Source organism: Pristiophorus japonicus, unplaced genomic scaffold, assembly GCF_044704955.1.
Source record: "Pristiophorus japonicus isolate sPriJap1 unplaced genomic scaffold, sPriJap1.hap1 HAP1_SCAFFOLD_163, whole genome shotgun sequence".
In the NCBI taxonomy this organism is placed as follows: domain Eukaryota; kingdom Metazoa; phylum Chordata; class Chondrichthyes; family Pristiophoridae; genus Pristiophorus; species Pristiophorus japonicus.
Window position 1 is genome coordinate 606,824 of NW_027251310.1, and position 72,089 is coordinate 678,912.

The following is a 72,089-nucleotide window of genomic DNA, read 5'->3' on the forward strand; positions in this document are numbered from 1 at the left end:
AAACCTCACTTGGGGGACTGTGTTCAGTTCTGCTGCCGCACAGGCAGCATCTGCTTTTTTGCCAGGAGACGAAACTCACCTCCGATTGTTCATCCACAGCAAGTTTAAACATAATGTTCCCGCCCGGGATAGAACCAGGAACTTTTCACATGTAAAGCAAACGTGATAACCACTACACTACAGAAACCTCTGTCGCAAGAAGCACAACAGAGGGGAGCTGAACAGTGAGCTCCCTCGGTGTTGATCGGGGCCAATGCTGATGTGGAAGCAAGTCATCCTCGACTCCGGGGGACTGCCTCAGAAGAAGAGAGGAGGATCAGGAATGTGTTGGCTCACCTTAAACAACTTCTGTCCCACACTGAAAGCTCTCAATCCTTCTCCTCCACTGTCCTTTACAGAAATGTCACGTAATTACCACCCACCATGTTCACTTCCACATTCTCACAGTGGGCCACAGAGACTCCTGCCGTCTCCCCGCGATCAGCGAACTCACCCAGTTTGTAAAATTACAACCGGAACAAGTGTCCCGCAAAGGGCAGGAGAAGCCAGAGAGTCTGTAAACTCAGTGTGTCACAGAAAGTAACGGGGTTATTAACGGTGATTACAGCAATTCATCATCATCATAGGCAGTCCCTCGAAATCGAGGAAGACTTGCTTCCACTCTAAAAGTGAGTTCTCAGGTGACTGAACCGTCCAATACAAAAATTACAGTCTCTGTAACAGGTGGGACAGACCGTGGTTGAAGGAAAGGTTGGGTGGGACTGGTTTGCCACACGCTCCTTCCGCTGCCTGTGCATGTGTTCTGCATGCTCGCGACGATGAGACTCGAGGTACTCAGCACCCTCCAGATGCTCTTCCTCCACTTTGGGTGGTCTTTATCCAGGGACTCCCAGCTGTTGTTGGGGATGTTGCATTTTATGAAGTGGCTTTGAGGGTCCTTGAAACGTTTCCTCTGCTCACCTGGGGCTCGCTTGCCGTGCAGGAGTTCCGAGTAGAGGGCTTGCTTTTGGAGCCTTGTGTCAGGCATGCGAACAATGAGGCCCGTCCAACGGAGCTGGTCAAGTGTGGTCAGTGCTTCAATGCTGGGGATGTTGTCCTGATTGAGGACGCTAACGTTGGTGCATCTTTCCTCTGAGGGGATTTGCTGGATTTTGCAGAAACATCATTGGTCGTGTTTCTCCAGTGACTTGAGGTGCCCACTGTATAAGGTCCACGTCTCTGAGCCATACAGGAGGATGGGTATCACTACAGCCCTGTAGACCATGAGCGTAGTGGTAGATTTGAGGGCCTGATCTTCGAACACTCTCTTCCTCAGGCGGCCGAAGGCTGCACTGGCGCACTGGAGGCAGTGTTGAACCTCGTCGTCGATGCCTGCCCTCGCTGATAATAGGCTCCCGAGGTATGCAATTATTCATCCTCTCACAGACCTCAATTATTTTCATGTGATAAACTGATTGAGAATAGAAAGAGGGTTAGTGCTCGGGATCTTAACCACTCGACCACCATGGAAAAATTATGGTAATGGTATATATTATAAATATATATCTATATTAATAGAATCACAGAATCAGAAAGTTTCAGCACAGAGTGAGGCCATTTCGGCCCATCGTGTCCCCGCCGGCTGACCAAGATCTATCCAGCCTAATCCCACTTTCCAGCTCTCGGTCCAGAGCTCTGTAGGTTGTAGCACTTTAAGTGCACATCCACGTATCTTTTAAATGTGGTGAGGGTCCCTCCCTCTACCACCCTTTCAGGCATTGAGTTCCAGACCCCCACCACCCTCTGGGTGATGAAATGTCCCCTCATATCTCCTCTAACCCTCCCCCAATTATTTTAAATCTATGCCCCCTGGTTGTTGACCCCTCTGCCAAGTGAAACAGGACCTTCCTATCCATTCTATCCAGGCCCCTCAATTTTATACACCTCAATCAGGTCTCCGCTCAGACTCCTCTGTTCCAAAGAAAACAGATTCAGCATCTCCAAACTATCCTCATAGCCAAAATTCTCCAGTCCAGGCAACATTCTAGTAAATCTCCTCTGCACCCTTTCCAGTGAAATCACATCTTTCCTGTAATGTGGTGACCAGAACTGCACGCAATACTCCAGCTGTGGTGTAGCCAGTGTTTTGTACAGTTCAAGCATAACCTCCTTGCTCTTGTATTCCATGCCTTGACTAATATAGGCAAGTATTCCATATAACTTCTGAACCACATTAACTACCTGTCCTGCTACCTTCAGGGATCTGCGGACCTGCACTCCAAGGTCCCTTTATTCCTCTACACTTTTCAGTGTCGTACCATTTAATGTGTATTCCCTTGCCTTGTTAAACCTCCCCAAATGTATTACCACACACTTATCCGGATTGAATTCCATTTGCCACAGTTCTGCCCACCTGACCAGTACATTGATCATCATCATCATAGGCGGTCCCTCGATCGAGGACAATTTGCTTCCATGAGTTCACAGATGTTTCGATGAAGGACCCGATGTTCCAGTCCTGAACTCCAATTGACGGGGTGGAAGATCCCTTTGTGTGGATTTTTTTAACGTGGGGTGACTGTTGCACATCAGCCACCACACGGGCTTGACAGAGCTGGGTCTTGGTCCAGTGGAAAGGGTTAACCAAGACGACAGGAGACCAGCTCTGCTGCACGGACCCAGTGCCCACACATATCGCAGTGTGGGCTGGCCCGTGCTGCCCCTGGGCACTCGGCTCTTCTGGGCCCCGTTCCCTCATCTGTCGCACCTCCTCCACGATCTGTCGCCGCTCCTCCATCATAAACATTCACCACATCTCTCCACAAATCGCTCATCCGCCCCGACCTTCCCAATCCTCTGTCCCTGGGCCGTGCCGATGTTCCTGCTCACGCTCCAAAATGACGACCAGGGTTTTGATGACGTCACCCAGACGCCCATTTCAAAAACGTCGGCATTTGTTTAAATACCTTAAAAATGTGAACATATATGGAATAAAGCTTGAAGCACCTCCCGGAATTCCTTCTAAGATGGGATTATGGTTTGTTGATCCAGATTCCAGAATCCATGGAGACATGTTACCCGTGGTATAAGGTGGTGTGGCTGGATTCCGATGGACTGCATGGATAGCTTACCAACTTCGCTTGTTGTTTTAGTATCATCGCGCTGGTCCCTCGGAGAACAGTGTGAAGTGGTGGGAGGATCAATGTGGCCAAGATTCGAGTCCTGGTCAATATTTATCCCTCAATCAACATCACAGAGACAGATGATCTGGTCATCATCACACTGCTGCCTATAGGAGCCTGCCGTGTGCAAATTGGCGGCTGTGTCTCCCACTCTACAAGAGTGACCGCACTTCAAAAAGTAGTTCATTGGCTGCAAAGCGCCTTGAGACATCCATTGATATCTTCCTGTAGTCCGCCACTTTCTTCTTCATTATCAACCACTCAGCCTATTTTAGTGTCATCTTAAAACTTCTTACTCATACCCTCAACATTTCAGTCCAAGTCATTGATGTATACCACAAAAAGCAAGGGACCCAGCACCGAGCCCTGCGGAACCCCACTGGATCACAAAATCAACCATTACACTTTCATTCCTACCTCTGAACAAATTTTGGACCCAACTTGCACTTTGCTCTTGAATCCCATGGGCTTTTACATTCGTAAGCAGTCTGCCAAGTGCGACCTTATCAAAAGCTTTGCTAAAGTGCATATACATTACATCATACCACTACCCTCATCAACCCTCCTGGTTACCTCCTAAGACACGACCTTCCCTTGACAAATTCATGTTGACTATCCTTGATTTATCCATTTCTTTCCAAATGAAGATTTATCCTGTCCCTCAGGATTTTTACAAATAATTGTAAAAGGTTCGGCTGGCCAGCCTGTATTTACTCAATCCCTTTCTCCCTTTTTAAACAAAGGTACAACGTTAGCAGTGATCCAATCCTCTGGCACCGCACCTGTAGCCAGTGAGGATTGGACAATGGTGGTCAGAGCCACTGCTATTTCCTCTTTTGCTGCTCTTATCAGCCTGGGATACATTTCATCCGGGCCTGGGGATGTATCCACTTTCAAAGCTGCTAAGCCACCAATACTTCCTCTCTCACTATGTTTCTTTCATCTAATATTTCACACTTCTCCACCCTCATTGCAAAGTCCACATCGGCCCTCTCTTTTGTGAAATCAGATGCAAAGTATTCATAAAGAATCCTAACCATGTCTTCCGCCTCCGCGTACAGATTCCCTTTATGGACTCTAATCGGCCCCACTCTTTCTCCAGTTATCATCGTGCTCTTAATGTATTTATAAAACATCTTTGGGTTTTCCCAGATGTAATTGCCAACATTCTCTCATGCTCTCTCTTTGCTTTCCTGATATATTTTTTTATTGCACCTCTGCACCTCTAGAGTTTCTTCAGTATTGAGTTATCTGTATCTGTCATAAGCTTTCCTTTTTTTCGTTAACTTTCCCTCTATGGCCCCTGACATCCCGGGAGCTCTAGATTTGTGAGTCCCACCTTTGTTTTAAGGGAACATACTTGCTCTGTACCCTCAGGATCTCCTCCTTGAATGCCTCCCACTGCTCTGACACTGATTTACCAGCAAGTAGCCGTTCTCAGTCCACTTTGGCCAAATTCCATCTCAGCCCAGCAAAATTGGCTTTACCCCAATTGATAACTTTTATTCCTGGTCCCCTTTGTCCTTTTCCATAACTACCCTGAACCTTACTGAGTATGATCACTCGCACCAAAATGCTCTCCCACTGATACCCCTTCCACCTGCCCCTCTTCGATCACAAGACCCAGTCCAGAACCGCTCTTCCCTTGATGGGCTTGTTACATACTGGATAAAGAAGTTCTCCTGAATGCATTTTAGGAATTCTCCACCATCTGTACCATTCACACTATCATTTTCCCAGTTAATATTTGGGTAGTTAAAATCCTCCACTATTACAGCTCTATAGGTTTTGCACTTCTCAACATTCTGCCCATATATTTGTTCTTCTATCTCCCTCTAACTGCCCGGGGGTCTATAGTGCACTCCCAGTAGTGTGATCGCCCCTTATTTGTTCTTTAATTCAACCCACATGGCCTCGTTTGATGACCCCTCTCACACATCATTCCTTTTCACAGCTGCAGGATCCATCAATAATCTCTCACAACTCAACTGAAAGCAGCCGGAATGTGCAGCTTTGAGAGGGGCTTTCTGCAACGTCAGGGCTGGAAACTGTAGAGTTTGAATGTGTACCGAACTGTACAGAGTATTCAGCAAATATAGCAGGACTGGGAGTCATTGTGCTTTGTTAATACTGAACCAGAAATGCACATTATTCAATGCTTCTCATATTTAATTGAGCACGTTTTCAGCTGGTTTTAAACGGGAACCTTTTGCGTGTAAATGAATGTGATGACCACTACACTACGGAACCCACGCTTTCAAAGCAGACTGCAACCTGAATTCAGCAACTTAGACCGCTCGGCCATCCTGACTGCTCAATATTACGTGTGGGCACCTGCAGTTTGATTTTGAACTTTTGTGTCCTGTCACATGAAGTAAATGAGGACAGCAGGCGTATCTCTGCCTGACACCGGGGAAACAGTGAGACAGACCTTGGAGCAAGGGTCTGGTTATTGCCAAACAGCAAAGAAAATATTAATTCTGGAATTACCCAAAAGGACAGGTACCTCAACATGATTTAAACACGCAACTTTCTGATCAAGAGGCAGACACACCACCGCTGCACCACGAGGCCGAAACACTGAGTCTGAGATGTTCGTCTACATGAAGGTTCTGCAATAAAAGGGGCTTTAAAATCCCCGCCCGTTCCCACCAGGTGTCAGAAGCAGCGCTCACCTGCCAGTCACCATATTTTTATTTGTTAAACTTTTGTGTTGCTTTCACGGGATTGCATCATTAATTAACCCATCACCTTCTTTTGCACAATGAAAGAAATGCAAACTGAGGGAGAGTCGATACTTTAATCAATAAATACAGCAAATGCTGGAAATCTCAGCAGCTCAGGCAGCATTTGCCAGGAAATCGAACTCGGCTCTGATTGTTCATCCACAGCAAGTTTAAACATAATGCTCTCACTTGGGATCGAACCTGGGACTTTACACGAATAAAGCAAACGTGACAACCACTACACTACGGTAACCTCTGGCAAAGCATTCCCAACAGATGGGAGCTGACAAGTGAGCTCCCTCTGTGCTGATCGGGAATGTGCTGGCTCACCTTAAACAACTTCTGTCCCACACTGAAAGTTCTCAATCCTTCTCCTCCGCTGCCCTTTACAGAAATGTCACGGATCACCCAGCCACCGTGTTCACTTCCACATCCTCACAGTGGGATCACAGAGGCTCCTACTGTCTCCCTGCCATCAGCGAACTCACCCAGTTAGTAAAATTAAACCCCGAACACCTGTCCGGCAAAGGGCAGGAGAAGCGGGAGAGTGTGTAAGCTCGTTCTTTAACAGATAGTAGTGGGGTTATTAACGGCGATTACAGCAATCATTAATCCTCTCACACACCTCAATTATTTTTCTGCGATGAACTGATTGAGAATGGAAAGAAGATTAATGCTCGAGATCTTAACCACGCGACCAGAGAACAGCTTTGATAATTTGTATAAATATAGAAATATAGATTTATTTATGGACCTGAATATCAACGGCTAGCTGCCGAGACCTCATGGCACGACGGTCGTGCATCTAACTTTGAGCGAGAGAAATTGTTCCACAGTGACACCCATTTCATCTTTTGTTCCCTTTTAAACACTAGAAACTGAGACAGGGGAATAAATAGAGAAATAAAAGCACAGGGATACAGACAAGAGGAAGTGAGAAGGGGAAATACTGTCCCCACCCAGAACTAATGCAGAAACCCCTCTGCTGCGCTCGGGGTGGCCACCCACAGCCTGGATACACAAACGTCCCAACAGCTCATTGACTATCGGAGTGGGACCGTGCGGCGCGTCAGAAGACAGGTCAAAAAAGCAAAGTCACTGAATCGATCTCATGTGCTCCTTCTGCCAAGAATAGCTACACACAGAAAATGCTTTTATAAAAGTTACACCTTATCTCCAGGTTTGTCAAAAAGTTAGATTGTTGGTCAAGGGGTATGATTCTCGTTTCTGGCTTGTTAATTGAAATTTGCGAGAGATCCCGGCCGAGCACACTATTCTGCCGCTAATTTTGAAATTACATCGAACTTTTGCAAAGAAGGACTTGCATTTCTGCAACACCTTTCAGGAACTCATGATGCCTTGAAGCGCTTTACAGTCGTTCAGTTATGTTTGAAGTGTTGTAGTGTGGGGAAAGATGTGCCCAAATCACCCCACACGAACCTCAACTCTTTGCGAAGGAGTTCGGTGCAAATAATCAGGTGCCTCAGGGACTTGGACTTTCTTTGAATGAGTTCTGCTTGTACCTGTATTCAAGCTTGAAACAGCAACTGGGCTTCCATCTCACGGGAGCAGCGTGTAGCGGTTAGCGAGTAGGTGACGAGGTTTGGGGTTGATGCACGTCACTTTCAATCTTTGAAATTTCACCAAGCAAAGAAATGATGAATCCAACTGTCCCTGTAATCCTTTTGTTCAGGTTTAATCACAGGAATATCTGCAGTCAGGAGCTGAAAAGTAATTAAAACCTACGACTGACTTCGGGACAATCAGAATACTTTGTCACAGACAAGGCACCGGAAGGCTGGAAGGTAGATCACACCGGTTGTGGGAGAGCTGGTTGGTGGTGACATGGAAGTGTCTGCAGTGTGCGGGACCAGACTGCTTCCACGCATCCACAATGAATGTCCCTCCCTTTATTTGGGAAAAGTACAACTGAGAGTGGACAAGTTCCATCCCGGTCGGAGCAATCTGAAGCTTTAACTGACTGACACCCTGGTTTGGGATGTCTTGCAGTTTACATTCAAGTTAATCTCTGTGGCGCAATGGGTTAGCGCATTCGGCTGTTAACCGAAATGTTGTTGCTTTGAGCCCACCCAGGGACGAAGCCTTCAACTGTTTTTTCCCCGAGGATTTGGTGCCGCACAGTTCCGGGTTGTCATTGTATGTTTTGGCTGCACGAATATATTCCGCAAACATTGCCAGCTGTGCTGTTATCCAGTGAGTTCCCACTCCTATACTTTTATGAACATTTAGTTCATGGAAAATGATAACAATTTTTTACATGGACCATGGTCCTCCATCCAGTCCACGAGAAATAAATTACGTTATTGTGTTTAAAGGAACTGGTGGAAATTGTCTGACCGATCGTTGTGGCTTTGCTCAGATTCTGAGAGTCAACAGTTTGCGAAGAATTATCTCATGGCCAATGCCAAGCACGAAAATGTCTCTCAGCATTTGTTCTAGGAATCCCTCAAATTCGCAATGTCCTGCGAGGCGCCTTAATTCGGCGACATAGCTCGCCACTTCCTGGCCCTCCGACCGTTGGCACGTGTAGAACCGATACCTCGCCATCAGATCGCTTTCTTTAGGATTTAGATGCTCGCAGACCAGTGTACACAATTCTTCATAGGATTTAGTTGTTGGTGTCACCAGAGCTGGAAGATTCTTCATGGGGCCATAGGTTGCTGCCCCACAGACGGTAAGGAGGATCGCCCTTCATTTGGCAGCGTTCTCGTCCCCTTCCAGCTCGTTGGCCACGAAGTATTGGTCGAGTATCTCCACAAAGGCTTCGCAATCGTCCACTTCTGAGAACTTCTCCAGGATACCAACTGTTCCTTGCATTTTTGCGTGGTTGTTCATTTTCTCGTCGCCAATTGATACGCTCATAATAAAGGATGAAACTTAGTATTGTGAACAATGAGTAAGTGTGACCTTAGCTACTTTAATAAGACTCCAGAGTACAGGTACCTCATGGGTGGCCTGCTTACACACCGTGCTCCCAAGGGATACTGGGATCCATTGGGACTCCGACAGGTAGGCCCTCTGATGATGGTGTGTACAGGTTGTCAAGGGTTAAATACATAAAACAAGATGTGTACAGAAATCAACCATCAAAAGCCCTGTCATTAACCGCAAAGGGTTTCCTGCAATTTTCTGATCGCAAAGCGCTTTCAGTCCTTGTCCTTAAAATTGCAGACGCGGAAATTGGGGAGTTTAATGACTTTGAAAGGAGGACATTGTTGTTTGGTGCCGTTCTGGTCAGAGAAATGTTTGTGAAAGGAACTTTTTGCAGAGAGAGGGATTGAGCATTTCAACTTGTTCCTGAACACTTCTCTCTGGGCACTGAGCTAAGCAGCAATTTCTGTCGTGTGGAGGTTATCACATTTCCTTCACACGTGAAAAGTTCCCGGTTCAAGCCTGCGCAGAAACATTATTTCTCAAACAAAAACTTGTCTGCAATAAAAGTTGTTTTGGATACATTGTTGAATGAGTAATGCACATTTAAAACCAATCTCCTCCAATACAGAGTGTGTAAAATCAGATCGGGGATAAAACTTCATCAAGGATTAAAGTTTCATGAATTATTAAAGTTCACTTTTTGAAGTTTTGACTGTCTCTGTCAGCATTTCATTCATTCTGTGAAACAATGCTGTCGGTTTATACCAGCAGATCTAAGCTGCATTTGAAACCCGCAAACAACTCATTAATTATTCGCTCTTCCCCAGTTCCAGAGCTCAGATAGTTATTGTCCATCCCTGGGATGCAAGCTATCTCAGAGCCGGGCCAAAGTTCCCCATACACCGAGCACAGGCTCAGGAAAACCCCGGGGGAGAGGTTATCCCGGTCACTGGGCCTTCCAGCAGCCCTGAACATGCGCCCGGTCTGAAACTTTCCAGAGTAATAACTTGTATCTGGAACATCTAACAGTAAGGACGGCCAAGTGGTCTGAGGCACTGCTTTCATTATTTGATTAAATTATCAATTCTCCCTCAGTTCGCATTTTTATCATTGTGCAAAAGAAGATCATGGGTTCATTAATGATACTGACCCGCGAAAGCAACACAAAAGTTTAATGAAAAGTAAACGCCCAACGTGCGGCTCGAACCCATGACCCTGAGAGTAAGAGTCTCATGCTCTACCGACTGAGCTAGCCGGGCTTCTCAACATTTACTCTGTCAATCCCCTTCAGAATATTGTCCGTTTCAATGAGATCACCTCTCATTCTTCTCAACTCCAGAGAGTATCGGCATATTCTACACAATCTCTCACCACAGGACAGTCCTCTCATCCCAGGAATCGATCTGGTAAACCTCCGTTGTAGCACCTCCAAGGCAAGTGTATCCTTCCTCAGAAAAGGAGACCAAAACTGTGCGCAGTACTCCAGGTGTGGTCTCACCAGGGCCCTGTACAATTGGAGCAAGATTTCCTTACTCTTGCACTATGGGCGGAATATTAGGTGCTATGGTCCGAATATCCTGTTTTTCTGCTGATTCTACGGTTGTATAAAAAGTTATTAAAATTCGACAGTCACTCGGCAAACATATTTGTATTTCCTTCAGTGTGCTACACATGTGGATGGATTAATGATGATTGAAACAATTATTCAGTATCTTACAGACTTGAATTATATTTGTCAGCTTGCTCTGTAAAAATGCTTTCCCTGACCGGGAATCAAACCCAGACCACGGCAGTGAGAGCACCGAATCCTAACCAGTAGACTACCAGGGAACACTGCTTGCAGCCTTTGCGATAGCTTTAAATATAGTCAGCTTACAATGACAGCTGAGAATTGTGCGGTGACACGGCGTGTAACTGGATTTGCAGGGAGCAGCGTGGAGGCCCCGACCTGCGTGAGAACACCAGCGGCAGGTCGGGGCCATAAAAGGAGCGGTGAGCGGTGGCCTGGGAGCAGCGTGGTGGTGTACCACGGCAAGGTTCAGCGCGAGCTGGTGCAGGAGGGCGACGGCAGCGAAGAGTGACGTCATCAAAGTCCAGGTCGGTGATTGGAGCGTGGGCAGGTACAGCAGGAGCAGCGAGAGACTGCGGAGGGATGTGATCGGGGCCCAGGGGCGGCGTGAGTTCAGGGCAAGGGGCCCAGGGGCAGCACGGGCCAGCCCACACTGCGATATGTGTGCACACTGGGTCCATGCAGCAGAGCTGGTCTCCAGTCGTCTTGGATAACCCTTGCCACTGGACCAAGACCTTGCTCTGTCAAGCCCGTGTGATGGCTGGGGAGCAACGGTCACCACATGTTAAAAAAATCCACGCACAGGCATCTTCCACCCTTCAACATGCAGTTCGGGACCTGGAATATTAGGACCATCATTGAAACACCTGTGAACCCATCCTTTTTTGGCGTGGAAACAAGTCATCCTCGCTTCGAGGGACTGCCTATGATGATGATGAACTGGATTTGCTGCAGTCCGCGGGCAGCAGTTGATGAAAGCAGGCGTGAGAGGGTGAGTGACAGGTGGGCACTGCTTCTGATGCTGAATGACCCACGGTGGGAGTGGCCGGGGATTTTAAAGCCCTTTCATTGCACCAATGCAGGGTAAATGAAACTGTGTTTCAGGAACCTTCATGTATACAAACATGGGCACTCTGTACTGGAGACCTCGTGGTGCAACGGTGGTGTGTCTGACTCCAGATCAGAAGGCTGCGTGTTTATATCACGTCGGGGTCACTGTACTTTTCCATATTGTTCTTCCGGAATTGAGATTTTCTTCGCTGCATCACAATTTACTTTCCCACCCATCTTTGTACCATCAGCAAACTTGGCTACATTATACTCGGTCCCGATATCCCTGGGATAGGAGAGGGAAGACACACCGGAGAAGTGTGAGCTTGTAGACCGGAGAAGTTGCAGCTGCTGGAGCTGTGCGTTTTATCGGGGAGGGACGGGGGGAGAGCCCGCCGAGCGACCGGAGAAGCTGAGAAGCTGCTGTGCTTTTCATCGGGTTTAACACTGTTTAAAAATGGCAGAGTGCCAAGTTTTCTCTCCCTACTGCCCATGCGCGAAGGTGCCGGCAGTGTTTTCGGCGCAGGCATTTGGCTCCGCCCCCCACTTCACCATCGACACCACGCCAGGACTCCGGGGACTGTACACAGCGGCCAGGATGGGGCGAGTTTTTCCCCGAGCCATTTCCAGCGCGCAAAGTCGGTGCGCTTGAGGTCAGTGCGCCGACAAAACTGCTTGGAGAAAATCTAGCCCTTGAAGAGTAAGGAGTACACTGAAGGAAATACAAATATGTTTGCCGAGCAACTGTCAAATTTAATAACTTTTTATACAACCATCGAATCAGCAAAAAAACCGGGCATTCGGCCCATAGTACTTAATATATAGCCCACAGTACAAGAGTAAGGAAGTCGTGCTACAATTGTACAGGGCCCTGGTGAGATGAGGAGAAACTTCTTCGCTCAGAGAGTTGTTAACCTGTGGAATTCTCTGCCGCAGAGTTGTTGATGCCAGTTCGTTAGATATATTCAAGAGGGAGTTAGATGTGGCCCTTATAGCTAAAGGGATCAAGGGGTATGGAGAGAAAGCAGGAAAGGGGTACTGAGATGAATGATCATCCATGATCTTATTGAATGGTGGTGCAGGCTCGAAGGGCCGAATGGCCTGCTCCTGCATCTATTTTCTATGTTTTGATGTTTCTCTGTCCTGCTACTGCTTCTTTAATAATGGATTCCAACATTTGCCCAACCACAGATGTTCGGCTAACTGCTTTTTGTCTGCCTCCTTTTTTAAATAGTGGCATTACATTTACAGTTTTCCAATCTGCTGGGTCCTCCCCAGAATCCAGCGAGTGCATGTCCACAGATCACTGAAAGTAGCAGGCCAGGTAGCTAAGGTGGTTGAGAAGAAATATGGAATGCTTGCCTTTTTAACCGAGACATCGAATACAAGAGATGGGGTCGGTGGGGCAGGTTAGGTCACAGCTGGAGTACTGCGTGCAGTTCTGGTCGCCATATTACAGGAAGGACATGATTGCACTAAAGATGGTGCAGAGGAGATTTACGAGGATGTTGCCGGGAGTGGAGAATCTTAGCCATGAGGACAGATTAGAAAGGCTGGATTTGTTTTCCATTGAACAGAGACTGAGGGGAGACCTCACTGAGGTGTATAAAATGATATTCAGGTTCATATATAAATATATATAAATATATCTATATGTCTCATAGCCGTTCCCTGATGGTCGAGCGGTTAAGATCCGGCGCGGTAAACTGGTTTCAATTCTCGATCAATTCATCGCATAAAAATAATTGAGGTCTGTGAGACGATTAATATTTGCTGTAATCACCATGAATACCAATACTTTCTGCGATAGACCGAGCTTACAGACTATCTTGCTTCTCCTGCCCTTTACCGGGCACGTGTTTGGGGTTTAATTTAGTAAACTGGGCGAGTTCGCTGATTGCAGGGAGAGGTAGGAGCCTCTGTGGCCCCACTGTGAGGATGTGCAAGAGAACACGGTGGCTGGGTGATCCGTGACATTTCTGTAAAGGGCAGTGGAGGAGAAGGATTGAGAACTTTCAGTGTGGGACAGAAGTTGTTTAAGGTGAGCCAACACATTCCCGATCAGCACAGAGGGAGCTCACTGGTCAGCTCCCCTCTGTTGGGGCTGTTGTGCCAGAGGTTTCTACAGTGCAGTGGTTATCACATTTGCTTTATACGTGAAAAGTACCCGGTTTGATTCTGGGTAGAAACATTATGTTTAAACTTGTTATAAGGGAACAATCGGAGGAGAGTTTAGTCTCCTGGAAAATGCTGCTTGACCTGCTGAGATTTCCAGCATTTGCTGTTTTTATTTGCTATTTATTCTCCTGGTAAAAAGGCTCCTTTATTCCTGATTTGCTCTTTATTTCACTTCAATAAATAGATAACTTTCAGTGAGAGAAAACGGATCCACCGGGGACCTTTCGTGTGTGAGGCCAACGTGATATCCGCGACACCCGCAGCCCATCAAAGGGCGAGAAACCATTGAATATAAAGGATGAGCTCACAAATATCAGGGGCAGTGCAGTCTGGTCAACGTCAAACCCTCCTTTCTTATTCAGCAGAGGCATGAACGGGAGTCAGACGCCACAAAGTTTAATGAAAGACACAAATACAAGTAAAACTACCAAATCTTTTCACTGTAAAATTCTTTCACTTTATTTGAAATCCTACTGCGTTGAATCTGAAAATGATCACCATGGGATTTTATCTTCACTGCTGATTCTAATTTCTCAACATGGAAGGAATAACCGGTGCTGTTAAATTTGACAAAAGTTGCCCCAGATTCCTGGTGACATCGGTAATACAGTGTGTAAAATGGGTTGACATGCTGAAGAACATAAGAACAAAAGAAATAGGAGCAGGAGTCGGTCATACGCCCCTCGAGCCTGCTCCGCCATTTAATACGATCATGGCCGATGCGATCATGGACTCAGGTCCACTTCCCTGCCCGTTCCGCAAAGCACAGGTCAAATGATTGAAGAATCGAATGTCCCTCAGTTAGCATTTCTTTCATTGTGCAAAAGAAGGTGACGGGTTAATTAATTATGCTTTTCCATGAACGCAACACAAAAGTTTCAGAAAAAAACATACGGTGACTGGCAGGTGAGCTTTGCTTCTGACACCTGGTGGGAATGTGCGGGCAATTTCAAGCCCCTTGTATTGTGAAAGCTTCATATAGAGGAACATCTCAAACACATTGTGTAGGCCTCGTGGCGCAATTGTAGCGCGTCTGACTGCAAATCAGAAGGTTGTGTGTTCAAATCACGTCGGGGTAACTGTTCTTTCAGAATTAATATTTTCTTTGCTGTTTGGCAATAACCAGACCCTTGTTCCAAGGTCTGTCTCATTGTTTCCCTGGTGTCAGGCAGAGATACGCCTGCTGCCCTCATTTAATTCATGTGCCAGGACACACAGGTTCCAAATCAACTTGCAGGTGGCCACACACACCACCGAGCGGTCTGAGGTGCTGTGATTCGATCGCAGTTTTCTCTGGAGGTGTCGGTTTGAATCCAACTTCTGACATTTCTTGTTTTAAATCATAAAGCGAAACACATTGTTTGTCACCACGACCAACTCGTTAAAACTGGGATTCAGCAGTTCACCTGCTCGCTTAACATTTCCGTCTGACCTGGTGCTGAAAGTGGAGATGTTTCTGCAGTGTCGCGGTTAACACGTTCGCCTCACACGCGAAAGCTCACCGGGCGGGAATATTTTCTGTAGCTTTCTCCTCATGCATGCTCAGGGGCGAGTTTGTTCTCCTGTGAAAAGTTCATAAGATGATAAGCATGTAAGAATTAGGGGCCGTAGTATGCCATTCGGCCCCTCGAGCCTGGTCCACCATTCAAGAAGATCCTGGCAGTTCCTCGACAGCAAGTTTAAACATCTGGGGCAGAGCCAACAGGTGACTGTCTGCAATCAGTGAGAGAACGGTATGTTTGGCAGAAGCCTGGCGAGGTCAGTCAGTGAAATATAAGACTTTTAATCTCAGGGTCGTGGTTTCGACACCCACATTGGACATTTAGAATTTTTCATAGAATTATAGAATGATAGAAGTTTGCAGCACATAAGGAGGCCATTTTGGCCCATCACTTCCACCCCGGCCAACAAGAGGCAATCCAGCTTCATCCCACTTTCCAGCTCTGGGTCCATAACCCTGCAGGTTACGGCACTTCAGGTGCACATCCAAATACTTTTACATGTGGTATCTGCCTCCGCCATTCTTTCAGGCAGCGAGTTCCTGACCGTCACAAACCTCTGCATGAAGAATTTTACCTTCAAATCCTCTTTAAACCTTCTACCAATTACTTTCAATATATGCCCCCTGGTTGTTGACCCCTCTGCTATCCACTATATCTAGGACCCTCATAATTTTATACATCTCAATGTTGTCTCCCCTCAGCCTCCTCTGTTCCAATGAAAACAAACCCAGCCGATCCAATCTGTCCTCATAGCTAAGATTCTCCACGCCTGGCAACATCCTCGTAAATCTCCTCTGTACCCTCTCGTACAATCACATAATTCCTGTAATACGGTGACCAGAACTACATGCAATACTCCAGCTGTACCCTAACCAGTGTTTTATACATTTCAAGCATAACCAACCTGCTCTTCTATCCCATGCCTCAGCCAATAAAGGTAAGCATTCCGTGCGTCTTCTTACCCACCTTATCCAACTGGCCTGCTACCTTCAGGGATCTGTGGACATGCACTCCAAGGTCCCTTTGTTCTTCCACACTTCTCAATGTCGGACCATTTATTGTGTGTTTCTTTCCTTGTTTGCCCTCCCCAAATGCACAGCCTCACACTTCTCTGGATTAAATTAGTATCACTTGAAAACGTTTTAATCATACCTCCTATATTTAAGTTTCGATCATTGATGTTGCCACTAAAAGCCAAGGAACTAGCACTGAGCCCTGTGGAACCCCACTGGAACCATCCTTCCAGTCCCAAACACTCCCATCAAACATTACCCTTTGCTTCCTGCCTCTGAGCCAATTTTGGATTCAACTTGCCACTTTGCCCTGGTCCCATGGGCTTTTACTTTCGTGACCAGTCTTCCAGGTGGGTACTTGGCGAAAGCTTTGCTAAAATTCTGATACACTGCATCATACGCACTGCCCTCATCGATCCACTTGGTTACCTCCTCAAAAAATTCAATCAAGTGAGTCAGACAAGACCTTCCCTGAACAAATCCATGCTGACTATCCATGATTAACCCATGTCTTTCCAAATGCAGAAATTAAATCATTGATAAATTTTATCCTGCTTTCACGGGAAAACACCATTAATTAACTGCTGATCTTTGTTGTGTATGTATAAAATAAGTATACACCCTGTACACTCAATGTACAGTTACATAAGACCACTGGATGTATCTTCACACTGTACACACTGTGCTTGTACCACCAGAGGGTGCAACTGGTGGAGAGTTCGGGGTCACCTGTACACAACATGTAACCAGGTATAAAAGGGAGCTCACAGTACTGTACCCTCACTCAGGAGCTGTAATAAGTGGACTAAAGTCACCACAGTTCAAGTACAATACCTTACCTCGTGGAGTCATTACGAGAGTGCTTACAAACACAATAACTGGTGACGAGGGGGACTGGGAGAAATTTAGAACTCAGCAGAGGAGGACAAAGGGTTTGATTAGGGCAGGGAAAATGGAGTATGAGAAGAAGCTTGCAGGGAACATTAAGACGGATTGCAAAAGTTTCTATAGATATGTAAAGAGAAAAAGGTTAGTAAAGACAAATGTAGGTCCCCTGCAGTCAGAATCAGGGGAAGTCATAACGGGGAACAAAGAAATGGCGGACCAATTGAACAAGTACTTTGGTTCGGTATTCACGAAGGAGGACACGAACAACCTTCCGGTTATAAAAGGGGTCGGGGGGTCTAGTAAGGAGGAGGAACTGAGGGAAATCCTTATTAGCCGGGAAATTGTGTTGGGGAAATTGATGGGATTGAAGGCCGATAAATCCCCAGGGCCTGATGGACTGCATCCCAGAGTACTTAAGGAGGTGGCCTTGGAAATAGTGGATGCGTTGACAGTCATTTTCCAACATTCCATTGACTCTGGATCAGTTCCGATGGAGTGGAGGGTAGCCAATGTAACCCCACTTTTTTAAAAAGGAGGGAGAGAGAAAACAGGGAATTATAGACCGGTCAGCCTGACATCGGTAGTGGGTAAAATGATGGAATCAATTATTAAGGATGTCATAGCAGTGCATTTGGAAAGAGGTGACATGATAGGTCCAAGTCAGCATGGATTTGTGAAAGGGAAATCATGCTTGACAAATCTTCTGGAATTTTTTGAGGATGTTTCCAGTAGAGTGGATAAGGGAGAACCAGTTGATGTGGTATATTTAGACTTTCAGAAGGCGTTCGACAAGGTCCCACACAAGAGATTGATGTGCAAAGTTAGAGCACATGGGATTGGGGGTAGTGTACTGACATGGATTGAGAACTGGTTGTCAGACAGGAAGCAAAGAGTAGGAGTAAATGGGTACTTTTCAGAATGGCAGGCAGTGACTAGTGGGGTACCGCAAGGTTCTGTGCTGGGGCCCCAGCTGTTTACACTGTACATTAATGATTTAGATGAGGGGATTAAATGTAGTATCTCCAAATTTGCGGATGACACTAAGTTGGGTGGCAGTGTGAGCTGCGAGGAGGATGCTGTGAGGCTGCAGAGCGACTTGGATAGGTTAGGTGAGTGGGCAAATGCATGGCAGATGAAGTATAATGTGGATAAATGTGAGGTTATCCACTTTGGTGGTAAAACAGAGAGACAGACTATTATCTGAATGGTGACAGATTAGGAAAAGGGGAGGTGCAAATAGACCTGGGTGTCATGGTACATCAGTCATTGAAGGTTGGCATGCAGGTGCAGCAGGCGGTTAAGAAAGCAAATGGCATGTTGGCCTTCATAGCAAGGGGATTTGAGTACAGGGGCAGGGAGGTGTTGCTACAGTTGTACAGGGCATTGGTGAGGCCACACCTGGAGTATTGTGTACAGTTTTGGTCTCCTAACCTGAGGAAGGACATTCTTGCTATTGAGGGAGTGCAGCGAAGGTTCACCAGACTGATTCCCGGGATGGCGGGACTGACCTATCAAGAAAGACTGGATCAACTGGGCTTGTATTCACTGGAGTTCAGAAGAATGAGAGGGGACCTCATAGAAACATATAAAATTCTGACAGGGTTAGACTGGTTAGATGCAGGAAGAATGTTCCCAAAGTTGGGGAAGTCCAGAACCAGGGGTCACAGTCTAAGGATAAGGGGTAAGCCATTTAGGACCGAGATGCGGAGGAACTTCTTCACCCAGAGAGTGGTGAACCTGTGGAATTCTCTACCACAGAAAGTTGTTGAGGCCAATTCACTAAATATATTCAAAAAGGAGTTAGAGGAGGTCCTTACTGCTAGGGGAATCAAGGGGTATGGCGAGAAAGCAGGAATGGGGTACTGAAGTTGAATGTTCAGCCATGAACTCATTGAATGGCGGTGCAGGCTAGAAGGGCCGAATGGCCTACTCCTGCACCTATTTTCTATGTTTCTATGTTTCTATGAGAATACGAATTTCCATGTGACAATGGCTAACCTTGGCACGTTTGAACAATTCGCCGATGGGGAAGATTGGGAGGCCTTTGTGGAAAGGCTCGAACACTTCTTTGTTGCGAATGACGTGGGGGGAGACGACCCGACCTCGCTGGCTGATAAGTGCAGAGCTATCCTGCTCAGCAGTTGTGGGCCCACCGTCTATGGCCTTGTCAGGGACCTGCTTGTCCCAGAGAAGACAATAACATATGTGGAGCTCGTAACGCTGATACAGGAAAAGCTCAAACCTATAGAGAGCATCCTCACAGCTGGACACAGGTTCTCTCCCCACCGGTGGATCCGAAGGCCAAGAAATCGCAAAATATGCTGCAGACCTGAGACGATTGGCTGCACCATGTGATTTTAGCGATCACCTCACCGAAGTACTAAGGGACATCTTTGTTATTGGAATCGGTCACGAGGGCCTTCTCCACAGGCTGCGCTCTGCGGGCACCACGGTCACCCTGCAGAAGGCAATTAACGTGAGCCAGGCGTTCATGATCTCGGCCTGCGATTCCAAGTGGATGTCTCACCCCCAGGACTCTAACCCAGCAAGTACTGTGAACTGAAAGTTGCCTTTTAGAGGCAGGGCTGCTGCTAGCAGTTTCTCTCAGGGAAGAGAGAACAGAACCCCGAGTCCCACAATCCTGAGTCCGCCACATGGGGCCAACTGGCCAACCCCATGCTGGCGCTGTGGAGGAAATCACAGGGCCCACCAGTGCCGCTATAAAGACTATACTTGCAAAGGCTGTAACATGAAGGGCCACCTCCAGCGAATATGCAAGAGAAATCATACTCACCGAGTCGATGAAGAGTTGGCTGATCATCCGGAGTCCAGCGACGATGAGGTGTAAGGAGTGTTTACCTGCACCACCGGGAGTTCCCCGGTGAAAATGGAAGTTGAAGTCAACGATGTTCCAGTCACGATGGAGGTGGACACAGGGGCGAGCCAGTCACTGATGAATCAGGCGGCCTTTGAGAAACTCTGGGACAATCCAATCGAACGACCTAAAATGATCCCGATCGAAGTGAAACTGCTCACCTACACAAACGATACATCTCAGTCGTTGGCAGCGTGGATGTCCAGGTGTCCCATGGCGGCGAGATGCACAGGTTACCTTTGTGGATCATTGCTGGTGATGATCCAAAGCTATTAGGAAGAAGGTGGATGAAAAAGGTCACTTGGAGCTGGGAAAAGCTCCAACATCCAGCGATCGACGTCCTCCATGGCCCCGAAGTTGGATCCAGAACAACACCTGAAAAACCAACCGCCCAACTCGACTGTGAGGCGACGACACAGACCGCTCAACCCAACGGCGAGATGATCCAGCCCAAATGACTCGACCTCACCTTCCAGGCTCCAGTGGCAGGACTCCAGAGGAAGAAAATTCACGCAGAAGATAACTTCCTGGCTTCCGTGGCAGAACCTGGGGAGAAAAGGATCACCGCAGCCTACCTCATGGAGAGAAAGAAGATTGCGTCCGAACCACGAGGTGAAGGGCCTGAAGTCAAGATGGCGGCAGCCAGACCACAAGGGAGCAACACGTGATGCCTAGCGGCGAACAGGATTGGAGTAAAGATTGCAAGACCCTCTTAAAGGAGACCGGCAACCCATCACAATTAAAGGGACAGTTCCATTCTTTATACAGCGATGATGGTGATACATATGTAAAAGATGTAACTGACAATTTCAAATTTGTAAATGTAACTAATCATGATAAGTCAGGCGATTGCGGTCAGAACCAATGTATTGTGAGAGTAAACGAAGTGATGACGTGCGATGCTAGGATTTACAAGCATGCCGACAAAACCAAGGGCAACCTCCCGTCAGCACCCAGGTCCAGCGATCATGTAGCCTGCCCCTCCGGGACCAATGTGATACCCCAGGGAGTGTGGCCACACACAGAGGGAGCATACCAGCTGCAGTGCCAGTGATCAGCGGACGGCAAAGGCACCACGACCGGTACCCTGCCCCCGATCGGCTCTACCTCTCTGGCCACCAGGACCAGTACTGGGAGCGAGCGGATAGCACCCTCCTGCCCTCCCAACAGGACCTGGGATGACCAGGCTCCCAATATCGCTGAAGAGCAGCAGGGAGACACTGCAGCCTTCAAAGGAGGACAGGGAGGCCACACAATCCTGTGGCTCTGCCCATCACGAGGCAACGGCAAAGGTTCTGAGACTCAGCCAGGTGAGCGATCTGAGCCCACCCAGCTGGCAGGGGACACAGCTCCGTAATCAGACAACCTGGGCACAGTCTGGTTACTCTGGAACTAGTGTTCTCACCCACCTGCACCTACACAACCCAGGGGCAAGGCTGTGATACCACGTATGTACCTTACCTGTAAAATGTACTTGTTCCACTACTGTAGAACCCAAACAGTGATGTAACTAATTCGATGTTTTTTTGTTCTTTTTGTCTGTACAGGTCTGCACTTGCAGGTGTTGAGCCACACACATGGTCTATGTATGGGGGGGCTGAATGGATGTATGTAGCCATGGACACACATGGATCACACCCAGAACCCACTCAACCCCCACTGCAACCTCCAACCATCCACTGCTGACCATTTCCCAATGTCGTGGCAATAAGGACTTGGGGGTCCACAGGGAGAGAACCAAGCCAAAGCATCGACAAGGTGCAAGGGCTTTGGGCCATCAAGTCTCGGGCCAGAGCACACAATGCAAAGGCCAGTGGCACAAGACTAATGGGAGAGTGATGTTGTGTATATATAATATAAGTATACTCCCTGTACACTCAATGTTCAGTTACATAAGACTACTGGATGTACCTTCACACTGTAAACACTATGCCTGTACCACCAGAGAGTGCAACTGGTGGAGACCTAGGGGTCACCTGTACACGACAGGTAACCAGTTATAAAACGGAGCTCACCATAATGTACCCTCACTCAGGAACTACAATAAATGGACTAAGGTCACCACAGTTCAAGTACAATACCTTGCCTCATGGAGTCATTACTTGAGTGCTCACAGACACAATAGAAAGAGATTGAACATTAAATGGTAGGACATTGAGAATTGTAGACAAACAAAGCGACCTGGGAGTGCATGTCCACAGATCCCTTAAGGTAGCAGGCAAGATGGATTAGCTGGTTAAGAAGACATACAGAATGCTGGCCTTTATTAGCTGAGGCATAGAATAAGAGAGCAAGTGGATTATGCTTGAATATAAAACACTGGTTAGGCCACAGCTGGAGTACTGCGTGCAGTTCTTGTCACCGCTTTACAGGAAGAAGACTGTGATTGCACTGGAGACTTACAGAGGAGATTTCGAGGATGTTATCGGGAGTGGAGAATCTTAGCTATGAGGACAGATTGGATAGGCTGGAGTTGTTTTTCTTGGAACAAAGTGGGCTGAGGGGAGGCATCATTGAAGTGTATACAATTATGAGGGGCCTTGATATAGTGGATAGAATGGGCCCATTTCCCTTAGCAGAGGGGTCAACAATCATGGGGCAAAAATGTTAAGTCATTGGTAGAAGGTGTAGGGGGGATTTGAGGGAAAATGTCTTCACGCAGAGGGTTGTGTGGGTCTGGAACTCACTGCCTGAAAGGGTGGGAGAGGCAGAAACTCTCACCACATTTAAAAAGTGCTTGGATGTGCACCTGAAGTGCCGTAACCTGCAGGGATATGGACCAAGAGCTGGAAAGTGGGATTAGGCTGGAGAGCCTGTTATTGGCCGGCACGGTCACGATGGGCCGAAATGGTCTCCTTCCATGCTGTAAACTTCTGATTATATAATTCTATGAAAAATAATCACCAAACATGGGGTTCGCACCTCTGACCCTGAGATTTAGTATCTCATGATCTACTGACTGAGTTAGCTGGGCTTCTGCAAAATGCACCTTTTTGTCGTTGATTACAGCCAGGCGCCTGTTGGCTCCGCCCCAGATGTTTAAACTTGCTGTCAAGGAACTGCCAGGATCTTCTTGAATGGTGGACCAGGCTCGAGGGGCCGAATGGCCTACTCCGGCCCCTAATCCTTACATGTTTATGATCTTACGACATTTCACAGGAGAACAAACTCGCCCCTGAGCATGTATGAGGAGAAAGCTCCAGAAAATAATCCCGCCTGGTGAGCTTTCGCGTGTGAGGCGAACGTGTTCACCGCTACACTGCGGAAACATCTCCACTTTCAGCACCAGGTCAGACGGAAGTGTTAAGCGAGCAGGTGGACTGCAAAATCCCACTTTTAAGGCATTGGTTGTGGTGTCAAACAATGAGTTTCACTTCATGATTAAAAACAGGAAGTGTCAGAAGTGTGATGTGAACCCACACCTCCAGAGGAGACTGCGACCTAAACACAGAACCTCGGCCATCCTGACTATTTAGGGCTCTTTGTGGCCAACTGCAGGTTTATTTTGAACTTTTGTGTCCTGTCACATGAAATAAATGAGGACAGCAGGAGTATCTCTGTCTGACACCGGGGAAACAGTGAGACAGACCTTGGAGCAAGGGTCTGGTTATTGCCAAACAGCAAAGAAAATATTAATTCCCGAATTACCCTGAAGAACAGTGACCTCGACGTGATCTGGGGTCAGACGCGCTACCGTTGCGCCACGAGGTCGATACAGCACATCGGAAATGTTTGACTATATGAAGGTTTCACAATACAAGGGGCTTTAAAATCCCCGCCCATTCCCACCAGGTGTCAGAAGCAGTGCTCACCTGCCAGTCACCGTATGTTTTTTTGTTCAACGTTTGTGTTGCTTTCACGGGATTGCATCATTAATTAACCCGTCACCTTCTTTTGCACAATGAAAGAAATGCTAACTGAGGCAGAGTCGATACTTCAACCATTTTTTTCTGTGCTTTGCATAGAAACATAGAAACATAAAAACATAGAAAACAGGTGCAGGAGTAGGCCATTCGGCCCTTCGAGCCTGCACCACCATTCAATATGATCATGCCTGATCATTCACCTCAGTACCCCTTTCCTGCTTTCTCTCCATACCTTTGATACCTTTAGCCGTAATGGCCACATTTAACTCCCTTTTGAATATATCTAACGAACTGGCCTCAATAACTTTCTGTGGTAGAGAATTCCACAGGTTCAGAATTCTCTGAGTGAAGAAGTTTCTCCTCATCTCGGTCCTAAATGGCTTACCCCTTGTCCTTAGACTGTGACCCCTGGTTCTGGACTTCCCCAACATCGGGAACATACTTCCTGCCTCTAACCTGTCCAATCCCATCAGACCTGTATATGTTCTATGCGATCCCTTCTCATTCTTCTAAATTCCAGTGAAGAAAAGTCTAGTTGATCCAGTCTTTCTTTACATGTCAGTCCTGCCCTCTCGGGAATCAGTCTGGTGAACCTTCGCTGCACTCCCTCAATAGCAAGAATGTCCTTCCTCAGATTAGGAAACCAAAACTGTACACAATATTCCAGGTGAGGCCTCACCAAGGCCTGCGTCCGCGCACATACAGAGGCTGAATTACAGGACATAGTCGACGTATTTACTGAGGCCTATGAAAGCATGGGCCTTACGCTAAACATCCATAAGACAAAGGTCCTCCACCAGCCTGTCCTCACCGCACAGCACTACCCCCCAGTCATCAAGATCCACGGCGCGGCCCTGGACACCATGGACCACTTCCCACATCTCGGGAGCCTCCTATCAACAAGAGCAGGCATCGACGACGAGATTCAACACGGCCTCCATGCACAAGTGCAGCCTTCGGCCGCTTGAGGAAAAGAGTGTTTGAAGACCAGGCCATCTAAACTGCCACCAGGCTCATGGTCTACAGGGCTGTAGTAATACCTGCCCTCCTGTAAGGCTCAGAGACATGGACCATGTACAGTCGACACCTCAAGTTGCTGAAGAAATATCACCAACGATGTCTCCGCAAGATCCTACAAATCCCCTGGGAGGACAGACGCACCAACATCAACGGCCTTATTCAGGCTAACATCCCCAGCTTTGAAGCACTGACCACACTCGATCAGCTCCACTGGGCAGGCCACATAGTCCGCAAACCAGACACGTGACTTCCAAAGCAAGTGCTCTACTAAGAACTCCTTCATGGCAAACGAGCCAAAGTGAGCAGCAGAAATCTACAAGGACACACTCAAAGCCTCCCTGATAAAGTGCAACATCCCCACTGACACCCAGGAGTCCCTGACCCAAGACCACCCTAAGTGGAGGAAGTGCATCCGAGAGGGCGCTGAGCACCACGAGTCTCAACGCCGAGTGCATGCAGAAATCAAGTGCAGACAGCAGAAAGAGCATTCGGCAAACCTGTCCCACCCATCCCTTCCCTCAACGACTATCTGTCCCACGTGTGATAGGATCTGTGGCTCTAGTATCGGACTGTTCAGCCACCAAAGAACTCACTTTACGAGTGGAAGCAAGTCTTCCTCGATTCCGATGGACTGCCAATGTAGATTCCAAAATTCATGGAAACCCCCCAGTGTTTGGACTCACTGAAAAGGAAATTCGATTCAGGCCTATTAAACATAAAGTTTGGGATTCTAAAAAGCATATGGAAGAAATCTACAATTCTTAACCAAGTTTGGGATTTTAAAAGGCATGTTTGGGCCTGTGGACAAAAGCTGCAGTGACAGAGGGGTGGGATTTAGAGTTTGGATATTGTAGCTAATCAGTTTGTCTGGGGGAGCTCTTTAACCATAGTCAGGGCCCCAGAAAACATTAGCATTTAAACAATCAACCACGGAAGAAACATTATCCACCCTACCCACAGTACCCAAATATCACATCCATATTCCAACACATTTTCAACATGTATAGAAATATCTGGCTCAGCTCAGACTTCCCGAAGCCAAAGCAGTGCTATTACAATGGACAAGAGTTCATCAGTTCATAAATAAGGAGTATCACCATCCCAAATCTATCAACACCAGATTAAAACATTTAATCAAGTCTCAGTTAGCTAGTCCGCCAAAACTTATACAAAGAAGACCACTTAAATCAATGGGCAGCAAAACTTAAACAAAAGAAACGTTAGATTTGGCACGAAGATTAAGCAGCCTCTCAGAGTATAACTGGGAGCCTATCGTACCAAGAGCAACTTATTTTTCTGATCATTACTTTGGAACAACAAGATCAAGATCGAGAGCAAACGGCGAGATAACACAGGAAGAGACATCACGACATCAGAGAAAAGAACTTCAAAAAACCAATCAGTGGAACATCAATACCAACTGACTTGGTAACAGCCATCAACCGGACCACCGCGACCGACGGACCCAACCAGGAAAATCAACCACTAGAAAACCGGGGTCCACGCAAGTTTTCCACTCTACAATTTGTGCCTCGACTGTCCAGCAGGTAAAAATTACCGAAACAACTTAAAACCCGATTGATGACAAAGGGTACCGGCTTCGGGACAATCAGAATACTTCGTCACAGACAAGGCACCGGAAGGCTGGAAGGTAGATCACACCGGTTGTGGGAGAGCTGGTTGGCGGTGACATGGAAGTGTCTGCAGTGTGCGGGACCAGACTGCTTCCACACATCCACAATGAATGTCCCACCCTTTATTTGGGAAAAGTATAACTGAGAGTGGACAAGTTCCATCACGGTCAGAGAAATCTGAAGCTTTAACTGACTGACACCCGAGTTTGGGATTGTCATGTCTGTAAGCATGTAATGCTTGTAGCGCCACACTGTGGATGTGGACGTATTGTGTACTGCAACTGTATAGTTAATCATGAAACAGAACAGGCTCTTTCCGGAGAGTTCCGAGAGAGCAGCCTACATGTTAGGAAGCTGTGTGTGCTGTGCTCTGTGAAGATGTCACAGGGATGTCTTGCAATATGTGCATCTATCAGTCTCTGTGGTGCAATGGATATAGTGCGTTCAGCTATTAACTTCAAGGTTGGTGGATCGTTGCCCATTCAGGGACAAAGCCTTTAATTGTTTTTACCTGAGGATTCTGTGCCGTGCAGTTCCAGGTTATCATTGTGCGTTTTGGCTGCACGAATATATTCCGCAACCATTGCCAGCTGTGCCGTTATCTAGTTATACCAACTGTTACTTGCATTTTCGCGTGGTTGTTCATTGTCTCGTCGCCAATTGATACGCTCATAATAAAGAATGAAACTGAGTACTGTGAACAATGAGTAAGTATGACATTAGCTCCTTTAATAAAACTCCAGAGTGCTTCTATACCGTGCTCCCAATGGATGCTGGAATCCCTTGGGACTCCAACAGGTCGGCCCTCTGGTGGTGGTGTGATACAGATCGCCAAGAGTTAAATACATAACACAAGGTGTGGACGGAAATCAACCATCAAAAGCCCTTTCATTAACCAAAGGGGTTTCCTGCAATTTTCTGATCGCAAAGCGCTTTCAGTCCTTGTCCTTAAAATTGCAGATGTGGAAATTGGGGAGTTTAATGACTTTGAAAGGAGAACATTGTTGTTTGGTGCAGTTCAGGTCAGAGAAATGTTTGTGAAAGGAACGTTTTGCAGAGAGAGGGATTGAGCATTTCAGCTTGTTGCTGAACACTTCTCTCTGGGCACTGAGCTAAGCAGCAGTTTCCGTTGTGTAGCGGTTATCATGTTTGCCTCACACGCGAAAGGTCTCTGTTTCGAGCCTGTGCGGAAACATTATTTGTGAAGCAAAAACTTGTCTGCAATAAAATTGAACAAAAGCTGTCCGGGATACATTGTCGCATGAGCAATGAACATTTTAAAACTAATCTACTCAAATAGAGAGTGTGTAAAATCAGATCGGGGATTTAACTTCATCAAGGATTAAAGTTTCACTCATTATTAAAGTTCAGTTTTTGAAATTTCGGTTGTCTCTGTTCGCATTTCTTTCATTCTGTGAAACAACACTATCGGTTTATACCATCAGATCTAAGTTGCATTTGAAACCCACAAACAACTCATTAATTATTCGCTCTTCCCCAGTTCCAGAGCTCAGAGGGTCATTGTCCATCCCTGGGATGCAACCTACCTCGGACCCGGGCCAAACCTCCCCGTGCACCGATCACAGGCTCAGGAAAACCCCGGGGGAGAGGATATCCCGATCACTGGGCCTTCCAGCAACACTGAACAAGCGCCCGGTCTGAAACTTTCCTGAGGAATAACTTGTAACTGAACCATCCAACAGTCAGAATGGCTGAGCGGTCTAAAGTGCGACATTCAGGTTGCAGTCTCCTCTGGCGGTGTAGATTCGAATCCCACTACTGACATTCAGTGTTTTTAATTACAAACTCATTTGTTTTGACACCACTCTGAAGTGCTTTGGGACATCCATCGAACTTCATAAAATTACTCCACTTCAATTCCAAACGGTGATATCAAATTTACTTCCCAAACCTGGAAACGATCCCGGGTGCCTACATCGAAAGGAATGGTTTTGTGAAGCATTGAAAGGTGCTCTCGAAATATCTCTAAATAATAGAAGATTATGGGTTCATTAATGATGTTTTTCCGTGAAAGCAACATAAATATTAAGGAACAGTAATTGACTAACATGGGGCTCAAACCCACGCCCCTGAGATTAAGAGTCTCATGCTCTACCGACTGAGCTAGCCGGGCTTCTCAACATCTACCCTGTCTATCCCTTTCAGAATATTGTCCGTTTCAACGTGATCACCTCCCATTCTTCGAAACTCCAGAGAGTATCGGCATATTCTACACAATCTCTTATCATTGGACAGCCCTCTCATCCCAGGAATCAATCTGTTGAACCTCTGTTGCACCATCTCCAAGGCAAGTATATCCTTCCTTAGATAAGTACTATGGGCGAATATCCTGTTTTTCTGCTGATTCTAAGGTTGTATAAAAAGTTATTAAAATTCAACAGTCGCTGGGGAAACATATTTGTATTTCCTTCAGTGTGCAATACATGTGGGTGCATTAATGCTGATTGAAACAATTATTCAGTATTTCACCGACTTGAATTATTTTTAATCAACTTGCTCTGTAACAATGCTTTCCCTGACCGAAAATCAAACACTGACCACAGCAATGAGAGTACCAAACACTAACCACGAGACAGCCAGGGAGCACTGTTTGCAGTTGCCCCATAGTACCGAATATATTGCCCACAGTACAAGAGTAAGGAACTCTTGCTACAATTGTACAGGGCCCTGGTGAGACCACACCTGGAGTACTGCACACAGTTTTGGTCTCCTTATCTGAGGAAGGATGTACTTGCCGGGGAGGCGGTACAACAGAGATTCACCAGATTGATTCTTGGGATGAGAGGACTGTCTTAAGTTGAGAGATTGTGTAGAATGGGACTATACTCTCCGGTAGTTTAGAAGAATGAGAGGTGATCTCATTGAAACACACAATATTCTGAAGGGGATTGACAGGGTAGATGCTGAGAGGTTGTATCCCCCGGGTTGGAGTATCTAGAACCAGGGGGCACAGTCTCAGGTTAAGGGGTCGGCCATTTAAGACAGAGATGAGGAGGAATTTCTTCACTCAGAGGGTTATGAATCTGTGGAATTCTCTGCCCCACAGGCCTGTGGATGGTGAGTCTCTGAATATATTCAAGGCTGCGTTCGATAGATTTTATGAGTCTCGGGGAATCAAGGGATCGGGAGATCGAGCGGGAAAGTGGAGTTGAGATCGACGATCAGTCATGATCTTATTGAATGGTTGAGCAGTCTTGAGGAGCCGTATGGCCTACTACTGCTCCGATTTCTTATGTTGTTACCTGTGCTGGCTCTGTGAAAGAAATTTCCAATTAGTCCCATTCCCCAGCACCCTGCAAATGTTTCTTATTCAACTATATTTCCCTTTGGAAAGTTAATATTAAATCTGCTTCCAAAACCCTGTCAGGCAGAAAAATATTCACATTAATTTTTTACATCCCCATTTTAGACATTACTTTCCCTGCTTTGCATGTCATGCGTGGGCAAATGCATGGCAGATGAAGTATGATGTGGATAAATGTGAGGTTATCCACTTTGGTGGTAAAAACAGAGAGACAGACTATTATCTGAATGGTGACAGATTAGGAAAAGGGGAGGTGCAATGAGACCTGGGTGTCATTGTACATCAGTCATTGAAGGTTGGCATGCAGATACAGCAGGCGGTTAAGAAAGAAAATGGCATGTTGGCCTTCATAGCGAGGGGATTTAAGTACAGGGGCAGGGAGGTGTTACTACAGATGTACAGGGCCTTGGTGAGGCCGAACCTGGAGTATTGTGTACAGTTTTAGTCTCATAAATTGAGGAAGGACATTCATGCTATTGAGGGAGTACAGTGAAGGTTCACCAGACTGATTCCCGGGATGGCGGGACTGACATATCAAGAAAGACTGGATCAACTGGGTTGTATTCACTGGAGTTCAGAAGAATGAGAGGGGATCTCAGAAACATTTAAAATTCTGACGGGGTTCGACAGGTTAGATGCAGGAAGAATGTTTCCAATGTTGAGGAAGTCCAGAACCAGGGGTCACAGTCTAAGGAAAAGGGTTAAGCCATTTCGGACCGAATGAGGAGAAACTTCTTCACCCAGACAGTGGTGAACCTGTGAAATTCTCTACCACAGAAAGTTGTTGAGGCCAATTCACTAAATATATTCAAAAACGAGTTAGATGTAGTCCATACTACTTGGGGGATCAAGGGGTATAGCGAGAAAGCAGAAATGGGGTACTGAAGTTGCATGTTCAGTCATGAACTCATTGAATGGCGGTGCAGGCTCAAAGGGCCGAATGGCCTACTCCTGCACCTATTTTCTATGTTTCTATTTTTCTGTGAATTATTATCTTGTCTCATTTTACACACTGCATTTTCGGACATTGCTTTAAAATGTTTGGTGCCTGCGACACCAGCCATTGTTAGATTTAGTCACACACCATCCTGACTTGGAAATATATCGGTCATTCCTTCATCGTCGCTGGGTTAAAAGTCTAGAACTCGCTCCCGAACAGCTCTGTGGGAGCACCTTCTCCACACGGACTGCAGCAGTTCAAGATGGTGGCTCACCACCACCTTCTCAAGGGCAATTAGGGTTGGGCAATAAATTCTGGCCTTGCCAGTGACACCCAGATCCTGTGAACTAATATAATAAAATACTATTTTAGGAGTCTGGTTCTAAATATTCTTTGCTGACGACACCAGGAATCTGGGGCAACTTTTGTCAAATTGGGCTCAAAACTGGAGCGGTAATTCCTACCGTACACAGAAAATAGAATCAATATTAAAGATAAAATCACATGGTGCTCATTTTCAGAATCAACGCAGTAAGATTTGAAATAAAGTGAAAGAATTTCACAGTGAAAGGATTTGGAAATTAAATGTGACTTGTATTTCGCTCTTTAATTAAACTTTGTGGCGTCTGTCTGCCATTCATGTCTCTGTTGAATAAGGAAGGAGGGGTTTGACATTGACCAGACTGCACTGTTCCTGATATTTGTGGGCTCATCGTTTATAATGAGATGTTTCTTAACTATTGGTCAGTGCCCACTTTAGCTCAGCCGTTGCTTTGTAGTACCAACTTTGTGAAACGTTTGAATTTGTCTTAATGCACTTGCTGCCTGGTGTTTTTGTTGTCATTTTCAATGCCCTTCTTTCGCACTGAAACAAAGTGTAACCGTGTTTTTAAATTAGCAGTGCGAGTTTTTGCAGGGCATATTTCAATGCTTCACAAAACCTTTCCAATCACTTCAGTTATCAGGGTTCGATTCCCAGTTAGGGAAGTAATTTTGCTACCACTAAGTGAAGTAATTTAATTAAATTACACAGATGACCCAAAGCACTTCAGACTGGTGTCAAAACAAATGCGTTGATAATTAGAAATAAGGAATGTCAGAAGTTGGACTTGAGTTTCTGGGATGGAGTATAAATAACCCTCTGTGCACTGGAACTGGGAAGGGTGAATAATGAATGAATTGTTTCTGGGTTTGAAATGCAGCTTAGATCTGCTGGTATTAACCGATAGCATTGTTGAGCAGTATGAAAGAAATGCTAACATGATCACTGAGGGTCAGTCGAAACTTCAACAACTTCATTTTAATAATTTGTGAAACTTTAATCATTGAAGAAGTTTTATTTCCTTTCTGATTTTACACAGTCTGTATTTTAGGAGACTTTTAAATGTTCATTGCTCATCATGGGATCAGAGAGGTTTACAGGACGGAAGGAGGGAATGAACAATTAAAATCAGTTTTATTTACAAAAATAAAATTTTCATTTGGGCTCGAACCAGGGATTTTTCGCGGGTGAGGCGAACATGATAACCGCTTCACGAAAGAAACTGCTGCTTAGTGCAGTACCCAGAGAGAAGTGTTCAGCGATAAGCTGAAATGCTGAATCCGTTTCTGCAAAAAATTCCTTTCAAAAAAATTTCTCTGACCGAAACGGCACAAAACAAAAATGTTCCTTTCAAATGTGCCAATTATTTTCGTTTTGCTTTTATTTTGCTTTCATGGGATAAAATAATTAATGGTTCGATAAGCTTCTTTTACACAATGAAAGAAATGCTAACTGAGGGAAAGTCAATCCGTCAATAACTTGTTCTGTGCTCTGCATGTTTGTAATGTCGCCAAGTTTGCTGATGATACAAAGATAGGTGGGAAAGCAAGTTGTGAGGAGGACACAAACAATCTGCAAAGCGATATTGATAGGATCAGTGGGTGGGCAGAAATTTGTCAGATGGAGTATAATGTGGGAAATATGAGGTTATCCACTGTGGTAGCAATAATAAAAAAGCAAATCATTATTTAAATGGGGAGAGATTACGAAATGCTGCGGTGCAGAGGGACCTGGGGGCCCTTGTACATGAAACACAAAAGGTTAGTATGCAATACAGCAAGTAATTAGGAAGGCCAATGGAATGTTAGTCTTTATGACAAGGGGGATGGAGTATAAAAGCAGGGAAATCCTGCTACAACTGTACAATTGTGAGACCACCAAGTGCAGAAACTCTAAAGGAATATAAGAAGTGCAGGGGTGTAATTAAAAAATATATCAGGAAGGCAAAGAGAGAGCATGAAAAAATGTTGACAAGTAAAATCAGGAAAAACACAAACACAAAGACATTAAGTGTAAGAGGATAACTGTAGAAAGAGTGGAGCCTATTAGAGACCACAAAGGAAATCTGTGTGTGGAGGCAGAAGACATGGCTATGATTCTTCATCGATACTTTGCCTCTTTTTCACAAAAGAGAGGGGCTGTTGATGTAGCACTTCAAAGACCAGACCTCGTCCGGGTGAAATGTGCCCGCACTGTCTCAGTTGCTTTTCAACCGAGAGCACCTCTGGTTCTTCTAAAGAATCGAGTCGAGTAGGTCTCAATTCAACATCAGCTCTTTATTTCTCCAGCATATGCACGATGTTTTAGAAATATATTAAGAACAATGGATAACTAAAGAAAGGGTGGGTCTATTTGATACCATGAGGGTAATCGGTGTGTGGAGGCGGAAGATGTGGAGATGGTTCTGAATGAATACTTTGCGTCTGTTTTCACAAAAGAGAGGGGCAATGCAGACACTACTATCAAGGAGAAGAAGTGTGAAATATTAGATGAAATAAACATAGTGACAGATGAGGTATTAAGAGGTTTAGCAGCTGTGAAAGTGGATATCCCCAGGCCCGGATGAAATGCATCCCAGGCTGTTAAGTGAAGCAAAAGAGGAAATAGCAGAGGCTTTGACCATCATTTTCCAATCCTCTCTGGCTTCAGGTGTGGTGCCAGAGAACTGGAGGGCTGCTAACGTTGTCCCTTTGTTTAAGAAGGAAGAAAGGGAGAGAACTAGTAATTACAGGCCAGTTAGCCTAACCTCGGTGGTGGGTAAATTATTGGAAAAAACCTAAAAGACAGGATAAATCTTCACTGAGAAAGACACGAATTAATCAACGACAGTCAGTACGGATTTGTTAAGGGAGGGTCGTGTCTGACTAACTTGATTGAATTTTTTGGGGAGGTAACCAGGAGGGTCGATGAAGGCAAAGCATATGATGTAGTGTGTATGGATTGTAGTAAAGCTTTTGATAAGGTCCCACATGGCAGACTGGTCACAAAAGTAAAAGCCCTGGAATCCAGGGCAAAGTGTCAAGTTGGATCCAAAACTGGCTCGGAGGCAGGAAGCAAAGGGTAATGGTTGATGGGTGTTTTTGAGACTGGAAAGATGTTTCCAGTGGGGTTCCACAGGGATCAGTACTAGGGCCCTTGATTTTTGTGATTTACATCAATGATCTACACTTGAATATAGGGGTTATGATTAAGAAATTTGCAGTTGATACTAAAATCTGCGGTGTGGTTGATAATGAAGAAGAAAGCTGCGGAATGCAGGAGGAAATCAATCAACTGGTCAGGTGGGCAGAACAGTGGCAAATGGAGTTTAATCTGGAGAAGTGTGAGGTCATGCATTTTGGGAGGGCTAAAAAGGAAAGGGAATACACATTAAATGGTCGGACACTGAGAAGTGTAGAGGAACAAAGGGACATAAGAACATAAGAACATAAGAAATAGGAGCAGGAGTTGGCCATACGGCCCCTCGAGCCTGCTCCGCCATTTAATACGATCATGGCTGCTCCGATCATGGACTGGGTCCACTTACCTGCCCGCTCCACATAACCCCTTATTCCCTTATCGTTTAAGAAATTGTCTGTATCTGTCTTAAATTTATTCAACGACCCAGCTTCCACAGCTCTCTGTGGCAGCGAATTCCACAGATTTACAACCCTCTGAGAGAAGACATTTCTCCTCATCTCAGTTTTCAATGGGCGGCCCCTTATTCTAAGATTATGCCTCCTAGTTCTAGTCTCCCCGATCAGTGGAAACATCCTCTCTGCATCTATCTTGTCAAGCACCCTCATAATCTTATACGTTTCGATAAGGTCACCTCTCATTCTTCTGAATTCCAAAGCGTAGAGGCCCAACCTACTCAACCTCTCCTCATAAGTCAACCCCCTCATCTCCGGAATCAACCTAGTGAACCTTCTCTGAACTGCCTCCAAAGCAAGTATATCCTTTCGTAAATATGGAAACCAAAACTGCACGCAGTATTCCAGGTGTGGCCTCACCAATACCCTGTACAACTGCAGCAAGACTTCCCAGCTTTTATACTCCATCCCCTTTGCAATAAAGGCCAAGATTCCATTGGCTTTCCTGATCATAAATTTAATTTAAGACAGAGATAGACAGTTTCTTAACTGATAAGGGAATAAGCGGTTATGGGGAGCGGGCAGAGAAGTGGACCTGAGCCCATGTTCGTATCAGCCATGAATGTATTAAATGGAGGAGCAGGCTCGAGGGGCCGTATAGCCTACTCCTGCTCCTGTTTCTTATGTTATGTTCTTATCACCTGCATAGTAACCTTTTGTGTTTCATGCAAAATTACCCCAGGTCCCGCTGTACTGCAGCACTTTGCAATCTTTCTCCACTTAAATAATAACTTGCTCTTCGATTTTTTCTGCCAATGTTCATAACCTCACACTTTCCAACATTGTACTCCATCTGCCAAATTTTTGCTCACTCACTTAGCCTGTTTATGTCCTTTTGAAGATTTTTTGTATCCTCTTCACACATTGCTTTTCCTCCCATCTTTGTATCATCAGCATACTTGGCAATGTTGCACTCGATCCCTTTTCCCAAGTCATTAATATAGATTGTAAATAGTTGGGGCCCCAGCATCGATCCCTGCGGCATCCAACTAATTACTGATTGTCAAACCGAGAATAAACCATTTATCCCGACTCTCTGTATTCTGTTAGTTAGCCAATCCTCCATCCATGCTAATATATTACCGCCAACCCCGTGAACTTTTATCTTGTGCAGTAACCTTTTATGTGGCACCTTGTCAAAATGCCTTCTCGAAGTAAAAATACATCACATCCACGGGTTCCCCTTTATCCACCCTGTTCATTACATCCTCAAAGAATTAATAATTGCTGTAATCACCATGAATACCTATACTTTCTGTGATAGACCGAGCTTACAGACTATCTGCCTTCTCCTGCCCTTTGCCGGGCACGTGTTCCGGGTTTAATTTTACAAACTGTGTGAGTTCGCTGATCGCGGGGAGATGGTTGGTGCCTCTGTGGCCCCACTGTGAGGATGTGGAAGTGAACACGGTGGCTGGGTGATCCATGACATTTCTGTAAAGGGCAGCGGAGGAGAAGGATTGAGAACTTTCAGTGTGGGACAGAAGTTGTTTCAGGTGAGCCAACACATTCCTGATCAGCACAGAGGGAGCTCACTGGTCAGCTCCCCTTTGTTGGGGTTGCTGTGCCAGAGGTTTCTGCAGTCCAGCGGTTATCACGTTTTCTTTACATGAGACAGGGCCCTGGTTCAATCCTGGCCACGAACTTTATGTTTAAACTTGCTATAGAGGAACAATCAGAGGCGAGTTTATTCTCCTGGCAAATGCTGCCTGATCTGCTGAGTTTTCCACCATTTGCTGTTTTTATTTGTTATTTATTCTCCTGGCAAAAGGGCTCCATTATTCATTCATTGCTCTTTATTTCACTTCAATAAATACATAACTTTCAGTGAGAGAAAACGGATCCACCGGGGACCTTTCGTGTGTGAGGCCAACGTGATATCCGCTACACTGCAGCCCATCAAAGGGCGAGAAACGACTGAATATAAATGATGAGCTCACAAATATCAGGGGCAGTGCAGTCTGGTCAACGTCAAACCCTCCTTTCTTATTCAGCAGTGGCATGAACGGGAGTCAGATGCCATAAAGTTTAATTAAAGACATAAATACAAGTAACACTTCCAAATATTTTCACTGTAAAATTCTTTCACTTTATTTGAAATCCTACTGAATTGAATCTGAAAATGAGCACCGTGGGATTTTATCCTCACTACTGATTCTATTTTCTGTGCACGGTAGGATTAACCGATGCTGTTAAATTTGACAAAAGTTGCCCCAGATTCCTGGTGTTATCGGCAATGAAGGTTTTGAACCAGAATCCTAAAATACAGTGTGTAAAATGGGTTAATATGCAGAAGAACATAAGAACATAAGAAATAGATGCAGGAGTCGGCCATACGCCCCTCGAGCCTGCTCCGCCATTTAATACGATCATGGCCGATCCGATCATGGACTCGGGTCCACTTCCCTGCCCGCTCCCCAAAGCACAGGACAAATGATTGAAGTATCGACTGTCCCTCAGTTAGCATTTCTTTCATTGTGCAAAAGAAGGTGAGGGGTTAATTAATGATGCTTTCCCGTGAAAGCAACACAAATGTTTCAGAAAAAAACATACAGTGACTGGCAGGTGAGCGCTGCTTCTGACACCTGGTGGGAATGGGCAGGGATTTTAAAGCCACTTGTATTGTGAAACCTTCATATTGATGAACATCCCACACTTTCTCTGTAGACCTCGTGGCGCAATGGTAGCGCGTCTGACTCCAGATCAGAAGGTTGCGTGTTCAAATCATGTCGGGGTCACTGTATTTTTGGAAATTGTTCTTCCAGAATTAATATTTTCTTTGCTGTTTGGCAATAACCAGACCCTTGCTCCAAAGTCTGCCTCACTGTTTCCCCGGTGTCAGGCAGAGATACGCCTGGTGCCCTCATTTATTTCATGTGACAGGACACAACAGTTCAAAATCAACCTGCAGGTGGCCACACCCAGCATTGCATAGTCAGGATGTCCGAGCGGTCTCAGGTGCTGTGTTCCGTTTGCAGTTTCCTCTGGAGGTGTGGATTTGAATCTGACATTTCCTACTTTTTATCATTAAGTGAAACTCATTGTTTGACACCACAACTCACTCCTAAAAACTGGGATTCAGCAGTTCACCTGCTCGCTTCACATTTCCGTCTGACCTGCTGCTGAAAGTGGAGATGTTTCCGCAGTGTCGCGGTTCACATGTTTGCCTCACAAGTGAAAGCTCACTGGGCGGGAATATTTTCTGTAGCTTTCTCCTCATGCATGCTCAGAGGCGAGTTTGTTCTCCTGTGAAAGGTCATAAGATCATAAGCATGGAAGGATTAGGGGCCGGAGTAGGCCATTCGGCCCCTCAAGCCTGGTCCACTATTCAAGAAGATCCTCGCAGTTCCTCAACAGCAAGTTTAAACATCTGGTTATGTTCCTAACATCATTTGAACCGCAGTGTTTCCGTGGCGTCATTGTTATCACGTTCGCTTCACACGCGAAAGGATCCCGGGCGGAACGTGATTTTTGAGACTATTTTTGCTGTGAAATAAATTGAACAAAAGCCGCCCCAGATTCCTTGTCACATGAGCAATAAACATTTTAAACCAGTCACCTAAATACACAGTGTTATGTCTTGAATAAAGAATCTGACCAGAAACTGCAAACTGAAAGTAAGGTGTGACCGTCGTCCTTTATTACAAGTCTCCAGTGTGCCTCTCCAACCTGTGAGGCCTCCTGGTGTACAGGTGCTCCCAAGGGATTGTGGGATCCCTTGGGACTCCAGTGGATGAGCTCTCTGATGGTTAAACAAGGTATTTACAGGTTTATATATGTAACAACACTCCCCCGGCACCGCTCCCCCCAGCCTCCCCAAAGTCAGCAGTGTAACTATTTACAATTTGAGTCAATCTGTGGCCTTCATTTCCCTGGTTGAACTTCTCGGTGCAAATGCTGGTTTTGGTGAGTCATTTGTTGGGCCCTCACTGGCCTGCTGGGCGTGGTGAGTCCTGCTGGGCTACTGCGGGTGATGGGTTCTGCTTCGTGGTCAACCGCTGGGTTGATTGCCACTTGTGTGTGTGTTGGAGGAGCGAAAAAGGTAGAGTCTATTGTGGGTTGTTCTGGATAGTCCGTGAATCTGAGTTTGGATTGGTCCCAGTGTTTCCTGCAGGTGAGTCCATATGAAAGTTTGACCAGGAACACCCTACTCCCCTCTTTGGCCACGACAGTGCTGGGAAGCAACTTGGGACCTTGTCTATAGTTCAACATAAATACAGGATAATTAATCTCGATTTCGCGTGACACATTTGCTTGATCATGATATGTATTCTCTTGAAGCCGCCTGCTCTCTACCTGTTTGTGTAGATCAGGGTGGTCTAACGAGAGCCTTGTCTTAAGTGCCCTTTTCATGAGCAGTTCCGCGGAGGGAACCCCGGTGAGCGAGTGGGGTCTTATGCGGTAACTGAGCAGGACTCGGGATAGGTGACACTGCAGTGAGCCCTCAGATACCCTCTTCAAGCTCTGCTTGATTGCTGCACTGTTCTCTCTGTCTGACCATTGGATGTTGGTTTAAACGGGACAGATGTGAAATGTTTGATCCCATTGCGTGTCATGAACTCTTTGAACTCAGCACTGGTGAAGCACAGCCCATTGTCACTGACAAGAACGTTAGGCAGGCCGTGCATGGCAAACATGATCCGCAAGCTTTCAATGGTGGCAGCGGACATCATCTCACATTCAATCACTTGGAGTACGCATCTACAACCACAAGGAACATTTTACCCAAGAACGGGCCTGCATAGTCGACGTGTGCCCTAGACCACGGTTTGGAGGGCCAAGACCAAAAACTTAGCAGCGCCTCCCTGGGTACATTGCTTAACTGCGAGCATATATTACATCTGTGAACGCAGGACTCTAAGTCCGCATCGATACCGGGCCACCACACGTGGGATCTGGCTATCGCTTTCGTCATTACAATGCCTGGGTGGGTACTGTGGAGATCACTAATGAAAGTGTCCCTGCCCTTTATTGGCACCACTACTTGATACAGTCTGCCTGTATGGACATTTTATCTCTGCGCCGCTGGTACGGCTTTGTTTCTTCCTGCATCTCTAATGGAACACTAGACCAACTCCCGTGGAGCACACAGTTTTTTACTAAGGACAATGAGGGATCTGGGCTCATCTAGGTTCTAATCTGTCGGGCGGTAACAGGTGATTGCTCACTCTCGAATGCTTCTATTACCATAACTAAATCTGGGGGCTGTGCCATCTCCACCCCTGTGGTGGGCAATGGCAGCCTACTGAGAGCAGCGGCACAGTTTTCTGTGCCTGGTCTGTGGCGGATGGCGTAGTTGCATGCGGAAATGTGGGTGCCCATCTCTGGATGCGGGCCGATGCATCTGTATTTATCCCCTTACTTTCAGAAAAGAGGGATAAAAGTGGCTTATGGTCAGTTTCCAATTCAAATTTGAGACCAAACAGATATTGTTGCATTTTTTGCACTCCATAAACACATGATAACACTTCTTTTTTGATCATGCTGTAGGCCCTCTCAGCCTTAGACAGACTCCTGGATGTACAAATAACCAGTTGCAATTTCCCAGATTCATGAGCTTGATGCAATACACACTCAACATCGTATGACGACGCATCACATGCTAGCACCAAACGCTTACATGCATCATACAGCACAAGCAATTTGGTTGAGTATAACAGTTTTCTAGCTTTTACAACGGCATTTTCTTGGCTTTTACCCCATACCCATTCGTTTTCTTTATGCAGTAAAGCGTGCAGTGGTTCGAACAGTGTTCTGAGACCTGGTAAGAAGATACGAAAGTACTTCAGGAGTCCTGGAAACGACCGCAGCTCTGTCACGTTCTGTGGCCTTGGTGCGTTGTCGATTGCCTCCATCTACGAATCGGTGGGCCTGATGCCGTCCGCCGCAATTCTTCTCCCCAGGAACTCCACTTCAGGCGCCAGGACAATGCACTTCGAGCATTTTAACCTTTGCCCCACGCGATTAAGCCGACTAAGAACCTCCTCCAGGTTCTGCAGATGCTCATCTGTGTCCCGACCTGTAACCAAGATGTTGTCCTGGAAGACCGCGGTGCGTGGGACCAAATTCAGTAAGCTTTCCATGTTTCTCTGGAATATTGCCGCAGCTGATCGAATCCCAAATGGGCATCTGTTGTGAATGAAGAGATCTTTGTGCGTGTTGATGCAGGTGAGGCCCTTCGATGATTCCTCCAGCTCCTGCGGCATGTAGGCTGAGGTCAAGTCCAGCTTCGTGAACGTCTTTCCTCCGCCAGCGTCGCAAAAAGGTTGTCTGCCTTTGGTAGTGGGTATTGATCCTGAAGGGAGAAACATTTGATAGTTACTTTGTAATCACCACAGAATCTGACGGTGCCCTCTCCCTTGAGGACTGGAACAATCGGACTGGTCCGCTCGTTGAATTCGATCAGCAAAATGATGCCCTCTCGTTGCAGCCTGTCCAGCTCGATCTCCACCCTCTCTCTCATCGTGTACGGTACTGCTCTCGCTTTGTGATGGATAGGTCGCGCCCCTTTAATTAGGTGGATCAGCACTTTTGCTTTTGGAACTTCATGATGCCTGGTTCGAACAACGAGGGGAATTTGTTTAAGACCTGGGCAGACGAAATGTTGTCGACGGGCGAGAGCACCCGGATGTCGTTCCAGTTCCAGCGTACATTCCCAGCCAGCTCCTGCCGAGCAGCGTGGGGCCATCGCCCGGTACCACCCAGAGTGGTAACTTGTGTATCGCTCCATCGTAGGAGACCTTTACAGTAGCACTGCCGATTACGGGAATCAGTTCATTTGTGTAAGTTCTCAGTTTAGTGCGAATGGGAGTCAGGACTGGACTTGAGGCCTTGCTGCACCACAATTTATCAAGTCTTTCTGCTCATAATGGACTGGCTCACGTCCATGTCTTACTCCATTGACACTGGGAGTCCATTTAATTCAACCTTCAACATTATCGGGGGCACTTTGTGGTAAATGTATGCACCCCATATACCTCTACCTCCTCGGTCTGATGCTCTGGTTCGTTGTGATCTGCCGTGGATCTGCCCTCCTCTGCAACATAGTGGTTTGCAGGATTAGCAGAGTTTGCAGCTTGCCTGCACATTCGTTGCAGGTGTCCCATTGTTCCACAGCCCGTGCAAACGTATCCTTTGAAGCGGCATGAATGGAAACGATGATCACCCTCGCAGCGGCTCAAGGTGTTAATGGCGTAGCATTCATCACCCTTGATGTTGGACTCTGAGACATCTGCAGACGTACAGCTGCAGGCATGTGAGGCCTGCCCTGTACGTAACGATTTGAAAACAACATTACTTTGTTCACAGTACTTGTACAGCACTCGTGTGCTGAGAGATTTGATTGGTATTGTCACTGGTGGCGATAAACGCTTGGGCTATCGCTATGGCTTTACTCAAGGTTGGGGTCTCGACTGTCAAAATTAGTTTACGAAGTATTACTTCATGGCCAATGCCAAGTACAAAGAAGTCCCTGAGAATGTGCTCCAAATATCCTTCAAATTCCAAATGCCTGCAAGGTGTCTTTGCTCGATGACATAGCTCGCCACTTCCTGGCCTTCAGACCTTTTGCACATGCAGAACCGGAACCTCGCCGTCAGAACGCTTTCATTTAGGTTAAGATGCTCCCGGAACAGTGTGCACAAATCAACATACGATTTCTCTGTGCATTTCGCTGGAGCAAGCAGCTTTTGTATGAGGCCATAAATGGTGCCCCGCAAACAGTGAGGTGAATCGCCCTTCCTTTGGCAGCATTCGCTTCTCCTTCCAGCTCGCTGGCCACGAAGTTTTGGTCGAGTCGCTCCACTAAGGTATCCCAATCATCTCCCTCCGAAAATTTCTCCAGGATGCCCATTGGTCTCTGCATCATTGCGGTGGGGTTCGTCATCTGTATCTCATCACCAGTTGTAGTGCATGACTAAAGAGTCTGACCAGATACTGTGAGCTCAAAGTAATTTGTGACCTTAGTATTTTATTACAGGTCTCCAGAGTGCTTCTCCAGGCTGTGAGGCCTCCTTCAGTACAAGTGCTCCCAAGGGATTGTGGGATCTCTTGGGACTCCAGGGGATGAGCCCTCTGGTGGTTAAACAAGGTATTTACAGGTTTACATACATAACACTTGTTTGCATAAGTTCTATGCAAATTGAAAGGGCTCATTCGGTATTTAAACGTGGAATCTCTCGCAAATTTCCATTAACAAACCTGAAGTGAGAATCATACCCCTGGACCAACGAAACAACTGCTTGACAAGAATGGCGATAATGTGTAACCATTATAAAAGCACGTTATTGTGTGTATCTATACTTTGTAGCCGGAGCACATGAGACCGAATCAGTGACTTTGCTTTTTTGACCTGTCTTCTGAAGCGCCGCACGGTCCCACTCCGACAGTCAATGAGCTGTTGGGACGTTAGTGTATCCAGGCTGTGGGTGACCACCCCGAGCGCAGCAGAGGAGTTTCTGCATTAGTTCTGGGTGGGGACAGTATTTCCCCTTCTCTCTTCCTCTTGTCTATAACGTTGTGCTTTGATTTCTCTATTTATTCCTCGTCTAAGTTTCTAGTGTTTAAAAGGGAACAAACGATGAAATGGGTTTCACTGTAGAAAAGAATTTCTCTCACTTAAATTTAGACGTGCTACCGTTGCACCATGAGGCCTCGGCAGCTCGCCGTTGATATTCACGGTCATATATAAATATATATAAATATATCTACATGCATCGTAGCTGTTCCCTGGTGGTCGAGGGGTTAAGATCCGGCGCACTAACCTGGTAACGATACTCGATCAATTCGTCAAATAAAAATAATTGAGGTCTGTGAGACGATTACTAATTGCTGTAATCACCAGGAATAACCCCATTACTTTCTGTTACGGACCGAGCTTACATATTCTCTTGTTTCTCCTGCCCGTTGCTGGACACGTGTTCTGGGTTTAATTTTGAGTTCGCTGATCGCGGGGAGACGGTAGGAGCCTCTGTGGCCCCACTGTGAGGATGTGGAAGTGAACACGGTGGCTGGGTGATCCGTGACATTTCTGTAAAGGGCAGTGGAGGAGAAGGATTGAGAACTTTCAGTGTGGGACAGAAGTTGTTTCAGGTGAGCCAACACATTCCCGATCAGCACAGAGGGAGCTCACTGGTCAGCTCCCCTCTGTTGTGTCTGCTGTGCCAGAGGTTTCTGTAGTGTAGCGGTTATCACGTTCGCTTTGTACGCGAAAAGTACCTGGTTCAATCCCATGCGGCAACATTATGTTTAAAGTTGCTATCGTGGAACAATCCGAAGCGAGTTTCGTCTCCTGACAAATGCTGCCTGACCTGCTGATTTTTCCAGCAATTGCTGTTTTTATTTGCTATTTATTCTCCCGGCAAAAGGGCTCCCTTATTCCTTAATTGCTCTTTATTTAACCAATAAATAGATAACTTTCAGTGAGAGAAAACGGATCCACCGGGGACCTTTCGCGTGTGAGGCCAACGTGATATCCGCTGCACTGCAGCCCATCGAAGGGCGAGAAACCACTGAATATAAAGGATGAGCTCACAAATTTCAGGGGCAGTGCAGTCTGCTCAACGTCAAACTCTCCTTTCTTATTCAGCAGAGGCATGAACGGGAGTCAGATGCCACAAAGTTTAATTAAAGATACAAATATAAGTAACACTTCCAAATCTTTATACTGTCAAATTCTTTCACTTTATTTGAAACCCTACTGTGTTGAATCTGAAAATGAGCACCATGGGATTTTATCTTCACTACTGATTCTATTTTCTGTGCACGGAAGGAATAACCGATGCTGTTAAATTTGACAAAAGTTGCCCCAGATTCCTGGTGTCATCAGCAATGAAGATTTTGAAAGAATCCCCGACAAAAATTGTGTAAAATGGGATCTGGTTTAACAGTTAACATGCAAAACACAGAAGAAATGATTGAAGTATCGACTGTCCCTCAGTCAGCATTTCTTTCATTGTGCAAAAGATGGCATTGGGTTCAGTAATGATGCTTTCCCGTGAAATAAAAACAAAAGCTCTACAAAAAAACGGACGGTGACTGGCAAGTGAGCACTGCTTCTGACTCCGAGTGGGAATGGGCGAGGATTTTAAAGCCCTTATTTTGAGGAACGTTCATATCGATAAACATCTCATATTCGTTGTGTCGAGCCTGTGGTGCACCGGTAACACATCTCACTCGAGATGAGGACACTGCTATCGAAATCATGTCAGGGTTCCTGACCATTGGGATAATTCCGGAATCAATATTTTCTTTACTGTGTCTTAATAACCAGACCCTTGCTCCAAGGTCTGTCTCACTGTTTCCCCGGTGTCAGGCAGAGATACGCCTGCTGCCCTCATTTATTTCATGTGACAGGACACAAAAGTTCTAAACCAACTTGCAGGGGACCAGACACAGCAGCACCGAGTCAGGATGGCTGAGTGGTCAAAGGTGCTGTGTTTGGATTGCAATTGCATGTGGAGGAGTGGGTTCAAATCCAATGTCTGACACTTTGTGCTTTTAATCATTGAGCGAAACTCATTGTTTGACACCTCGACCAACTCTTCAAAAGTGGCATTCTGCAGTTCACCTGCTCGCTTAACATTTCCGTCTGACCTGGTGCTGAAAGTGGAGATGTTTCCGCAGTGTAGCGGTTAACACGTTCACCTCACACGCGAAAGCTCACCGGGCGGGAATATCTTCTGTAGCTTTCTCCTCATGCATGCTCAGGGGCAAGTTTGTTCTCCTGTGAAAAGTCATGAGATGATAAACATGAAAGGATTAGGGGCCAGAGTAGGCCATTCGGCCCCTCGAGCCTGGTCCACCATTCAAGAAGATCCTAGCAGTTCCTCGACAGCAAGTTGAAACATCTGGGGCGGAGCCAACAGGCACCTGGCTGTAATCAGCGACAAAAACCCACATTTGGCAGATGCCCCGCTCGATCAATTGGGAGAGCATGAAACTATTAATCTTAGGGTCGCGGGTTCGAGCCCCACGTTGGGGCTTTTTGTTCAAGGTTATCCTGCATTCAATGGATCATTAATTAACGATGATCTTCATTTGCATAATTAAAGAAATGCTAACTGAATGAGAGTCAATAATTTAATAATTTTGGACAAACAAGTGAAAGACACCTGGTGCTGGTGGGCAGTTTTGTTGCCTTTGTCATTGATGCTTGATCTGCAAGTCTAGTTATCAAATCGTGTGCTCAACCGTCAGTTACCTGTTACAAATCAGCGGAGGAGAAACTAGTTTGTTGCTGCAATTGCCAGCACAATGTGTGCTGAGATTATCTGTGCAATATGCAATCAGCAGGATGAATAAAAGCAACACTTTTTGAAATGCAGGCACTGCATATTTTGCACTCAACAAAACGTTGCATTTTCTTTTCATTGCAAGCATTTTACATTAATGCATTGCAATGCCAACGCACTTTTTACCTGGCAAGACTGAATGCTGTGATGAACAGTATGAAACAGAAACAGCTACTTGAGAACCCATAGCCTCGACGGTATCTGTGTGAATTGCTCTGCATCGATAATTAGCAGAGCGTAAAGTGGGGAAACTGACGGTGTGGATGAGAAAAGGCCGAGCCAAAGTGTAATGTTGGAGATGATCTTGTTTTTGAGAAATGTTTCAAAGAATTTGGCATCGTTGGTTCCATGGTGTAATGGTGAGCACTCTGGACATGAATCTAGCGATCTGAGTTTAAATCTCGGTGGAAACTGAATGCTTGCTGTCGCAGCTGCTAAAAATTTGGGACAAACAAGTGAGAGACACCTGGTGCTGGTGGGCAGTTTTGTTGCCTTTGTCATTGATGCTTGATCTACAAGTCTAGTTGTCAAATCCTGTGCTCTGTGTTAGCACAGTCCCGCATTGCTGAACTCTTTGCTTCAGCACGCAGTCTGAAGTTTGGATTAAATAACAGGAAGATTAAAGTTTGGATGGTAAAGAGACTGTTAGACAATGTTGTGCCTTCAGCCAGTGAGATGAGTAACTGGTCATTGTCTGATGTTAAATATGTGAGTACCTTGTTACGGTGGGAATAATGGAAACTCAGGTCTAAACGATTTGATAATGTCTGTATGTTCAGTATTTGAGTGTCACCTTGTTACTATTTAATGACATCTGTAAGTTAAACAAGCAATATTAAGTCTGTCTGTTAAAAGATTCAGAAAGCAGTTAGTCAGGATTGTCTAAATGCAAAGAATAAGAGTTCAAAGGCTTTTTCAGTATAAAGATGAGACTTTTATGGACTGCAGAGACATAGACCGCAGATACACAGGACATTCGGAAGGTGTGTGTCTCAAGCAGCCACGGAAATCGAAGCAAGCTGATTTGTGAAGTGTTCTCAGTAACTTTCATACTTGGTTTGTTTAGTATGAATGTTTAAATAAAAGACCCGATCCTGCCTTTACTACAACGGAGTGTGTGCGTGTAATTCGATATTAAAAGCAATGAAGCGAAAAGAGCAAGACAGCTGTTTACAACATTTAGGTGACCCCGACGTGATTTTCAAAAGTTCGTTAGCTTATTCGTAGTCCCCGACATGAAGCAGAAAGTTGGCTGAGTTGTTGGAAGAAGTGTTTCCCACACATCAGTTCGAGGGGTGAGCATTCTCTTAGTTGTCGTGATGAAAGGGATCTTCAGTTAGTAATGGGAGGCTCAGGGGATATTCCAGTTGAAGTCCAGTCATTTCTTAATGAGTGGATTGAGTCGAAAGGGGGAACTTATGGTATAAGACAGGAAACAATGACAGGAGGATGGAGAGAGACACGGCAGTCCTTAGTGGAGGGTGTCCAGTTGAAAAAGATTCAAGTGCTTGGGTTAAAAAGTGATAAAAAGAGAAAAGCGTTCATGTTGCAGTGTCTCATGCTGGGGATTCAAACGTTAGGAGAAGAGGCTGAGGCTCGAGATAGGGAAGTCTCAGAACTCAGAGAGCAGCTAACAGCAGTGAGTAAAGAAGTAGAGAATTGGTGATTTCAGGCACTCGGGGCAGCCAGGACTGTTCTGAAACTGGATCAGCATCTTGCTGATGAACAGAAGCGTAAACAAGATCTAGAGAAAGGAATATCTAAGCTGCAGCAGATGGTGGTATTAGGTTAGCCAGCGGAGACAGCAATTGATAAAGCCGGGTGGTATTCGGAGGATTCCCCGGGTCTGAGAGTTGAAAAGGGGATTAAGGGACAGGGAGAATGCCCACCGTTCCCATCCGCAGCTCCTTTGTCTTCTCTTACTTCGGAGCCTCGAACCCGTGTGGTTCATGTGGCAACGTTAGGTACGGAGGCGGAGCAGTTAAATGCCTCTTCGGTTACTCAGACGCTTAACACCCCACAACATTACACACGACCTTCCGGTAATGTGGAGAGTGGGGGAAGCACGCTCGAGCGGACAAGGCCAGAGCAGGATCATGATTCCTCTACTCCCTGTGGAGCTCGTGAAGGGAACACGACCGAAAGTGGTTTTAGGGTTTCCTGGTATGAGCGAGGAGGGGTACAGTTACAGGACATGAGAGCTGTCCTTAGAGAAGCCAGGATTTCAGAGCAGACTGTAACCTGAACACAACACCTTAGACCGCTCGGCCATCCTGACTATTTAGTGCGATGTGTGGCCACCTGCAGGTTGATTTTGAACTTTTGTGTCCTGTCACATGAAATAGATGAGTGCAGCAGGCGTATCTCTGCCTGACACCGGGGAAACAGTGAGACAGACCTTGGAGCAAGGGTCTCGTATTTGCCAAACAGCAAACAATATATTTATTCTCGAAGAACAATATCCAAGAATACAGTGACACCAACATGATTTGAACACACAACCTTCTGATCTGGAGTCAGACGCACGATTGCACCACGAGCTCGACGCAGCGAGTCTGAGATGTTCGTCTATTTGAAGGTTTCAAAATACAAGGGGCTTTAAAATCCCCACCCATTCCCACCAGGTGTCAGAAGCAGCGCTCGCCTGCCAGACACTGTGTGTTTTTTTCTTAAACTTTTGTGTTGCTTTCACGGGAAAGCATCATTAATTAACCCCTCACCTTCTTTTGCACAATGAAAGAAATGCTAACTGAGGGACAGTCGATACTTCAATCATTTGTCCTGTGCTTTGGGGAGTGGGCAGGGAAGTGGACCTGAGTCTATGATCGCATCGACCATGATCGTATTAAATGGCGGAGCAGGCTCGAGGGGCATATGGCCTACTCCTGCTCCTATTTCTTATGTTCTTATGTTCTTCTGCATGTTAACCCATTTTACACATTGTATTTTAGGAGTCTGGTTCAAAATCTTCATTGCCGATGACACCAGGAATCTGGGGCAACTTTTTTCAACTTTAACAGCACCGGTTATTCCTACCGTGCACAGAAAATAGAATCAGTAGTGAAGGTAAAATACCATGCTGCTCATTTTCAGATTCAACGCAGTCGGATTTCAAATAAAGTGAAAGAATTTTACAATGAAAATATTTGGAAGTATTACTTGTATTTGTGTCTTTAATTAAACTTTGTGGCGTCTGACTCCCGTTCATGCCTCTGCTGAATAAGAAAGGAGGGTTTGACGTTGACCAGACTGCACTGCCCCTGATATTTGTGAGCTCATCCATTATATTCAGTGGTTTCTCGCCCTTTGATGGGCTGCAGTGTAGCGGATATCACGTTGGCGTCACACGCGAAAGGTCCCCGGTGGATCCGTTTTCTCTCACTGAAAGTTATCTATTTATTGAAGCGAAAAGGAGCAATGAAGGAATAAGGGAGCCCTTTTGCCAGGAGAATAAATAGCAAATAAAAACAGCAAATCTCAGCAGGTCAGGAAGCATTTGCCAGGAGGCTAAACTCGCTTCTGATTGTTCCTCCACAGCAAGTTTAAACATAATGTTCCTGCCCGGGATTGAACTGGCCACTTTTTGCATGTAAAACAAACATGAAAACCACAACACGACAGAAACCTCTGGCAAAGCTGGCACAACAAAGGGGAGCTGACCAGTGAGCTCCCTCTGTGCTGATCAGGAATTTAACCAGGGACCTGTCACATGTAAAGCAAACATGATAACCACTGCATTACACAAACCTCTGGCACAGCAGCCCCAACAAAGGGGAGCTGACCAGTGAGCTCCCTCTGTGTTGTCTCACCTTAAACAACTTCTGTCCCACACTGAACGTTCTCAATCCTTCTCCTCCGCTGCCCTTTACAGAAAAGTTACGGTTCACCCAGCCACCGTGTTCACTTCCACATCCTCACAGTGGGCTCACAGAGGCTCCTACCGTCTCCCCGCGATCAGTGAACTCACCCAGTTTACAAAATTAAACCCGGAACACGTGTCTGGCCAAGTGCAGGAGAAGCCAGATAGTCTGTAAGCTCGGTCTATCACAGAAAGTATTGGTATTCATGGTGATTACAGCAATTATTAATCGTCTCACAGACCTCAATTATTTTTATGCGATGAATTGATCGAGAATTGAAAGCAGGTTAGTGCCCGGATCTTAACCCCTCGACCACCAGGGAACAGTTATGATACATGTAGATATATTTATACATATTTAAATATAAACCTTAATATCAATGGCTAGCTACCTACACCTTATGACGAACAGCAGTGCATCTAACTTTGAGTGAGAGAAATTGTTCCACAGTGACACACATTTCATCTTTTGTTCCCTTTTAAACACTAGAAACTGAGACAGGGGGAATAAATAGAGAAATAAAACCACAGGGATATAGACAAGAGGAAGAGAGAAGGGGAAAGATACTGTCCCCACCCAGAACTAATGCAGAAACCCCTCTGCTGCGCTCGGGGTGGCCACCCGCAGCCTGGATACACTAACGGGAGAACACCAGCGGCAGGTCGGGGCCATAAAAGGAACGGCGAGCGGCACTGGGATCAGCTTGGAGGTCCCGGGAGACTGCTCCAGGGAGCAGCGCGAGCTGGTGCAGGAGGACGGCGGCAGCGAAGTGTGATGTCTTCAAGGTCCAGGTCAGTGATTGGAGCGTGGGCAGATACAGCAGGAGCGGTGAGATCGGGGCGAAGGAGCGGCGAGAGACTGTAGAGGGATGTGATCGGGGCCCAGGAGAGGCATGAGTTCGGGGCCAGGGGCCCTGGGGCAGCCCGGACCAGCCCACACTGCGATATGTGTGTGCACTAGGTCCGTGCAACAGAGTTGGTCTCCAGTTGTCTTGGATAACCCTTGCCACTGGACCAAGACCTCGCACTATCAAGCCCGTGTGATGGCTGGGGTGCAACGGCCATCACACGTTAAAAAAATCCACGCACAGGCATCTTCCACCCTTTGGGATGTAGTTCGGGTCCTTCATTGAAACACCTGTGAACTCATCCTTTTTCGGCGTGGAAGCAAGTCATCCTCGTTTCGAGGGACCGCCTATGATGATGATGATGATGGATACATTAACGTCCCAACAGCTCATTGACTGCAGGAGTGGGACCGTGCGGCGCTTGAGAAGACATGTCGAAAAGGCAAAGTCATTGATTCCGTCACATGTGCTCCTCCGATCAAGAATTGCAACAAACACTGAAAATGCTTAAATACTGATTAAATCTTACATTCACATTTGCTAAGCGCATTGGTCTCGGGGTATGATTGTTGCTTTGAGTTTGTTCCTTGAAATTTGCGAGAGATCCTGCTTGCAAATCCCAGACCAACTTTGAATTTGCATCAAACTTTTGCAAAGAAGGACTTGTATTTCTGCAGCGTCTGTGAGGAACTTATGACACCCCAAAGCACTTTACAGCCGTTGAGTTGCCTTTGAAGTGTTGTCATGTGAGGAAAGATTGGCCCAAATCACCTCACACGCACCTCAACTCTTTCCAAAGGAGTTCATAGAATCATAGAAGTTTACAGCACAGAAGGAGGCCATTACGGTCCATCGTGTCCGCGCCGGCTAACAAGAGGCTATCCAGCCTAATCCCATTTCCAGTTCGAGGTCCATAACCCTGCATGTTACGGCACTTCAGGTGCACATCCAAGCACTTTTTAAATGTGGTGAGGGTTTCTGCCTCTACCACCCTTTCAGGCAGTGAGTTCCAGACCCCCACAACCATCTGCGTGAAGAAATTTCCCTTCTAAACTTTCTACCAATTACTTTAACTTTATGCCTCCTTGTTGTTGACCCCTCTGCTAAGGGAAATAGGCCCTTTCTATCCACTATATCTCGACCCCTCATAATTTTATACACCTCAATGAGATCTCCCCTCAGGCTCTGTTCCATGGAAAACAAATCCAGCCAATCTAATCTGTCTCATGGCTAAGATTCTCCACTCACGGCAACATCCTCGTAAATCTCCTCTGTACCCTCTTCAGTGCAATCATGTCCTTCCTGTAATATGGCGACCAGAAGTGCACGCAGTACTCCAGCTGTGACCTAACCTGCCCCACCGACCCCATCTCTTGTATTCTATGCCTCCGCTAATAAAGGCAAGCATTCCATATTCCTTCTTAACCACCTTAGCCACCTGGCCTGCTACTTTCAGGGATCTGTCGACATGAACTCGCTGGATTCTGGGGAGGACCCAGCAGATTGGAAAACTGCAAATGTAATGCCCCTATTTTAAAAAGGAGGCAACAAAAAGCAGGAAACTACTGACCAGTTAGCCTTACATCTGTGGTTGAGAAAATGTTGGAATCCATTATTAAAGAAGCAGCAGCAGGACATAGAACCATAGAAAATAGGTGCAGGAGGAGGCCATTCGGCCCTTCGAGCCACACCACCATTCAATAAGAGCATGGCTGATCATTCAGCTCAGTACACCTTTCCTGCTTTCTCTCCATACCCCTTGATCCCTTGAGCCATAAGGGCCACATCTAACTCCCTCTTGAATATATCTAACGAACTGGCATCAACAACTCCCTGCGGTAGAGAATTCCACAGGTTAACAACTCTCTGATTGAAGAAGTTTCTCCTCATCTCAGTCCTAAATGGCCTACCCCTTATCCCTTAGATTCTGACCCCTGGTTCTGGACTTCCCCAACATCGGGACCTGTCCAGTCCCGTCAGAATTTTATATGTTTCCATGAGATCCCCTCTCATTCTTCTAAACTCCAGTGATCTCTCGATCCCTTGATTCCCCGAGACTCCAAAAATCTATCTAACGCAGCCTTGAATATATTCAGAAACTCAGCATCCACAGGCCTGTGGGGCAGAAAATTCCACAGATTCATAACCCTCTGAGTGAAGAAATTCCTCCTCATCTCTGTCTTAAATGGCCGACCCCTTAACCTGAGATTGTGCCCCCTGGTTCTATACACTCCAGCCCAGGGGAAACAACCTCTCAGCATCGACCCCATCAATCCCCTTCAGAATATTGTGTCTTTCAATGAGATCACTTCTCATTCTTCTGAACTCCGGAGAGTATCGGCCCATTCTACACAATCTCTCAACTTAAGACAGTCCTCTCATCCCAGGAATCAATCTGGTGAACCTCTGTTGTACCACCTCCAAGGCAAGTATATCCTTCCTTAAATAAGGAGACCAAAACTGTGCGCAGTACTCCAGGTGCGGTCTCACGAGGGCCCTGCACAATTGTAGCAAGACTTCCTTACTCTTGTACTGTGGGCTATATATTAGGTACTATGGGGCGAGTGCCCTGTTTTTTTGCTGATTCGATGGTTGTATAAAAAGTTATTAAAATTGACAGTTGCTCGGCAAACATATTTGTATTTCCTTCAGTGTACTCCTTACTCTTCAAGGGCTAGATTTTCCCCAAGCAGTTTTGTCGGCGCACTGACCTCAAGCGCACCGACTTTGCGCGGTGGAAACGGCGCAGGGAAAAAGTCGCCCCATCCTGGCCGCTGTGTACAGTCCCCGGAGTCCTGGCGTGGTGTCGATGGTGAAGTGGGGGGCGGAGCCAAATGCCTGCGCCGAAAACACTGCCGGCACCTTCGCGCATGGGCAGTAGGGAGAGAAAACTTGGCACTCTGCCATTTTTAAACAGTGTCAAACCCGATGAAAAGCACAGCAGCTTCTCAGCTTCTCCGATCGCTCGGCGGGCTCTCCCCCAGTCCCTCCCCGATAAAACGCACAGCTCCAGCAGCTGCAACTTCTCCGGTCCACAAGCTCACACTTCTCCGGTGTGTCTTCCCACCCCTATCCCAGGGATATAGGGACCGAGTGTAATGGAGCCAAGTTTGCTGATGATACAAAGATGGGTGGGAAAGCAAATTGTGACACAGCAAAGAAAATCTCAATTCCGGAAGAACAATATGGAAAAGTACAGTGACCCCGAGGTGATATAAACACGCAGCCTTCTGATCTGGAGTCAGACACACGACCGTTGTACCACGAGGTCTACAGTGCAGAGTGCCCATGTTTGTATACATGAAGGTTCCTGAAACACAGTTTCATTTACCCTGCATTGGTGCAATGAAAGGGCTTTAAAATCCCCGGCCACTCCCACCGTGGGTCAGACAGCATCAGAAGCAGTGCCCACCTGTCACTCACCCTCTCACGCCCGCTTTCATCACCTGCTGCCCGCGGACTGCAGCAAATCCAGTTCATCATCATCATAGGCAGTCCCTCGAAGCGAGGATAACTTGCTTTCACGCCAAAAAAGGATGAGTTCACAGGTGTTTCAATGATGGACCTAATACTCCAGGTCCCGAACTGCATGTTGAAGGGTGGAAGATACCTGTGCGTGGAAGTTTTTAACGTGTGGTGACCGTTGCACCCCAGCCATCACACGGGCTTGACAGAGTGAGGTCTTGTTCCAGTGACAAGGGTTAGCCAAGAGGACTGGAGACCAGCTCTGCTGCACGGACCCAGTGCCCACACATATCGCAGTGTGGGCTGGCCCGTGCTGCCCCTGGACCCCTGGCCCTGAACTCACACCACCCCTGGGCATTGATCACATCCCTCCACAGTCTCTCGCTGCTCCTGCTGTACCTGCCCACGCTCCAATCACCGACCTGGACTTTGATGACATCACTCTTCGCTGCCGTCGCCCTCCTGCACCAGCTCGCGCTGTACCTTGCCGTGGTACACCACTACGCTGCTCCCAGGCCGCCGCTCACCGCTCCTTTTATGGCCCCGACCTGCCGCTGGTGTTCTCACGCAGGTCGGGGCCTCCACGCTGCTCCCAGAAAATCCAGTTACACGCCGTGTCACCGCACAATTCTCAGCTGTGATTGTAAGCTGACTATATTTAAAGCTATCGCAGAGGCTGCAAGCAGTGTTCCCTGGTAGTCTAGTGGTTAGAATTCGGTGCTCTCACTACCGTGGTCTGGGTTTGATTCCCGGTTAAGGAAAGCATTTTTACAGAGCAAGCTGACAAAAATAATTCAAGTCTGTGAGATACTGAATAATTGTTTCAATCATCATTAATCCACCCACATGTGTTGCACACTGAAGGAAATACAAAAATGTTTGGTGAGCAACTATCGAATTTCAATAACTTTTTATACAACCGGAGAATCAGAGGAAAAACAGGATATTCGGCCCATAGTACCTAATATATAGCCCATAGTACAAGAGCAAGGAAGTCTTGCTACAATTGTACAGGGCCCTGGTGAGACCACACCTGGAGTACTGCGCACAGTTTTGGTCTCCTTTTCTGAGGAAGGATACACTTGCCTTGGAGGTGGTACAACAGAGGTTCACCAGATCGATTCCTGGGATGAGAGGACTCTCCTATGGTGAGAGATTGTGTAGAATATGCCGATACTCTCTGGAGTTTAGAAGAATGAGAGGTGATCTCATTGAAATGGACAATATTCTGAAGGGGATTGACAGGGTAGATGTTGAGAAGGCTGGCTAGCCCAGTCGGTAGAGCATGAGACTGTTACTTGCAGGGTCGTGGGATAGAGCCCCAACATTGGCCGATTACTTTTCCTTAAACTTTTATGTTGCTTTCAGAGGAAAACATCATTAATGAACCCATGATCTTCTTTTGCACAATGAAAAAAATGCAAACTGAGCGACAGTTGATAATTTAATCAAATAATGAAAGCAGCGCCTGAGATCGCTTGGCCATCCTGACTGTTCGATGTTGAAGTTACAAGTTATTACTCTGGATCGTTTCAGACCGGGCGCTTATTCACTGCTGCTGGAAGGCCCAGTGACCGTGATACCCTCTCCCCCGGGGTTTTCCTGAGCCTGTGCTCGGTACACGGGAAGCTTTGGCCCGGGTCTGAGGTTGCTTGTATCCCAGGGATGGACAATAACCCTCTGAGCTCTGGAACTGGAGAAGAGCGAATAATTAATGAGTTGTTTGCGGGTTTCAAATGCAGCTTAGAGCTGCTGGTATAAACCGATCGTGTTGTTTCATAGAATGAAAGAAATGCGAATAGAGACAGTTGAAACATCAATAACTGAATTTCAATAATTCATGAAACTTTAATCCTTGAAGAAGTTTTATTCCTTTTCTGATTTTACACACTCTGTATTTGAGGAGACTGGTTTTAAATGTTCATTGCTCATGCAACAAGGTATTCAAAACAAGTTTTCTTCAATTTTATTGCACACAAGTTTTTGTTTGAGAAATAATGTTTCTGCCCAGGCTTGAACCAGGAACTTTTCACGTGTGAGGCAAATGTGATAACCACGACACGACAGAAACTGCTGCTGAACTCAGTGCCCAGAGAGAAGTGTTCACCAAAAAGTTCCTTTCACAAACATTTCAAACCCACGTCTTTCAGAAGAGACTGCGATCTGAACACAGCATTTTAGACCGCTCGGCCATCCTGACTGTTGGCTGCGACAGATACAAGTTGTTACTCTGGAAAGTTTCAGACCGGGCACTTGTTCAGTGTTACTGGAAGGCCCAGTGACCGGGATATCCTCTCCCCCGGGGTTTTCCTGAGCCTGTGCTCGGTGTACGGGGAACTTTGGCCCGGGGCTGAGGTAGCTTCCATCCCAGGGATCGAAAATAACCCTCTGAGCTCTGGAACTGGGGAAGAAATAATAATTAATGAGTTGTTTGCGGGTTTCAAATGCAGCTTAGACCTGCTGGTATCAACCGAAAGCGTTGTTTAGCAGAATGAATGAAATGCTAACAGGCACAGTAAAAACTTCAATAACTGAACTTTTATAATTCGTGAAACTTTAATTATTGATGAAGTTTTATCCCCTATCTGATTGTACTCACTGTGCATTTGAGGAGACTGGTTTTAAATGTTCATTGCTCAAGCAACAATGTACCCGGACTGCTTTTGTTCAATTATATTGCAGACAAGTTTTTGCTTCCACAATAATGTTTCTGCGCGGGCTCGAAACAGAGACCTTTCGTTCGTGAAGCAAACCTGATAACTGCGACTCTACGGAAACTGCTGCTTAGCTCAGTGCCCAGAGAGAAGTGTTCAGCAACAAGCTGAAATGCTCAATCCCTCTCTCTGCAAAAAGTTCCTTTCACAAACATTTCTCGGCCCGGAACTGCACCAAACAACAATGTTCTCCTTTCAAAGTCATTAAACTCCCCAATTTCCGCATCTGCAATTTTAAGGGCAAGGACTGAAAACGCTTTGCGATCAGAAAATTGCAGGAAACCCCTGTGGTTAATGACAGAGCTTTTGATGCTTGATTTCTGTACACACCTTGTGTTATGTATTTAAACCTTGGCAACCTGTATCACACCACCACCAGAGGGCCTACCTGTTGGAGTCCCAAGGGACCCCAGCATCCCTTGGGAGCACGGTATATAAGCAGGCCACCCATGAGGTACCTGTACTCTGGAGTCTTATTAAAGGAGCTAGTATCACACTTACTCATTGTTCACAGTACTCAGTTTCATCCTTCATTATGAGCGTATCAATTGGCGACGAGACAATGAGCAACCACGTGAAAATGCAAAGATCAGTTGGTGTCCTGGAGAAGTTCTCAGAAGTGGACGATTGCGAAGCCTTTGTGGAGAGACTTGACCAATACTTCGTGGCCAACGTGCTGGAAGGGCACGTGAACGCTGCCAAATGAAGGGCGATCCTCCTTACCGTCTGTGGGGCAACAATCTATGGCCCCATGAAGAATCTTCTAGCTCTGCTGAGACCAACAACTAAATCCTATGAAGAATTGTGTACGCTGATCCAGGAACATCTAAATCCTAAAGAAAGCGTTCTGATGGCGAGGTATCGGTTCTACATGTGCCAACGGTCGGAGGGCCAGGAAGTGGCAAGCTATGTCGCCGAATTAAGGCGCCTCGCAGGACATTGCGAATTTGACAGATTCCAAAACGAATGCTGAGAGACTTTTTGTGCTTGGCATTTGCCATGAGGTAATACTTCGCAAACTGTTGACTGTTGAAACTCAGAATCTGAGCAAAGCCATAACGATAGGTCAGACAATTTCCACCAGTTTCTTAAACACAATAACGTAATTTATTTCTAGTGGACTGGATGGAGGACCATGGTGCATGTAAAAAATTGTTATCATTTTACTTGAACTGAATGTTCATAAAAGTATTAGATTGGGAACTCACTGGATAACAGCAGAGCTGGCAATGTTTGCGGAATATATTCGTGCAGCCAAAACGCACAATGGCAACCTGGAACTGTGCGGCACCGAATCCTCGGCGAAAAACAGTTGAAGGCTTCGCCCCTGGGTGGGCACAAACCACCAATGTTTAGGTTAAAAGCAGAACGCGCTAACCCATTGCGCCACTAACTTAAATATACATTGCAAGACACCCCAAAACAGGGTGTCAGTCAGTTAAAGCTTCAGATTGCTCCGACCGGGATGGAACTTGTCCACTCTCAGTTGTACTTTTCCCAAATAAATGGAGGGACATTCATTGTGGATGTGTGGAAGCAGTCTGGTCCCGCACACTGCAGACACTTCCATGTCACCACCAACCAGCTCTCCCGCAACCGGTGTGATCTACCTTCCAGCCTTCCGGTGCCTTGTCTGTGACAAAGTATTCTGATTGTCCCGAAGTCGGTCGTAGGTTTTAATTCCTTTTCAGCTCCTGACTGCAGATATTCCTGTAATTAAACCCGAACAAAATGCTTACAGGAACAGTTGGACTCAACATATCTTCGCTTGGTAAAATTTCAAAGATTGAAAGCGACTCACATCAACCCCAAACCTCGTCACCTACTCGCTAACCGCGACATGCTGCTCCCGTGAGATGGAAGCCCAGTTGCTGTTTCAAGCTTGAATGCAGGTACAAGCAGAACTCATTCAAAGAAAGTCCAAGTCCCTGAGGCACCTGATTATTTGCACCAAACTCCGTCGCAAAGAGTTGAGGTTCGTGTGGGGTGATTTGGGCACATCTTTCCTCACACTACAACACTTCAAACATAACTCAACGGCTGTAAAGTGCTTTGGGGCGTCATGAGAAGGCAAAAAAGAAGTAGAAAGGAACAGAAAGGTGACGTCACAGCCGAGGGGGTAAGTGCTTGGCTGGTGATTGGTGAGAAGTTTTTCTTTTTCTTTTTTATATTAGTCAGTAACTTTTAACATTGTTTTGCCAATTTAAGTGTATCGAAGGTTAAGTCATGACAGGAGAGCTCGGTCGGGTGTTATGCTCCTCCTGTACCATGTGGGAACTCAGGGACACTTCCGGTGTCCCTGACGACGACGTGTGCGGGAAGTGCATCCGCTTCGAGCTCCTGACAGTCCATGTTGCGAAATTGGAGCTGAGGGTGGATTCACTCTGGAGCATCCACAATGCTGAGAATGACATGAGTATCACGTGTAGCGAGTTGGTCTTACCGCAGGAGAAGGGTCCACAGCCAGATAGGGAATGGAAGACCAGCAGGAAGAGTAGTGCAAGGAAGGTAGTTCAGGGGTCCCCTGTGGTCATCCCCCTGCAAAACAGATACACAGCTTTGAGTACTGTTGTGGGGGATGACTCATCAGGGGAGGGCAGCAGCAGCCAAGTTCATGGCACCGTGGCTGGCTCTGCTGCACAGGAGGGCAGGAAAAAGAGTGGGAGCACGATAGTGATAGGGGATTCAATGGTGACGGGAATAAATAGGCGTTTCTGCTGCCGCAACCGAGACTCCAGGATAGTATGTTGCCTCCCTGGTGCAAGGGTCAAGGATGTCTCGGAGCGGTTGCAGGACATTCTGAAAGGGAGGGAGAACAGTCAGTTGTTGTGGTGCACATTGGTACCAACGACATAGGGAAAAAAAGGGATGAGGTCCTACGAAACGAATTTAAGGAGCTAGGAGCTAAATTAAAAAGTAGGACCTCAAAAGTAATAATCTCGGGATTGCTACCAGGGTCACGTGCTAGTCAGAGTAGGAATCGCAGGATAGCGCAGATGAATACGTGGCTTGAGCAGTGGTGCAGCAGGGAGAGATTCAAATTCCTGGGGCATTGGAACCGGTTCTGGGGGAAGTGGGACCAGTACAAACCAGACGGTCTGCACCTGGGCAGGACCGGAACCAATGTCGTAGGGGGAGTGTTTGCTAGTGCTGTTGGGGAGGAGTTAAACTAATATGGCAGGGGGATGGGAACCAATGCAGGGAGACAGAGGGAGACAAAAAGGAGACAAAAGCAAAAGACAGAAAGGAGATGAGGAAAGGTGGAGGGCAGAGAAATCCAAGGCAAAGAACAAAAAGGGCCACTGTACAGCAAAATTCTAAAAGGACAAAGGGTGTTAAAAAAACAAGCCTGAAGGCTTTGTGTCTTAATGCAAGGAGTATCCGTAATAAGGTGGATGAATTGACTGTGCAAATAGATGTTAACAAATATGATGTGATTGGGATTCCAGGATGATCAGGGCTGGGAACTCAACATCCAGGGGTATTCAACATTCAGGAAGGATAGGAAAAGGAGGTGTGGTAGCATTGCTGTTTAAAGAGGAGATTAATGCAATAGTTAGGAAAGACATTAGCTTGGATGATGTGGAATCTATATGGGTAGAGCTGCAGAACACCAAAGGGCAAAAAACGTTCGTAGGAGTTGTGTACAGACCTCCAAACAGTAGTAGTGATGTTGGGGAGGGCATCAAACAGGAAATTAGGGGTGCATGCAATAAGGGTGCAGCAGTTATAATGGCTGACTTTAATATGCACATAGATTGGGCTAACCAAACTGGAAGCAATACGGTGGAGGGGGATTTCCTGGAGTGCATAAGGGATGGTTTTCTCGACCAATATTTCGAGGAACCAATAAGGGGGTAGGCCATCTTCGACTGGGTGTTGTGTAATGAGAGAGGATTAATTAGCAATCTCGTTGTGCGAGGCCCCTTGGGGAAGAGTGACCATAATATGGTGGAATTCTGCATTAGGATGGAGAATGAAACAGTTAATTCAGAGACCATGATCCAGAACTTAAAGAAAGGTAACTTTGAAGGTATGAGGCGTGAATTGCCGAGGATAGATTGGCGAATAATACTTAACGGGTTGACTGTGGATGGGCAATGGCAGACATTTAGAGACAGCATGGATGAACTACAACAATTGTACATTCCTGTCTGGGGTAAAAATAAAAAAGGGAAGGTGGCTCAACCATGGCTATCAAGGGAAATCAGGGATAGTATTAAAGCCAAGGAAGTGGCATACAAATTGGCCAGAAATAGCAGCGAACCCGGAGACTGGGAGAAATTTAGAACTCAGCAGAGGAGGATAAAGGGTTTGATTCGGGCAGGGAAAATGGAGTACGAGAAGAAGCTTGCAGGGAATATTAAGACGGATTGCAAAAGTTTCTATAGATATGTAAAGAGAAAAAGGTGAGTAAAGACAAACGTAGGTCCCCTGCAGTCAGAATCAGGGGAAGTCATGATGGGGAACAAAGAAATGGTGCACCAATTGAACAAGTACTTTGGTTCGGTATTCACTAAGGAGGACACTAACAACCTTCCGGATATAAAAGGGGTCAGAGGGTCGAGTAAGGAGGAGGAACTGAGGGAAATCCTTATTAGTCGGGAAATTGTGTTGGGGAAATTGATGGGATTGAAGGCCGATAAATCCCCAGGGCCTGATGGATTGCATCCCAGAGTACTTAAGGAGGTGGCCTTGGAAATAGCGGATGCATTGACAGTCATTTTCCAACATTCCATTGACTCTGGATCAGTTCCTATCGAGTGGAGGGTAGCCATTGTAACCCCACTTTTTAAAAAAGGAGGGAGAGAGAAAACAGAAAATTATACACCGGTCAGCCTGACATCGGTAGTGGGTAAGATGATGGAATCAATTATTAAGGATGTCATAGCAGCCCACTTGGAAAGAGGTGACATGATAGGTCCAAGTCAGCATGGATTTGTGAAAGGGAAATCATGCTTGACAAATCTTCTGGAATTTTTTGAGGATGTTTCCAGCAGAGTGGACAAGGGAGAACCAGTTGATGTGGTATATTTGGACTTTCAGAAGGCTTTCGACAAGGTCCCACACAACAGATTAATGTGCAAAGTTAAAGCACATGGGATTGGGGGTAGTGTGCTGACATGGATTGAGAACTCGTTGTCAGATAGGAAGCAAAGAGTATGAGTAAATGGGTACTTTTCAAAATGGCAGGCGGTGACTAGTGAGGTACCGCAAGGTTCTGTGCTGGGGCCCCAGCTGTTTACACTGTACATTAATGATTTAGACGAGGGGATTAAATGTAGTATCTCCAAATTTGCGGATGACACTAAGTTGGGTGGCAGTGTGAGCTGCAAGGAGGATGCTATGAGGCTGCAGAGCGACTTGGATAGGTTAGGTGAGTGGGCAAATGCATGGCAGATGTAGTATAATGTGGATGAATGCGAGGTTATCCACTTTGGTGGTAAAAACAGAGAGACAGACTATTATCTGAATGGTGACAGATTAGGAAAAGGGGAGGTGCAACGAGACCTGAGTGTCATGGTACATCAGTCATTGAAGGTTGGCATGCAGGTAGAGCAGGCGGTTAAGAAAGCAAATGGCATGTTGGCCTTCATAGCGAGGGGATTTGAGTACAGGGGCAGGGAGGTGTTGCTACAGTTGTACAGGGTCTTGGTGAGGCCACACCTGGAGTATTGTGTACAGGTTTGGTCTCCTAACCTGAGGAAGGACATTCTTGCTATTGAGGGAGTGCAGCGAAGGTTCACCAGACTGATTCCCGGGATGGCGGGACTGACCTATCAAGAAAGACTGGATCAACTGGGCTTGTATTCGCTGGAGTTCAGAAGAATGAGAGGGGACTCATAGAAACGTTTAAAATTCTGACGGGTTTAGACAGGTTAGATGCAGGAAGAATGTTCCCAATGTTGGGAAAGTCCAGAACCAGGGGTCACAGTCTAAGGATAAGGGATAAGCCATTTAGGACCGAGATGAGGAGAAACTTCTTCACCCAGAGATTGGTGAACCTGTGGAATTCTCTACCACAGAAAGTAGTTGGGACCAATTCACTAAATATATTCAAAAAGGAGTTAGATGAAGTCCTTACTACGAAGGGGATCAAGGGGTATGGCGAGAAAGCAGGAATGAGGTACTGAAGTTGCATGTTCAGCCATGAACTCATTGAATGGCGGTGCAGGCTAGAAAGGCCGAATGGCCTACTCCTGCACCTATTTGCTATGTTTCTAAGTTTCTAAAATCTCCCAGGACAGGTACAGCATGTGTTAGATACAGAGTAATGCTCCCTCTGCACTGACCCATGAACACTTCCAGGGCTTGTGCAGAACGAGTTAGATACTTAGTAAAGCTTCCTCAACACTGTCCCATGAAACTCTCCAAGGTCAGGTACAGTCCGCGTTAGTTACAGAGTAATGCTCCCTCTGTACTGACCCATCAACACTTCCAGGGTTGGTACAGAACGAGTTAGATACAACATAAATCTCCTGCTACACAGTCCCATCAAACTCTTCCAGTTTGCAATAACTCAGTCGGCTTACTACCGTGAACTCAATCAGGTGCATCCTGACCATACTTTTCGAGCTCTCGAACAAAGGATTAAACATGGAGGCTTTCTTTATATACAAGAGTTGCATGTGTGTCTCTGTGGCCCAATGACCTTCGACGGTCGGTCCCCCTGGTGGCAGGTAAACCCGGGCATATATACATTACAGTGCAGCACGTGTTTAAATCTCCCTCTACACTGTCCCATCAAACCCTGCCAGGACAGGCACAGCACAGGATAGATACAGAGCAAAGCTCCCACTATACTGTCCCATCAAACCCGCCAGGGCAGGTACAGTACGGATTAGATACAGATCAAAGCCCCCTTTACATTGTCTCATCAAAGACTCAGAGGGCAGGTACAGACTAAAGCTTCCTCGACACTGTCAAATCAAACCCTCCCAGGGCAGGTACAGTTTGTGTTAAATACAGATTAAAGCTCCCCTATATTGTCCCATCAAAGACTCACAGAGCAGGTACAGCCCATCGAAGATATACAGTAAAGCTTCCTCTCACCTGTCCCATCAATCTTTCCCAGGGCAAGTACAGCATGAGTTAGATACAAAATAAATCTCCCTCTACACTGTACCATCAAATCCTCCCAAGACAGATCCAGCACGGGGTTCGATACAGAGTAAAGCTCCCTCTACACTGTCCCATCAATCTCTCCCAGGGCAGGTGCAGCACGGGGTTAGATACAGAGTAAAGCTCCCTCTACACTGTCCCATCAATCTCTCGCAGGACAGGTACAACACGGGGTTAGATACAGAGTAAAGCTCCCTCGACACTGTCCCATCAATCTCTCCCAGGACAGGTCCAGCACGGGGTTAAATACAGAGTAAAGCTCCCTCTGCACTATCCCATCAATCTCTCCCAGGACAGATCCAGCACGGGGTTAGATACAGAGTAAAGCTCCCTCTACACTGTCCCATCAATCTCTCCCAGGGCTGGTACAGCACGGGTTATGTTAGCACAAATGTTTTCCTGGAAGAATCGCTCGACACTCGGGGTCGGTTCCAATGCCAAAATGCCTTTATTGCACCGGCAGGGAGAGAGCCTCTGGTCCAACTCCAGGCATTCCACTCCACCGAACAAAGAAATTCATCGATATTTAAATGTTTTACAACAGTTCATTACAATTACTTAGCCCATGTCGGCTGGACACAATCCAATCATAACGACTATAAATTACAAATCGATTCCACTGGGCCAATGGAATTGGCCCCCAGGCACCAGGGGACTGTGTGATCACCTCATGTTTGAGCTGGGGCTTATTCATGGCCTCGTGATATTCTCCAGATCCCCTTATCTCTACTGTCCTTGGGTTCTGTCTGCACCTAACCACCTTATCCTGACACAGTCACAGGAATTTCTTTGTTCAGTATTCTGCTGGGACATCTTGTCTGTGGTTTGTTGATTAGGACGTTCTGCTGATCTCGCTCTTTCCAGTGTTCCTGTACATGGAACTGCAGTGTCATCAGCTACCCAAAAATGTATTCAAGCTAACTGTGAGCTGAATTCCCCTAGTGCTTTGCAGAATCCCTGGCAGCCATTTTATATCTGGTTACCATTTTACACATACATGTATGCAGACATATATTCAGCAGGTGCCTTTGCCCCACAACAATCCCCCCTTTCGGTAATGGACTAATCCTAGTTTCCTTTAACCGACAACATAATTTGTTACGCTACTTATATTTTTATGTACCACCCGGTACTTCCTGTACAACGTGCTGGCCAGTCACGTGGTGTCAGAAGTCCCAGTTGCTCAGATCAAATTGATGTAGTTCAGATTCCCCTGTTACTCTGCTGGACAAGTCACTTTATTTAATTGAGCCCTTGTTCTGATACTCCTTTGTCGTGCATAATGCCTGCAGGATCGACAGGCCATGACTCTCCATGTTAGTGCTAAGACCAGCTGTATCCCTACCAGTATGTGTGATATTATTCCAATCCAGAGGTGGATGTTTACGTTCATGCCCCAGTTCCAGACCCTCCTCCAACAACTCTGATTTTGTAACTCTTGGTCAGTATCCTTCTCCAGTATTTCAATCTTTGTCTGTAGTTGGTGGTAGAGTCTGACACACTGGCCTACTCTGAATCTTAGTTCCCTTAATACTGCAACTAAATGTGGGATAGGGGCCTGCTCTGGCTCGTCATAATCCTGCAGGTGATCGTGGAGCTGATCGATGGCGTTAATGATTTTGGGCCTCGGTGTCTAACCTGGATAATGCGGGCTTGTCCTATTGTGAGGTCGTAGGGCTGTGAAGCAAAAGTTTGATTGCGAGATCTGGCATTGTAAGCCATTGTACCGATATGAATGTGCCGTGGTAGAGACACAGTATTTCCCTTTGCCCCCATAACCTGTTCTGGCAAAATGTGTGGGGGCAGGTAGTATTTCCAATACACATCCATCAGTTGGATTAAATCCACATTCGACTAGTTCTCCCTGTCCCACCGGGTGAGGGCACACCGTAATGTCACCCGTCTGCTTGCATCCCGTCAGGGAGATCCCATAGAGTGTGTTGTCTCTGCGGACAGCAGGGGCTGCGGTCAGATAGTAATGGAGGGAGGTGTTTTCCCGTATGATCCCGATATTCTACAGTTGATAAAAGGGAAACGGTCCTGAGTCTTGTGTGACTATAGGTATCATCAGGGCTATTCCCACTCCGGCAGCTTTGCCCATTCGGCAGTTTGGGATCACTGGGCATACTCTGGTTAGTCCCTTCAGATTGCAATTACCCAGTGTCCCCTTCAGTTTGGCCAACTGAGCCAGATGTGGGCTGTCTATCCAGTCTGGCAACTCCCCCCTTTGGATATGATCGAGGTTGTGCCGTATCTGTCCCACCATCCATCGGCCATAAGCGTGACAGAGTTGTCCCTGTCTCAGTTTTGCGGTATCTTCTCTCTCTCTGTCGATAAGGTGATTGATTGTTTTTGCCTGAGCTTCCAGGACCGAGAGGCCATCCAATTGGATTTCGGCACCCTCTCTTCCAAGTTCGGATTGACCTTCCTGAGTCTGCTCTGCCAGTTCTAATAATCCCTTCATCACCCCTTTAAGCTGCTCCACCCTTTCATTTAGCCTTTGTATGTCCAGTGAGTTTACTATGGAGTTTCCGGCATTAAAACCGGTCGTAACATCATTAACTATTTCCCTCTTAGTCCTATGAACTGGCTCCTGTCCTCGGAATCGACTGGCACCCATGTTATCGGCAGCCTGCTGCATTACAACTTTACTTAATACATTATACATATTTCTTGCCTGCTCTGTACAATATTCCGGCATCTGTATACATGAGATATTGATCAGGACAGGCACAATTTCATGCTTAACATTATCATACAATAGTTCACCCTCGTTGGACAGCACAATCCCATTTTCCAGTCCCCTTGTAATTGTTGGACATGACAATTCCATGGGCAGTGTGGTGGTTCTTATGGGGCGTGGTGTCGGAGGGGGTGAGAAGCATACATACAACGATATTGCGGCAGCCTCAACCTCCTCATAATATCCACACAGCCCCACCCCCTTTTTGTGGGTGACAAACGGTTGTGGCTGGGCAGGAGGCGCACAAATTATTCCAAAGGGACATTCATCGGGCCCCCCCGGCCTCCCTTCGTCTAATGCAACTGCTTCGTGTACCCGTGGAGCATCGCACACATACTCTATTCTTATCCGGATTCATTTGCAGCCACGCGTTAAAATAAGTTCTGTCCTTGCTCCAGTCCTTGGCTGCTGGAATGCATATTTCGTCAGTCAAAGTAAACAAAACCCCATAGTTGATGCAGTTGTGTCTTTCTTGCGTGTGCTGCATCTCTCGTAGTCCGTCTGTATTATCCAGTGCTTGTGTGGGCCTCAAGGTTCCCAGTATCATGAGTCCCCAGAGTCGAAGTCACCACTGCGGTCCCATCTCGGTGATGGTTTTATCTGCAAATTTTAAACAGATAGCCTGGGCGTCACCAGGTGTTAGGTTCTGGTCTACTTGTGTCGCGGTCACTCTGTGGAATCGGAGGTAAGGGTTAGGTTATCCATATTCTTTATATTCGTACCATCTCGATCACTTCATGTCCCTGTCTGGGCTGCCGTCGGTTTTGTATTTGAGCCTGCTGTGCTCGAGCCTGCACGATGACCCATCTAAATATTATCCAAACTCTAATCAACACCAATGCCACCACTATTCCTCCAAACATCGCAGTCTGCTTTACTGTTAGGTTGGGTTTGTGGACTACACCTACCCACCGTGGGATACATTGGCTCGATTGCCACAGGTGATGGTGCTTTGGCTGCACACTGCACTATCCATCTGGTCCTGTTTTTTAAAATCTCTTCCAGCTTATTTATCTTAGCTTTTAACTCTTGACCAGCTAGTTCTGTTTTATTTTTATTCTGACTATCCCACCATTTCCACAGTCTGTCAGGTGCGTCTTCTTTATTTTAGTAAGAAATTCAAATTAGTAAGGTCCAGTGTAAAACAGCTGTCAATGGAAAGGATTAACTCCTTTACAGGTTTGTAAGAAGGCCTGATGTCATTACATGACTTCGCGTAATCAACCAAATCTTTGTGCCTTCAAAACTTGCTTAGAAATTAGGAATCCGTTAAAACAGCAGAAATCATAAGTAAAGTGGTCAGAATAAAAATCTTCTCATCGGGAAAGACAGCATTTTAGATTAAACTCCAATTTTTTTCTTTAACATCTAATTCAAGTACTTGCCAAAGATTTCTTTTTAAATGAGAGCACACATTTTTAATAGCTATTTTGTTTACTGAAATCCAATTTTCCCACAAGCTGTATACATGCCAACATTTTTTTTTTTTTTAACGGTCCCGCTCAATGGGCAAATCTTGTGTTTTATTTCTCTCTCTGCTGAGTTTGCATAGCTTAGATCTTTTCTCCTTGTTATTTTCAAAACCCTCCTGCTTGTTGAGACTGTTCGGGACTTTTCTTGATTAACAACGTCTGTTCTGGAAATCTTTTCAAACTGCAGTGAAACTTTCTCGTAATTTAAAATCATTATCAATGGAGAGTGACTTTTACCTGCTCCAATTTTTTTTTCCTTTTCTCAATTGAACCAATATCTTTTTCACAGCCAATATCAACGAGTATTTAGTAAGTTTTTGTCTTTTTCCATCGCAAACATTTTTTTTTCAGCACTTATTTATTCGTACGTTACGTCTTTTTTTCCAAACCTTTTGGTTTTATTTTTTCGAAGAGATCAGATTTAACTTTTTGTTTTAAATGTATTGCATTTTGTTGCACCTTTTCTTAACCAGTGGTACTTGAAACCTTCACAACAAAATTAACTCTTCACTGTTCCCATCCTAATTTCTGCTCCTCTTTTGTAGAATTTGTATTTATTGTTGAATTACAAAATGTCAAATATGGTGTTACTGGATTTTTTTTTGCCTAACTTCTGTTTTAGAAGCTGATCAAAAACTCTTTTTGCTCTGTAACTTCAAATTTGTGGTACTATATCTCGTAAATTACATCTTTTTTAAGCTTCAGTTCCTGATGCAGTATGTGTACTTTTATTAAAAAGGCTTCCAAACCCAAGATTTTCCTATACAACCAAAATGTTTATCAATGAGAATCACCTGAAATATCTCAAAATCCCAATTCAAATATTGTACTGCCAATCTGTAATTTAAAAATCTCTTTCCTGACTGACATGAAAAGAAAGATTGGATCAACTAGACTTATATTCACTGGAATTTAGAAGAATGAGAGGGGATTACATGGAAGCATAAAATTCTGACGGGATTAGACAGGTTAGATGCAGGAAGTATGTTCCCAATGTTGGGGAAGTCCAGAACCAGGGGTCACAGTCTGAGGAAAAGGGGTAAGCCATTTAGGACCGAGATGAGGAGAAACTTCTTCACTCAGAGAATTCTGAACTTGTGGAAATCTATACCACAGAAAGTTGTTGAGGCCAGTTCGTTAGATATATTCAAAAGGGAGTTAAATGTGGCCATTACGGCTAAAGGTATCAAAGGTATGGAGAGAAAGCAGGAAAGGTGTACTGAGGTGAATGATCAGCCATGATCATATTGAATGGGGGTGCAGGCTCGAAGGGCCGAATGTCCTACTCCTGCACCTGTTTTCTATGTTTATATGTTTCTATATTTGTATGTTTCTATGCAAAGCACATGAACAAATGGTTGAAGTATCGACTCTGCCTCAGTTAGCATTTCTTTCATTGTGCAAAAGAAGGTGACGGGTTAATTAATGATGCAATCCCGTGAAAGCAACACAAAAGTTGAACAAAAAAACATACGGTGACTGGCAGGTGAGCGCTGCTTCTGATACCCAGTGGGAATGGGCGGGGATTTTAAAGCCCCTTGTATTGTGAAACCTTCATATAGTCAAACATTTCCGATGTGCTGTATCGACCTCGTGGCGCAACGGTAGCGTGTCTGACCCCAGATCACGTCGAGGTCACTGTTCTTCAGGGTAATTCGGGAATTAATATTTTCTTTGCTGTTTGGCAATATCCAGACCCTTGCTCCAAGGTCTGTCTCACTGTTTCCCAGGTGTCAGGCAGAGATACACCTGCTGCCCTCATTTATTTCATGTGACAGGACACAAAAGGTCAAAATAAACCTGCAGTTGGCCACATATAGCCCTAAATAGTCAGGATGGCCAAGCGGTCCAAGGTACTGTGTTTAGGTCGCAGTCTCCTCTGGAGGTGTGGGTTCACATCACACTTCTGACACTTCCTGTTTTTAATCATTAAGCGAAACTCATTGTTTGACACCATGACCAACGCCTTAAAAGTGGGATTCAGCAGTCCACCTGCTCGCTTAACACTTCCGTCTGACGGGGTGCTGAAAGTGGAGATGTTTCCGCAGTGTAGCGGTTAACACGTTCGCCTCACACGCAAAAGCTCACCAGGCGGGAATATTTTCTGGAGATTTTTCCTCATGCATGCTCAGGGGCGAGTTTGTTCTCCTGTGAAAGGTCATAAGATCATAAACATGTAAGCATTAGGGGCTGGAGTCGGCCATTCGGCCCCTCAAGCCTGGTCCACCATTCAAGAAGATCCTGGCAGTTCCTCGACAGCAAGTTTAAACATCTGGGGCGGAGCCAACAGGCGCCTGACTGCAATGAACGACAAAAAGGTGTATTTTGCAGAAGCCCAGCTAACTCATTCAGGAGATTATTAGATTCTAAATCTCAGGGTCAGAGTTGCGAGCCCACATTGGGTGATTATTTTTTCATAGAATTATACAATCAGAAGTATACAGCACCCAAGGAGGCCATTTCGGCCCATCGTGACCGTGCCGGCCAATAACAGGCTCTCCAGCCTAATCCCACTTTCCAGCTCTCGGTCCATAACCCTGCAGGTTACAGCACTTCAGGTGCACATCCAAGCACTATTTAAATGTGGTTAGGGTTTCTGCATCTACCACCCTTTCAAGCAGTGAGTTCCAGACCCACACCATCCACTGCGTGACGAAATCCCCCCTCAAATACTCCCTACACCTTCTACCAAGACTTTAAATTTATGCCCCATGGTTGCTGACCCCTCTGCTAAGGGAAATGGGCCCATTCAATCCAATATATCAAGGCCCCTCATAATTGTATACACCTCAATGATGCCACCCCTCAGCCCACTTTGTTCCAAGAAAAACAAACCCAGCCTATCCAATCTGTCCTCACAGCTAAGATTCTCCACTCCCGATAACATCCTCGAAACCTCCTCTTTACGTCTCCAGTGCAATCACAGTCTTCTTCCTGTACAGCGGTGACAAGAACTGCACGCAGTACTCCAGCTGTGGCCAAACCAGTGTTTTATATTCAAGCATAATCCACCTGCGATCTTATTCTATGCCTCGGCTAATAAAGGCCAGCATTCTGTATGTCTTCTTAACCAGCTTATCCACCTTGCCTGCTACCTTAAGGGATCTGTGGACATGCACTCCCAGGTCGCTTTGTTCCTCTACAATTCTCAATGTCCTACCATTTAATGTTTAATCTCTTTCTATTGTGTCTGTGAGCACTCAAGTAATGACTCCATGAGGCAAGGTATTGTACTTGAACTGTGGTGACCTGAGTCCATTTATTGTAGCTCCTGAGTGAGGGGACATTATGGTGAGCTCCGTTTTATACCTAGTTACCTGTCGTGTACCGGCGACCCCAAGATCTCCACCAGTTGCACCCTCTGGTGGTACAGGCATAGTGTATACAGTGTGAAGGTACATCCAGTAGTCTTATGTAACTGTACATTGAGTGTACAGGGAGTATACTTATATTATACAGACACAACATCACTCTCCCCTAAGTCTTGTGCCACTGGCCTTTTCATTGTGTGCTCTGGCCCGAGACTTGAGTGCCCAAAGCCCTTGCACCTTGTCAATGCTTTGGCTTGGCTCTCTCCCTGTAAACTCCCAAGTCCTTATTACCACGACATTGGGAAATGGTCAGTAATGGATGGTTGGAGGTTGCAGTGGGGGTTGTGTGGGTTCTGGGTGTGATCCATGTGTGTCCATGGCTACATACATCCATTCCCCCGCCCCCCATACATAAACCATGTGTGTGGCTCAACACCTGCATGTGCAGACCTGTAGAGACAGAAAGAACAAAAAAACATCGGATTAGTTACATCACTGTTTGGGTTCTGCAGTAGTGGAACAAGTACATTTTACAGGTAAGGTACATACGTGGTATCACAGTCTTGCCCCTGGGTTGTGTAGGTGCAGGTGGGTGAGGACACTAGTTCCAGAGTAACCAGACTGTGCCCAGGTTGTCTGATGGCGCCGCTGTGTCCCCTGCCAGTTG

General features: G+C 46.1%; 4 non-coding genes across 4 annotated transcripts; 2 read left to right on the top strand and 2 right to left on the bottom strand.

Annotated features, from left to right (window-relative positions):
* Positions 1–9,968: 9,968 nt before the first annotated feature.
* Positions 9,969–10,041, bottom strand: trnak-cuu (transfer RNA lysine (anticodon CUU)). Its single transcript has one exon. It is a non-coding gene; the product is annotated as a tRNA-Lys (tRNA).
* Positions 10,042–14,587: 4,546 nt separating this feature from the next.
* trnac-gca (transfer RNA cysteine (anticodon GCA)) lies at positions 14,588–14,659 on the top strand. The gene has a single exon. It is a non-coding gene; the product is annotated as a tRNA-Cys (tRNA).
* A 13,780-nt stretch (positions 14,660–28,439) lies between these two features.
* On the bottom strand, positions 28,440–28,512 carry trnak-cuu (transfer RNA lysine (anticodon CUU)). Its single transcript has one exon. It is a non-coding gene; the product is annotated as a tRNA-Lys (tRNA).
* An 8,751-nt stretch (positions 28,513–37,263) lies between these two features.
* On the top strand, positions 37,264–37,335 carry trnaw-cca (transfer RNA tryptophan (anticodon CCA)). The gene has a single exon. It is a non-coding gene; the product is annotated as a tRNA-Trp (tRNA).
* The last annotated feature ends 34,754 nt before the right edge of the window (positions 37,336–72,089 follow it).